General features: G+C 32.9%; 5 protein-coding genes across 8 annotated transcripts in view; 1 reads left to right on the top strand and 4 right to left on the bottom strand.

Annotated features, from left to right (window-relative positions):
* Nucleotides 1–18143: 18143 nt before the first annotated feature.
* LOC103572237 (uncharacterized) lies at nt 18144–24786 on the bottom strand. Of its 4 annotated transcripts, none has more exons than XM_008550750.3 (4): nt 24227–24786; nt 21928–22207; nt 21802–21861; nt 18144–20487 (listed from the first exon to the last, which is right to left on the bottom strand). In XM_008550750.3, exon 4 carries the CDS (start codon nt 20398–20400, stop codon nt 19264–19266), a length of 1137 nt encoding a protein of 378 aa, XP_008548972.3. In that variant the 5' UTR covers nt 20401–20487; nt 21802–21861; nt 21928–22207; nt 24227–24786; the 3' UTR covers nt 18144–19263. The 4 variants fall into 4 exon arrangements, with proteins under 4 accessions (XP_008548972.3, XP_008548971.3, XP_008548973.3 ...); XM_008550749.3 differs by having other exon boundaries at nt 21928–22157; XM_008550751.3 differs by having other exon boundaries at nt 21928–22024.
* A 3695-nt stretch (nt 24787–28481) lies between these two features.
* Nucleotides 28482–31222, top strand: LOC103572238 (uncharacterized). The gene is made up of 4 exons (XM_008550753.2): nt 28482–28755; nt 30344–30480; nt 30567–30659; nt 30774–31222. The coding sequence occupies exons 2-4, from the start codon at nt 30436–30438 to the stop codon at nt 30966–30968; spliced, it is 333 nt and encodes a 110-aa protein (XP_008548975.1). The 5' UTR covers nt 28482–28755; nt 30344–30435; the 3' UTR covers nt 30969–31222.
* A 10965-nt stretch (nt 31223–42187) lies between these two features.
* LOC128668518 (uncharacterized) lies at nt 42188–43150 on the bottom strand. The gene has a single exon (XM_053741668.1). The coding sequence runs from the start codon at nt 43148–43150 to the stop codon at nt 42188–42190; it is 963 nt and encodes a 320-aa protein (XP_053597643.1).
* Nucleotides 43151–63554: 20404 nt separating this feature from the next.
* LOC103576014 (uncharacterized) lies at nt 63555–64775 on the bottom strand. Its single transcript, XM_014443440.2, has one exon. The coding sequence runs from the start codon at nt 64773–64775 to the stop codon at nt 63555–63557; it is 1221 nt and encodes a 406-aa protein (XP_014298926.2).
* A 5870-nt stretch (nt 64776–70645) lies between these two features.
* LOC106693713 (uncharacterized) overlaps nt 70646–72089 on the bottom strand; it is a 3798-nt gene continuing 2354 nt past the window's right edge. The window contains exons 2-3 of the mRNA XM_053741667.1: nt 71688–72089; nt 70646–71579 (exon numbers count right to left, since the gene is read on the bottom strand). The exon at nt 71688–72089 is cut by the window's right edge and continues 2194 nt beyond it. Of these exons, the coding sequence (XP_053597642.1) occupies nt 70646–71579; nt 71688–72089 (1336 nt within the window). The remainder of the gene's footprint in view (nt 71580–71687) is intronic.

Here is a 72089-nt window from a genome sequence, read left to right as displayed (position 1 = left end):
GTAAAAGCTTTTTCAGCCATTTAGGACTAGACGAGAGTCTTGGTTTTGCGAGTTAAATCCGTAAATGGCTTTGCCCTCATGGCGTAATTATCGATAAATCGACGATAATAGTTTGCAAGGCCAAGAAATTTCCTCATTTCAGTCTGGTTCCGAGGTCTGAGGCGTCTCTTAGAGCCTGTATTTTTTTCGGGTCGGTTTCACCCCTTCCCTTGACATGACATAGCCCAGGTAATCTACCTCTGTACACAGAAATTTGCATTTTTCGGGTTGCAGGATCAACCCGGCATCACGTAATACCTGGAATAGTCTACGAATACGTACACCATGCTCCTCTAGTGTTTAAGCGTGTAAAATAATGTCATCTAAATAGATAAGAATCCACTTCAGTTCACTCAGAGTATTGTGCATCATCCGCTGGAAAGTAGCGGGTGCACCCTCTAACCCGAAAGGCATTCGAGCATACTCAAAGTGCCCGTTTGGGGTGGAGAAAGCCGTTTTGTGAGCATCTGCCGGATCCATCGGTATTTGATGAAACCCGCTTGCTAGGTCAAATACGCTGAAGAACATTGTGTCACCTAGTTCGTCTAGTAAACCATTTATCGGGGGGAGTGGATATGCATCCCCGAAAGACACCTTATTTAAGTTTTGAAAGTCGATCACCATACGCTACTTTTTGTTACCGTGTGCATCTGCCTTTTTAGGCACGATCCATACCGGAGAATTATACGGCGATTTTGAATTGCGTATGATGCCTCGTTTTAGCAAGTTTTCTACTTGTATTTTAATTTCATCTTGGTGTAGTTTTGGAAAACGATATTGTTTTATGTTTACCAGTTTATCAGTGGTTGTCGGAATGTTGCAAGTTGCTCTGTTAGAGCAACCAAGATTATCGCCTGGTAGATGGAAAATGTCCGCATATTCTTGGACAATTTCTACGATCTGTTGTCGTTGTCTTGTGTCGAGGTGAGACATGGGAATTTTCGTTAGGATCCCCGCCGCTCTCTCCGCGAACGATCTTGCGACTGGTGAAGTATCGTCGGTTGCGTCGCTGCTGCTGGAGGGAGGTTCATCAACCTTAAAGTCGAATTCTTCTATGGTTTGAGGTTCGACTTGCTTGGTTATAAATTCGTTAGATGTATTGACGACCATACAGGTTGCACTCCCTTCTGACACAGTAACCAACGCCTCTCCCAAAAGAAGCCCTTCAGTTAACTGTATGCGGGGTAGATAGCCTTAAGTAAGGTTCGTGTTTACGATCGGGATGGGTGTTACCATTCTCGTTCTCGGAGGCACCGCGAACAAAGGTGGTTTGACTATATCCAAGCTGAACTGGATTGGTTGGGAAGGTCGTGAGAGTACCGTAAGGGTTTGTTCGAAATAAGAAATTTCGGCTTTCTCTCTGTCCAACCAATCATTTCCCACAATACCGACACCCGGGACCGGCAGATCTTCTTGAGAAACTTGACATTGGATAATGGTGTTCAAGATTTTTAGTTCAATCGTGCCCATAGTTTCTACCGGGGTATTATTTATTCCTGCCACTCGGATTTTATTGTGAGGATTTATGTAAGCATTCGACTCAGGGGCTGAATGATTTACGATTGTGACGTCTCCCCGGTATCAACGACAAAACGCTGATATTTGCCCAGTAAAGTTGGACACGAAACGTCAATCTTAGGGACGGCTCCAACCGCTAGAACCTGTTGTTGACACGAACCTCTTTTGAGGACAAATGGGATGGGTCGTGTATGGCGACTTCTAAGCACTAGGGTGTACCAATAAAAGGAAATATTGGCCTTTTCTTGTGCTAGAAAGTCGTTGCCTAAGATCGCTAGGTAACCACCCAATGGTCGAGGCACTACCTTGAAGTTTATAATTTTATCAAAAACTTCTAAGGTGACAACGCCAATTATTGGTAACTTATTTTAATTGATCCCCCCCCCCCCACGTGTCCCATAACTTTTTGCAGGAAGACAGTGTTTGGTGCTAACGCTGTTACACTGATGAAGTTATAATTTGCACCAGAATCGATTAAAACATCACATTGGCCACGGAGGAGCTTGATTGATTTTAAAGTTACCACAGGTCCTTTTCCGGTAACCAACGCTATGCCATCTACTGCTTGTTCTTGCAGTAGTCTGCTGCAGTCATTGGTTGAGGCTTGCTGGGCTGGCTCACAGTCGCCTCTGACTGGCGAGCGCCCGTCAAGTTTAAAGCCTGTTCCAGGGGGTCTTCATCTTTAGCTACAGCCTTCCTGGGGCAACCTGGACTGTTGCAAGGAGCTTTGCTTTTAATATGGCGCTCTAATTGAATAGAAGCCAAATCTTGTAAATTTACTTGAGGAGCCTGTAATGGTTGTACCGGTATTGGCGTAAGTTGGACTGGCGCCAGTTGGAGTGTAGGATGCTGTGTTGGTGCTGGGGCGTATTGTTGATATTGACAGTAAGGCCGTTGATAGCTTGAATTGTAATTTTGTTGATAGGTCTTACGATATGGGAACCGAGGCGGGTAGTTGAATTGACTTTGGAAAGGCACCGCCGAAAAAGCTAGTGCTTGGCCCGGTTCGTATTCAGGATCCAAGAACTCCTCAGCCTCCGAGTGAGGTTGTTGGTCTGGATAGCCAAGGAGGTTTTGGGAATCTCCAAACTGTCCATAGTAATCCATGGGTTCAGGCAACACTCTGTATGCCAGAGCTCTGGGTTCTACGTAGAGTTCAGATTGAGGCTGTGTCGCCCAGTTGGGGCCTTGGACAGGTCCTCGGTTCTGACCCTGAAAATAGGATTGATACCTATTCTGCTGGGCCGGGGATCGGGTTGGTAAGCTCGAGGTCTCGGTTTCGTTTGTTGTTGGTGTAATTGCGCATCATACTTTTTGGTTTGTTCTTTAATAGTTTCGAAGAGATCTGAGAGATTCTGATATTCTCGACTGGACGCCAAACATTTTAGATAGTCTGGGAGAGAGTCGAAAAACGTGTCGACCGCCAAGCGTTGTGCTTGGTTGGTTATTGCTGCACGATCTGCTTCCGGGACGGAGGATTCGATTTTCCGAAGAATCGCTCTCAATCTATAGAAGAAACTTTCTACTGTTTCGAAAGTACCCTTCTGGATCGTAGTTAATTTGTGGCGGTAGATTTTCAGTGGATCTCCTGTCCGGAAATTACTTCGAAAAACATTAAGTAACTCCTGTAGGGAGTGTATTTCCATCTCTTAAAGGAATTGACAAGCCCGACCTTTCAATTTCATAAGCGCTCGAGCCACAAAAGGCCTCTGATGTTCCTCTGGGACCATGTGGAGCCATTCTCTTAGTTTGTAATCAAACTCTTCATAGCTCACTCCACCATCACTAGAGAATTCAGGAAGGATCTCAAACAACTCCCGAGACAGTGGGTATGTCAACCCGTCCTGGTATTCTCATCGTCAAGAGCCATAGTTGTGTTGAAAAATCGAACGCCCGGAGAAATCAATAAAAAACTAAAAAAAAATTTTTTTTTTTTTCGTAATTCATTAATATTTTCGAGTCTATTCGATCAAATAATCTGAAATTTTCAGGAAAGTTGAAGGCCAAGAAGCTCTTTCGATTAGCACTTCAACTATACAAATCGATCCATTAGTTTTAAAGTTACAAAGAGTTTACATAAACACACACACACACACACACACACACACACACTCGGACATCATTCTAAAAATAGTCAGAATAGCTTCCTAGGACCTCAAAACGTCGACATCTGATGAAAACTCGATTTTCGAAAATCGGGGTGAAAACAATAACTTCCCGAAATTTTTGAAAATCGTCGATTTTTTTAGCGGGAAGTTAAAAAATCGTTCGGGTATATCAACTAGTGTAAGTTTGTAATTAATAAAATCTTGTGATCTATTAGTGTGTAAATATTTTTGTATGAAAGGGCACGATGGTGCGTCTTCTATGATTGCAACTAATCTTTCGATGCGAAATTTAATTTTTGTTTGTTTAGTGCGTTTGAGTATAGATGAGTAAGGCATAAACGTTTAGTAGTGATAATTTGTGTAGCTAATAAAATTGTAGGTAACAATAAATTTGAATTATTAACTTAAAAGTACGGCACTTTTCAACTAAATCTTCTATTCTTTATTTTTCTGAAAATATAGTAAAGGTTAAAGATTTTAAAAAATGGAAATGCAAAGAAGTTTTTAGGAACAGAATAATTTAAAAATGTTTATTGCACGAAAAAAATTTTAGGAAAAGAGTCTTAAGAGTAACTTAAAGATTTACTCCAGGAATTTATAGAAAATAGAAAAAAATTAGTATAGAAAAAGATTTCAGGTAAAGTTTACAGGTTTTGGGGTTTAAATATTTTTAAAATTATTTAAATTGATTTTGGCGCGTTTCGATTTTCTCCGACTTTTAACAAAATTATTTAAAAATTGAGATAATTGTTCCAATAAATAATTTCAATGATGGAGTTAAGAAAACTGAATCAGAGTTATTTTTATTTTTAAATGTTGAGCGAAAGATTTCGTTTTTTAAATTCAATACGAATGTTTTATATTACGAAGAAAATTTGTAAAAGAAATTCCTTTTGAAACAAATGGTAAATATTTGTATCTTCAATTTTAAAGGTTTTTTTTTTTCTTAAATATAGGAAATTTTTTGAATTAAAATTTGAGGATTAAAGCTTTGAAAATTGAATACTTAAAATGACAAGTTGAAATTTAACTCTGAAATTTCAGCAAGGAAGAACGTTGAATTTTAGTTTCATTAAAATTATAAGAATCGAAAAAAAATTGTAAAATTTTGAATAAAGAATGATTCACAAGCGTAACCCACCGCTGTCATCGAATTTTTTGACTGTCACGATCGAAGTGAGTGAAGGCGACGGGCGAAAGGGTAGTTTTTAAATTTATTGTTTAATATCGGAATGCTGATTTTCCCCGTTTTATAACTCAGCCAAGGAGTTCGATTGAACCTCACGTGGTTGGTGTGAGAATATAGGGATTTGAGCACCGATTATTAATTAATATATTAATGTATGAAATTATTTTTATTTTGCCATCCAACCAAGGATCTGCAATCATGTGGCTGATATAAGAATGTTATAATTTCGTGTTGCTTTACAACTTATTTGTCTATTGGTACCGAGCGGATGTACTATAGACTATCCCGTTCAATGACCTGCGTAACGTCAGGGTAGGTCAGCAATTTCTCTAAGCGAGAGGGATATTGGGTAGATGAATATGGGCCCTCGAGAAGACCGTGTTCTTTCTCTGTCTTACTTTAAAGTTACTATGACTTAAATTACCAGCACTCGAATGCCAGAGAAAAGGACAGTAAATGAAAAGACAAATGCATACAAATACATGTGTAGTATATTGACAGATTAAATTTTACAAAATTTTATAATAATGAACTTACCCCAATGGGTTGATATACCTGCACACACTCACTTCAGATTCACCAATTTGAATCTTGTGTACACAAGAGTTTACAATGTTTTTATGGTTTTCATCGAGATTTACAGATTGGATCTTTGCACGAGAATACTATGCACGCTGAACCAATAGGCCGGATTTGCTCTCTAGTGAATCTACGATGATATATATATTCTTTAAATGATTTTTATAAGAAAGATTAACTATTCCCGAACAAGGACTCCGATTGCCTAAGCGGCGGACGTCACGTGAAAGAGTTTTGTTAATTTTATTGCGAACTCAAATGATTTTACTCTAGGTATCCAACTTAGGAGAGGAGATGCCTAGGCGTAGGACCTCACGAGGAAAGGTTTTAAGAATAAAATTCAAGTCGCGTAATTTATATTTTAAGTAAAAGTATCGAGTCGCGATTATCGATCTAGGACCCTGATTGCCTAGGCGTAGAGCGCCATGAGAACAAATTTTGAAGTCGACTCAGTGAGTCTTACTCGTGGATTCAGATAGATCCTACAAGGATTTTAGTTCCGACGGTAATGACTGATTTCGGTAATGACGTGGGACCTATTGGCAACAGATGGTTAGAACAGAAAAGTCGTAAAAATTTGAGTCGAATTAGAACAAGAAAATGTTTTGACAAATTCATTGAGGCCTTTACGATGACTTTTATTATGACGAGGGACTCGCGGCCACGGAAGACTCAGAGAAATCTTTTCATGGGACACCTGGAAGACATTGAGTCGGTAGATTCTTTATAAGGGACCAGCCGTGGGGGTGCAGCTGTGCATCGAGAAAGACGTACTATTTTCTAGTTGCTTGTTCTTATCTACGTCTCTCCTTCTTGTAATTTGACCGCTCATACTCGCATACTTTCCTGTGGGGATTCAGAGCAAGCCCAAAATGTGTCATAGATATCCATATATGGTCAATGTGCACATATATACAACACTTACATATGTACAAAACTCATGCACATATACGTATGTACCGATACTCCTGTATTATTGTATCTTTGGTGAGTGCGCTCCGTATTCTCCAGGTTAATTCTTATAAAATATAAAAAAAAAATAAGGAAAAATTTACTAAACTTAAGGTTCAGTTGAGTGGTGGCTCAGGTGTACCGATTGTTACAGAATCTAATTTTTCGATATCACGTTTGATGGTGTCAAATATATTGGGTACATTAAATTGATAAATTAAACTATCAGTGTCAGTGTATAATAATTTTGATTTATGACTATTAAAATTTTTCTTAATATAGTTATAGTGAAAATCATAAATAAAAGTTTTTGATAAACTCAGATGCTAAAACCAATGTAAATTGGTTTATTAAAGTATAGATTTACTCTCTTTAATTCTATTATGACTAGGTTTTTATCGTAATTTGTAAAGCTATGGAAATTCGGTTTTGCTATTAGAGATTTTGGCCCACATCTACCCTTGCTCTTGCTTACCATTCTCACATCTTTATATTTTCGAACATTTACAATAGTTTTACCGAACACTACATTATTCATAAATCTGTAAAAGTTCTTTTCAAATTCATTTTTTGCTATTTTGCGACAATCAGTATTTTTATCGATATATGGCTTTAATCAAGCTGATTGATTAAATTTTAAGACTCGATGAACTTTTACAAGCTTCATTTCTAAATTAAGACACTGTTGTAAATTTTTATAATGAATAACATTTTTTTTTTTAGAAGAAAGTATTGTAGCTAATTCTGAATATTTACTGCCTGGCGTTATAAAATGTTCAGGGCACCAAGGTAAATCTTTATGCTCATCATGTAATTCTATAGGATATTTTGAATCTACTTCTAAAATATATCCAACTGACTGATTATCATGAAAAAATTTATTAACATTTTATACATCATTATCCTCATGTATCCACTCAAATAAATTTTCCGGCAAAGGCATACTCATAGCTGCTCCATATAAATTATTTACATCATAATACGTGAGATAAGATTCATCTTTGCTTTGATCAAAATCTTCACCCATAAATCGATTATTAGCTTTTGCATATCGATTTGTACATTGAGAAACACCACCTCTTATGCCTTTTTTTAAAGAATAATATCATCTCGGGATCATCTAATAAATTTAATTTTCCATCTGTTAGTTAAGCATAGCATCAAAAGCAAGTCTCGGGGCAGTGTAATAATGTAATGGATCTAACTCAAATGTTTTGTAACAACTGCTACGAAAATTCTTAAATATATCAGCCAGTAATAAGACGTCAGTTTTTAAATATAAATCTGAATATTCACCGAGGGTATTTACACTAAATTTATTCCAAATTTGTTTGGCATGATTGTAATCTTCGTCTGAAATATCACAATCATTAAGTTTGGAATAAAATAATTTTTTGTCGGGTAATTTAGTATCGTCAAGCTTATTAATTGAATCAATGTATTCTTAGATCTATTTAAACATCGATCGCTAAACCATAATTTTGATTGAGATTTTGTAAATTGACTTTTAACTAATCTAGAGAGATTTTTAATCAAAGCAATATAATGTATAGGTTAATAACTTTCAGGATTTTCGTCATCATCATGCAAAGTAATTTCTGTCTCGATTATTAATAAATGAATAGTTTCTTTAGTAGAACTATTTATACTTAAATATAAAGGAACTATAATATTATCTTAATTATTTTCTTCATTTTTTACAGTTTCTGATTCTATATCGTAAACGTTGATCTTTAAATTGTTACGTTTTTCAAATTTAGGTATATCTTTGAGAGGTATCGGAAATCTAATACCTTGATCTACATGTTGATATGACGACACTCTTCCTTTAAAACGTGTTTAACTTAAAAATCAACTGATGATTCGTACTAAAAACTCTTTATTATAGAGACAATGATAAAACTTCTGACCAATAGGCAATCTTGAAGTTATCATTATTTATATTAATTCTAGGAAAGCAATTTCTCTTTTAAATGTTAAACAATATGACACATTCTAAAAAAATTTTGATGTATAAATTTAAAGATAAAGATACTTAAAAGGATTTATTTTATATTCTTCATCACTGATATTTTTGAGTTGTATATATTTATCGTTATTATTATTATTTTCTATTTCATGATTCATCACAAAAAAATTTCTAATTGAATATTTAGATATAAATACATGTGTAGCAATAAATCACTTCAACATAATTACGTGAAATTATGAAAATAAATATTTTAACGATTTCTCATATGTTATTTGATAAAGAAAAATATCTTTTATTTATTGCCTTTGTTAACTGATTCAAACAGATTAAAATATTTTAATGCACTATCATAATTATGTAAAATTAGAAAAAATAATTATTTTTAATAATTTTTTGAATGTTATTTGATAAAAAAGTTTTTTTTTCCATTGTCTCTTAATTGATTTGAAGAGATTAAAATCATCTGATACACTATTATAATTATGTTAATTTATATTTTCTCTATAGTGTTGTGATAAGAATCTTAGTGAAAAAAATATTTTCCAACGTAGCATTAAACGAAAACGTTTGCTACGTAAGGTCTACTAATAAGTACAGATAAGAAATCGTTGAAATATAATTTAAACCTCTCATGAGTTATTTGTATTAGAAACGAAAGTGAGAAATTTTATGGCCTCTATACAAATAAGAACCTTATCTTACATGAACTCGAACGTATAATGACAATTTATTTTTAGTTGGAACTTAATAATCCACTTGAAATGCTACTCTATTTTATGATAGAATTAAAAAAACTTACAACTGATCGTATTGATAACAATGTTGAAAAAATAAACGAATTATCACTAATTATCTTCTCTACACATAACCATTAAATATTATATTCAACATATGATTCCATACAATTATAAATGATTGTTGTAGATGAGAAAAATATTTAAATTAGATTAAAAACCAATAAAATTAACGAATTTCTCATGTATAAAACTCTAGTATGTAAATAATTAGTTCTGAGATCTCTTGATATAGTTTATCTAGAAGCTTGATAATTTGTATTTTTATATGTGGAAAAGCTTCAATTATAATTTTACTACAATTTAAATAAAAAAAACATGAATACATATTTATATTAATTTACTTAAGAATTGTTTTCATAAGATATAAATTTTATAGAAAAATTTTTTTGGGTGGAGTTCGAAATTTATTTTGATGGTAATGGAAATAGTGATAAGGTTTTCGTCAGCTTTTTTACTAAAACGACACAGCTACTGGTCATTACAGGATAATTATGGGTTGTCTTTTTAGTAGTTAGGTAGGGATTTCTTGTATATAAATGGCGGCATTCCAATGATATAACATATCTTCTACCCAACACTTAAAAGTGTAGTGTGTGATGAAGTAAAATTTGCAACTAAAAAAAGTTTTATTTAAATTTCGTTTTGAATTATTAAAAGTGTAGTGTGTGTTATTGAGTGGGACTGTGAATCCTAAATCTTTTGGTTTTCATTTCATTCTTCAGGGCAAAAAATGTAAGTTATCTCATCAGAATTATTTTTTTAAAACTCTTATTATTATTATTTTGCTCTCGTTTCTAACTTTTGATTAAAATTTTATAGAATACAAAAACGGGCAACGTCATCACCTCATGCTACATCCCTGATGAGTGGATCAGCAGCCACTCTCACTTCCGTATATTTGTGGGAGTCGATCGTGAGGTCAGGATGTGTCTGCAAAATGAGGATACAGCCATCAAGTGTGAATGGTTGTGGGATCACATCTTCACCATTGGCGGTGGAACTCCGACCCGGTTAACTTGGACTGATAATCATTGGTGGTTCAAGTAAACCCATGATGCGGCAGAGGAACCATCAGCCTCGAATTACACGCTGATTGAAGAGCGTGCTATCGATATTTTCAAAAATCAAGCGATGTTGGGCTCACCAACAGCTGTACCACCTCCATCGCTGGTCAATGCGCTGATGGAGTCAACCGGGTGGTACGATGTGGATGAGTCAATGGATACAATAATTGATGATGTGCTGAATTATCAGCTTGACATCGATGAACTGCTGGAAGAAGCCGAGTAGTAGCAGCAGAATCTGGAGCAGCAGTGTCGACAACAGCCAGCAGCTCCATTGATTTATTGGGGTAAGCCCCTCCGGCATATCCGCGAACCACCATCACCGGAGATTTCAACCAGTGAATCTGAGGCAACATCGACCTATGATGGTATTATCATTATTATCATAATAATTATTACCATTATTATTTGAAAAATTATTTATCTTATTTGTTTATTTTTTTTTTATTTAGCTAAAGCTGAATCAATGCTAGGATCTGAACATATACGTGAGCAGCAGTGGATGGAGATCGAAAGGCTTCAACAAGTTCAGCAGCAGTAGCAGCTTCAGATACAGGAGCAACAAGTGGAGCTTCAGTGACGTCAGGAGACTCAACAGTCGCTGGAAGCTGAAGTAAGACGTTTACGAATGCTGCAGGACCTCGATTCTGAAGTGTTCGTGGAGCAAGTCAGGAAATTGATTGATCACTGGCAGCTCCAATCCCACCAACTGGAGCAAAACTGTCGGGTGCTGCTGACCCAGTGAAATAAGCAAGCTTATGACTTCCATAGACTGAATATGGAAGCTGAATTCAACTGATTATTGTAATCACTATAATTATTATTATTATTATTATTATTATTATTATTATTATTATTATTATTATTATTATTATTATTATTATTATTATTATTATTATTATTATTATTATTATTATTATTATTATTATTATTATTATTATTATTATTATTATTATTATTATTATTATTATTATTATTATTATTATTATTATTATTATTATTATTATTATTATTATTATTATTATTATTATTATTATTATTATTATTATTATTATTATTATTATTATTATTATTATTATTATTATTATTATTATTATTATTATTATTATTATTATTATTATTATTATTATTATTATTATTATTATTATTATTATTATTATTATTATTATTATTATTATTATTATTATTATTATTATTATTATTATTATTATTATTATTATTATTATTATTATTATTATTATTATTATTATTATTATTATTATTATTATTATTATTATTATTATTATTATTATTATTATTATTATTATTATTATTATTATTATTATTATTATTATTATTATTATTATTATTATTATTATTATTATTATTATTATTATTATTATTATTATTATTATTATTATTATTATTATTATTATTATTATTATTATTATTATTATTATTATTATTATTATTATTATTATTATTATTATTATTATTATTATTATTATTATTATTATTATTATTATTATTATTATTATTATTATTATTATTATTATTATTATTATTATTATTATTATTATTATTATTATTATTATTATTATTATTATTATTATTATTATTATTATTATTATTATTATTATTATTATTATTATTATTATTATTATTATTATTATTATTATTATTATTATTATTATTATTATTATTATTATTATTATTATTATTATTATTATTATTATTATTATTATTATTATTATTATTATTATTATTATTATTATTATTATTATTATTATTATTATTATTATTATTATTATTATTATTATTATTATTATTATTATTATTATTATTATTATTATTATTATTATTATTATTATTATTATTATTATTATTATTATTATTATTATTATTATTATTATTATTATTATTATTATTATTATTATTATTATTATTATTATTATTATTATTATTATTATTATTATTATTATTATTATTATTATTATTATTATTATTATTATTATTATTATTATTATTATTATTATTATTATTATTATTATTATTATTATTATTATTATTATTATTATTATTATTATTATTATTATTATTATTATTATTATTATTATTATTATTATTATTATTATTATTATTATTATTATTATTATTATTATTATTATTATTATTATTATTATTATTATTATTATTATTATTATTATTATTATTATTATTATTATTATTATTATTATTATTATTATTATTATTATTATTATTATTATTATTATTATTATTATTATTATTATTATTATTATTATTATTATTATTATTATTATTATTATTATTATTATTATTATTATTATTATTATTATTATTATTATTATTATTATTATTATTATTATTATTATTATTATTATTATTATTATTATTATTATTATTATTATTATTATTATTATTATTATTATTATTATTATTATTATTATTATTATTATTATTATTTTTTTTTTTTTTTTTTTTTTTTTTTTTTTTTTTTTTTTTAGTTAAATGCTCAGGGGGTTATCCCCGGTAGTCCGACTCTACCGAGGGCCTCACCTGTGCGCCAAATCATTACTGCTGCGATGCTTCATCAACAAGATGATTAGCATGCGCAGCAGGCCAAGTTTCGTTGCCTTAGGAGACGGAGGGATCCGAGAATAACAGCCTTTTGCATCCGCGATGCCAAAAACTCAACTTGCGGAGAACAAGTTGGGATTTTAGCCAATGCAGACACAAAAGTCTGTTTCATCCCTCCTAGGACGCCAACAATAAGTACGACAAGCTTGACACGGTAGCCTGGGTAGAGTTTGCCAATTTCAAACAGGAGATCCTGATATATTTCGTGTTTGTGCTCTTCTTTAACCGTGATGTTATACTCAGCAGGTGCTGAGAACTCGATAACATAAATGTCACGAGCGGTTTTATCAAAGAGCACAATATCAGGTTTATTGTGATCGATTTTCCGCGTTGTTGCGAATGGCACGTTCCAATAAATACGGCAACGGTCATTCTCAACAACTTGCGGAATATCTCCTGGCAGATAAGGCAGCACTGGTGTTTTATCGATACCGTGAGTATGTCTTAGGTGGTAGTAAAGTACTCGCAGAGCAGCATTGTGACGCTGGACATATGCATTTCTTGCCAGCACAGGACATGCTGACAACAGATGCATAAGCGTCTCAGGATGTTGCTTACACACCCTACACAAAGTGTCGGGTAGCTGCATCTGGAGCACTTTAGCACGGTATTCAAGAGTTATTATTATTATTATTATTATTATTATTGTTATTATTATTATTATTATTATTATTATTATTATTATTATTATTATTATTATTATTATTATTATTATTATTATTATTATTATTATTATTATATATATTATTATATATATATTATTATATATATATATTATTATATATATATTATATTATATATATATATTATATTATTATATATATATATATATATATATATATATACATATGTATATATATATCCAATGATAAAATTGAATGTTTAAACATTAAAGAAAAAAAAAATGTTTAGTTTGAAATGATCTGAGAAAGAATAAGAATAAATTAGATAAAATCTATTTTTAGTATTTCGTTATGAGAAAACCGATCGTGGGAGCTGTGCAGGGGTCCTCTAGAGGGAACAGCTGCATAACTCCCGCGATAAGGCCGACCATCACTTTAGAGAGTTTTTCCACGAAATCTCATAAAAGTGGTAATAAAATAGAAATTTATTTTTTCGCTGCATGGGAATGCTCCGACCCAAAGGTGAAACTTTCCAGATCACTTTTGGAAATTACGGAAGTATTTTATTTAAACACAATTTTGAATTAAAACAAAAAGAATCAGAATATAAAATAAGAAATAAACAGTACTTGGAAAATTAACTAAACAGAGGAATAAATGATTAAATAATTGAACAGATAAATAGATAAATAAATAACTAAATAACTAAACGAATGAATAGATAATTAAAAAAATTAATAAATGGATAAGGAACTGATTAAATAAGTAGATAAATGAATAAATGATTAATAAAATAATTAAATGGATAAATAAATGAATTAAATTAATAAAGAATTAAATAAATAAATAAATGAATCGATAAATAGAAAAATAGTCTAATACATAGTAAGTTTAAGTCAAAGATAATTTAGAAGAAGGGCGAAAGAGCACGCCTAGGACTAATGCGGAGGAGGTGGTGTGATCCTCAAAGCATTGGGCCTTAAAACAAAACCCCTCTGAAGTTAGCGCCGACTATACGAAATTGATCGTTGTTTTTTTTTTTATTGATCTGAGCTTTTTATTGTTTGTTCGATTAAAATTCGTGTTAGTTCGCTCTTATTTTACCTATAAATTAATTAATAAGCTATTCATAATTAATATGACTTGTATAGTGTTCGCGCATGCGCGCTGAAGTTGCTGGCAATATGGATCTGTCTCTTATTAAACAAGGACAGCGGCACGCGTGACATCTAGGCGCGGGATTACTCGAAATTAATGTGTTTGCACACACTATCGTATGTATGGGTATGTAAAATGTTTATGTACGTACCCATATACATTCGATGTACACACCAAATTTTCACTCACACTGCATTTTTGAGATGCAACTGCTTAAAAACCACGACCTCTAAATACACATATAGTCGAAATGTGGGAGCAAAAATAATATTTTGAATTACGAAGATTTTTGGGTACCACGACAATATCTTGCTAGAGTTAGCGCCAGAGCATCCCAACTCAAGTGGTACGGAGACAATTTTAAGACGTTAAAAGTACAAATAAATTTCCGCCTGGGTCAAGTTTTTTAAGCACATATTTTTTCGATGACATAAATTTCTCATTATCTGCTTAAGGCTGGGCCGCACCTAACGAAATCTCGAATTTCATAATTCTGATTATTTATTGAAGAATTATCATAGCAGCGATATTCTTAGCTTCCGACAGAAAGCAGAAGACGAACTTCTTCGGAAGATTTTCATCATTCGTATCCCATAAATATTCAAAACGTTATTAGAATTCTAAAATTCGAGATTTCGTTAGATACGGCCGAACCTTGATATTATGATGCCTTATCAATTGGTCGCCTTATAGATGTTACAAAGTCAAGTATGCTACTTAAGAGATAGCCAGGGTTACTTAGCACAATTCCACTTTCATTTTGTCGTCAAATACCAATCATAGATTTAGGTCAAATTAAATTCCCTGGCGGATCCGAATTATGGTTAATTATGTAACTACCGTAATTTTCTCCAATTTACGGCAACGTATTGCAATTTACGGTCAAGAAGGTACTTTACGGTGAACATGCGAAATCATACGGCAAACTCACGGTATTATTACCACAGAATTTCAGTGAGCGCCCGGTAATTTACCGTGAAATTACCGCAAGCTAATGATATTTTATCGTAAAGTAAAGTATTGCACTGTAAAATAAAAAAAAACATATGGTGCTTACGGTGACAATGCCGCAAATTACAGTAAATTGCCGTATCTTACCATGATTAATTGGAAAAAAACGCCGTAAATTAGATTACATTACTATAAGTTGCTGTAAATTCTCGCAAATGGCAGTAAAATTGCTGTAGAAATACCGTAGTTTCCGGTAGATTACGGCAAATGCGGTAAATAACCGTAATTTGTAAGTTAACGACAATTTACAATCAACATAGTGTTTATAGATTTTCCGAACCTCGATAGCCACTTTGCCTGCAAATTTTCGTCTAATCGAAAATTCAATCGAAATCTACCGCTGAGATTTAATGACAAATCGCTAGCAAAAGTTAACGAGCAACTCTTGTAGTTAACATTCCGTCAATTGATCTCATATTGTACTGCAAAAGCTACACAGGAAGAGTAAACATCTATTTGCTGTCAAATTGAAGAGTTATCTGCTTAGCAAACTTTGAATTCAATTTTACAGAAATCGACTTCCGTGATTGGACGATAAAATCAAAGCACATTGCCCAGGAACTCTCAGTATTTGGGAATGCACCTTAATTTCTTTTGCACATACTCAAATCAACGACCCCTTAAGCATTTTTTTTTTGTTAGACTTGTAATATACAATATCGAATGTCATAGAAACTTTAAAAAAAGCTCCGTTTTCTCATTGAATAAAATTTATAATAATTCTTAATTGCATTGTTATAATAAGACTCTTTTATTCAAAATTTGTTGTTTCTAAGTTACAGCAGTTCAATTTTCATGCAAACGTTTCAAAACTCCGAAATTTTTGTTACTGTAAGTATCATTTATTTATCTCATTTAGGTATGACATGTATTGTATATATATAATTTTTACAGATTCCTAAACCTGAAATTGTTGATGAAATTGTTTTAATTGATTTGATTGGAGTTCTGGGTGTCTGAGGAGTCAATCAAAATCACAAACATGGAGCTTGTTACAAATTTTCAGCTCATGAATATGTATTCTCACTTCGTATATTTTATTTGTACGTAAGTAAATATGGTTTCCATTTTTCTTTAAATACCCTTGTGGAAATTTTTGATGGAAAAGACTCTTTAGAAGTCTTTAGAAGTCTAAATGAGACTTTTTGAAAGCCTTATTTTTCTTGAGCAAGTGAAAAAAAGTATCAATAAGTCTTAATAACTCTGAAAAACTCTGAATAAGTCAAATATTTTCTGAAATTTCGGACTTTAGGAAAGAGTTTTTCAGAGTTATTAAGACTTATTTAGAGTGTTAAAAAAAATAAAGAAAACACAAGAAAATAGAGTTTTTAAGAGTTTTTAAGGGTTTATAAGACTTATTGAGTAATTAGTAAAAAATATTTAAATAAATACTTCAATTTTTGAAAAGTGGTAAATTTATTTTGTTACTTAGAAGTTAAAGTTTCTTATAAACAACTTTGGAATTTCTAGAGCAACATACCATTTATAATATAGTTATTTTTTTTTAGACTTCAGGAACTGCTTTAATTGTATCACAACTTTATTTTTAGCTTCGGAAGGCTTTATAACTTACTAGAACGTGAATTCCCGAACACTTCGAATTCGAAATTTCAATTACATACATTTTTAAAACTTATTATGAAAGTAAGATTTGTATAATAAATTATTATCAATTCAATGGTATTGAACGCTACATCATAAACATTGTTTGCTTATTTGTGTTTTAAATGATCGCCTTAAATGTTATCCATTTAAATATATAATAATTTCGTAGACATTCAATTTAAATATAACATAAGAAAAAATTCTAGTCCGAAATACGATTTATACAAGTACTTTTCCAGTAATTATTGATAATTTTAAAAGAATTTAGTGAGTACGAAATATATTTGCACTCACTAAGCACATTGAAGATAAGATTTAGTACACATTACAAAACCTTAATGTCGGAAGTTACGAAAAATCAGCCGTTGAAGCTATTAATAACGTTTAAGTTCATAATTTTTAATAGCTACATATTTTTATATTTCCTGATTCTGTTTCTCATGAGTCGTTTCAATTCTTTTAAACTTATAAGATTAACTTCTTAAATTTAACTTAAAATATCTTATGTTATACATTTCAGATATACAGTTAATCAAAATTTTATTATAAATTACTTTTTATGGTAAGTATCTTTAAACAGACTTATATGTAAGCTTTCGATGTTAAAATGACATTATTTAACTTTGTTCAACATCATTAAGTATACATATATAATTTTTCATAAATTCTACATGAAGCCATAAAAATCTACAATTTGAGTTTTTATTTGAAATATCTGAAATATTTTTTATAATGACAGAAAAAAATATTGCGAAAGTACATATTCTTCATATTAATTTTAACAAGTCTATCATAGCGATTTGTTAATTTAATTTTTAAAAAATTATACAAGAACATTTTAGAAACTACAATAAGTAATTACTATAATCGACCTGTTATTAATAATTTGGAGAATTTAAACTTCCTTAATAACTTTTTTTCTGGTATCTTGAACAATATTTTCTATATATATATTTTCAAATAAGAAATTGTTTCTTTTATTTTTTTTTATTCAATTTAATGAATTCATAAAGTTTTTCCTTCAATCGCCATAACATCCTGTTGGTATAAAAATTACATAATGCTTATTTCGTATCGTAGTTAACATACATGGTTGTAATATCATTTTCGCTTCACAAAATTGTAAATTTTCCGTAATCAAGCATTCTTCAACATTATGAACAGTTACATATTTCGATGAATGTAAATATTTCCTCAATTTTATAACTTCTTCATAAAAAATGTATACGTTTTTCTCATTTTCATGTAAATTGAAGTAACAAATGTTTTTCATTACACCGATCGGACCATTTTTTAATAATACTACGGAGTCATCTATTTTTTCACAAAAGTGATAACTTTTTGATGTATATCTTTTGCTGTCAAAGATAAATCGATTAAATGATTTACATTCATCTGATCTGTTCAAAAGTTTTCGCTCATTGTCATTTAAATAATATTTTTTACCCTTTCCGACTAGTATGCAGCCATCCACTTCAAAAGTATTTTTTAAGCGCCCTGTTAAATTTCTTTCACAAAATTGTAAAAACTCTTTACTTGTATTAATTTCATTTTTCAATGGTGATAGTGCTTTTTGAAACAAATAACGCCTGGCGATCTGAATAATAACATTATTAGGACTTTTTTGCAATTTCATTAGAAAATGATTTTTATTTTCGAAAATGAATGTATTATGATGTCGCAAAGGCCCTAATTTTCGTACACATTTCACCATATGTAATAATAAGTGTATATTATACGTCATTACGTGCATACCAAAATAGTCTTGATATGTTACTACATATCTTAAAATCAAAGCGTCTGCCGTGTCCAGTTCATCAAAACTAATTTTTTCAGATAACAAAATATGGATAGCTTCCACCAATAAAGCTAAATGATTTAGATATTTTTGTGGAAGAATCCCCTTGAAGCATATAAGCGAATAAAAAAGAAGCCATGATCGCCATTCCGTTGCCTTCCACATTTCCCTTTCAGCTAGCGTCCTTGGAGATCGAGTTATACATGTAGGATGCTTAAAGCTTACGTTTTGTATTTAATGCTTCGAGTTGGTTCGGGTTACCCACATAAAAATCTTCACCGAATGAAGATAGCAGAATTTCAGTATGCTGTTTTATTACACCTAATAAAACAGCGTGCATGTAATCGGGTGACATACCATCAGCAATATTAAAATGGTTTAAATTCATTAATGGTGATGGCCCCCAAACACCCATAATGTCATTATCATATTCATTTCCAGCAGCTCGTAGCATTTGTTCTTTAATTGACTTGTCTGTTCGTTCTGTTGGAACAATCATTGTCATAGGAAATTTTTGGGAGTTATTGATACGTTTCCCCGGATGTTCGCAGAATGTACAACCATACGAACCATTATATTGTTTCATATTTAAGATTTTACATCTTGCGACTGAATCAACTACGGCACAAATCGGGATGAACTTACTGGTTATTATCTGTTGTTGTAATTTCCATTGGACACCTTCCTCAGATAATTTATTTGCTTCATCGACGAATGGTTGTAGAAAAAGAAGCATATCTGGTTCTTTTTTATCAACCCATAGGCCCGTCATTATCATGTGTTTGGACTGAAGTTTTGGAGATAGCTCATTAATGCAAGCATATATGGGCCAGATCGAAAGCTTGCTTGATTTCGATGGTTGACAACCATCAGTGTTGAAAGTATATGAAAAATTATATTCTTCTGAAAAAGGTTTGTCTGCCATGGATAATTCTTTATATATTTCACCATCACTCATACTTCGAAGGTCATTGTGATTGCAATTATCTTCCTTGTTTTGAAGATTCTTCATTAAATCTTTCTGAACTTCTTGATCTTCTAGTATGGATTTTAACTGCAGAGAGACATCAAACGTTAAAAAATAACAAGTTTCTGGCGATTTCTCATTATTGTCACAAACTTTGCACTGAAACTCGCCTTTATTAAGTTTGTTTCGAGCACCGAAATAATAATGACATTCATCACAGTACACATGATATACAAGAATATTTTCGTTGAGTTTTAAAGTTTTAAATAATTTATATTTAGAAGCAGGAACCACGTTATTTTGGAGTAACGTACTAATCATTGATAAGATGGAAATAATAGTTTTCCATGTAAGGGATTCTTCAGCTCCTAATGCTAGTGTCATTATTAAAGCTTCACCTCGTGTGATTGTCGAACACTTACAAACTGGTTTATTGTAACTATCATTTCTATCTTCCTCCTTCTCTTCTTGCTGTAAAAAAAAAAAATATAAGCCGTCCACCTTCTTTAGATATTTTAGTCCGATTATTAAAGTTGACCGAAATAATAAAATACATTGTCAGCGAAATTTAAATTTTCTTAATATAGGAAATTTTGAATGGCTTATATTCAAAAATTTATTAACAGATTTCGATCTTAATTTTGGTAATCATTATAAGAATAAATACTTCAAGGGATAATAATTTCGAAACCTACTTAACGAACTGCAACATACCATTCAATATTTTGAACTCAATGGATATGTTATAAAATAATAAAGCAATATTGAACACTACTTACTGGAAATCAAATTCAGAATTACTTGATTTCATGTAGAGTGATCTAAACCTTCAATTATTACTTGAGTTTCCAGATGCTAAACTATATACTTTTGAATATACGGGTCATTTCATGTCAAATCGACCAGTAGTTGGAATCGACCCCTTTCAATTGTGACGAAATTTGGTCAAAACTTTTCATTTATCATAAAACAGAGATTTGCCAAAGGAAAAAAATTCGAAAAATTTTTTGCTAAAGTTATTCAAAATTCAAAATTTTTCAACTTCATTTTTTGAACATTTCGAAAAATATGATAGACATAGAAATGATCTTGGTTTTGTTTTGAAGGGGACGATTGAGGCTATTGAAAAAATAAATATTTCTGAAAAAAATTTTTGAAAAATGAGAAAGCTTTCGAATTTTGAATTTTCAAAAATCGTCAAAATCGTATGGCGACACGAAATTTTGGGCTCAAATTATTTACTACACTACCTTTAAAAAATCTTAAAAGATCCTGAAAATTTCAAAGAGGTATTTTTTTTTTAAACTATGAATTTTTAAATTTTGGCAAAAAAAAAAAAATTTTTTTCACTGTTTTATGATGAAAGAAAAGTTTTGACCAAATTTCGTCAAAATTGAAAGGGGTCGATTCCAACTACTGGTCGATTTGACATGGAATGACCCATACCCATTGAAATCCAAATACTGTACACAATCTCTTGAAATTCTTTATTTTAATATTTGTGATTGCTTTTTGTATAAAAGAGATATTGCTTTAAATTGAAATTTCTCACATGAAACAAGTTAAGAATCTCCTCAGATAAGCTACGACAAACTAAAATAACTTATACCAAAAATTGATCTCAGAATGCATTTGGAAATAATCATCTTTACTTTGTTACAAAAAAAATAAAGAAAGTTATGAAAATCTAAAAGAACATACTATTGTGAAGAGTTATGAAATAACGAAGAAATTATATGCAACAATCCTTCAACTTATTTTGATGTATTAAGTGATAAAATATACCTGACTAGGTTCGTTATTATAATCCTCATAAAAATCACCTATCGTTGTTGAATCTTCGGCCTGTTAAATAACAAAAAATTATAAAGATATCAACAAAAATTTTTTTACTACGTATTAATAACTTACGTCAAACCAGATTTCTTGATGTAAAGATTCTTCATCATAATCTTCATACAGCCATGAATTTGATACCGAATGTATGGTGGTTAAGGCTAGTTGATGACTGAAAAGAGTATCAGTTTCAGCCGCAGATTCAATTGAAAATGTGTTGGTATCATTGGAAAATCGATTGACAGGAAATGGGTCATTTGCGTTGGTATTATTATCCCCAGCGTTTTGATTACAGGTTTGATTTTCTACATTTGTGATATATAGTACATCCAAACAAAAAGTTTTCGATATTAAGCTTAAATAACACGTGAAAAAATATTTTTTTTAGAATTTTCTAGCTCATAAACCAATTAAAGGATTTTTATGTGCGATAAATATTTTCGTAGGAAATTGAACACTACAAAAAATATTTTCCATCATTTATTGATAAATCCATCTATTAAAAATTTATTAGCGCTTGAAGTCTAATTTACATCAAATTTTGAGATCGTTTTACTTTTCCGACGAAACTATCAGACTTATTATAAAATGCGATAGAAACCTTTTTGCAGGTAATTTTATTCCTGACAAATTATTACATATGAAGTTTTTAAGAATTCCGCATTGTCTTCTAGTAATTTTTATTTTAATATCAAGCTCTTAAAATCTCTGAAAAAACTATTTTTTTAAGAGCTTCACATTAAAATGAAAATAACTAGAAAACAATGCGGAATTTCGAAAAACTTTATAGGTAATAAGTTATCAGGAATAACATGACCTACAAAAAAATTTCTATGACATTCTGTGATAAGTCTGATAGTTTCGCCGGAAAAGTAATTCTCGAACAGATGAATTTATTAACAAATAATAAGAGACATTCTTTGTAAAGCGTTCAGTTTTCTACAAAAATAATTATTGCACATAAAAATACGTTTATAGGATTGTGAGCAAGAAAATTCTAAAAAAAAAAAAATAAAAACAATTTTTTCCCAGTACTATTCAAATGGAAAACAGAAATCTGCGATTCTCGATCTTTAAATATTAAAATTGAGAGATCTGGTTTTCACACGCGTCTTTTTTCGATCTTCTGAAGATATTTCATTACAGGATTTCAAAAAAAAATCAAAAATCATTATCAATTTATTGGATTCAGTCTGATGTATAGGGGAAGGGGGGGGGTGCAACACGAGGTACCCCCAAAATTTTATAAAAACAAATTTTATTTTGTAAATGATTTTAAAACATTCCAAAATCACTTTTGTCAATATTATTAATCATTATTTTCAATATTTTTTGTTAAACTTTTTCAAAAATTGAGTGTCAGTCGAAAATTGTTAATGGCTTTTGTTTTATGATAGATACCAATAAAAATTTTGCTTTTTCCTTTTGCATTCAATAATTATGTGAAATTTAATTTTTCATTGTGTAAATTACTTACAAAAAAAATTAATTTTATCAAATTTATTTAATATTCAGAAATATTTTTTTTCACCTTTTTTAGAGGGTATCCCATTTCGACCGCAAAAATGAAAATTTTTTTTGTTTAACCGGTAACTAAATTTCTTTTTATTTGCTTTGAATATAATCAAAAACAAAAAGATTCAGTGAATTTGAGTCCTCGAAAACTTGGTACTTTCCTGAGTACCCCGTTTGCCCCCCCCCCTTACCCTATGCATAAAAATTATATAGTTAGCATAGTACGTAATTCGAGTATTTTTGAAATGTTGATTTTCTACAAAGTGAAATGGCTTCTGTGTCCAAGAAAAAAAATTTTTACTAAATTTCAAATCTCATTGTATAATTATTATGGGTTGTCACCGAGCACAGTTCTTATATTTCTCATAAATAATCTTTTTACTTTTGTAAATAATTAATTTTTAATATTGATAAGCTTTCCCAAATTTTTTTTTCTTGTACACTGTACAAAACGAAAATATTGAATAGCACTAGTATAATGAATTTTATCGAATCAATGTAGTTATAATAGTTTTAAAATTTTTAACTGACAAGGAATATTTAGCTTTAAAAAAAATTTCTTCAATAAATTGAAGATTTTTGTTTTACACATTAATTTGACTATGTTACGAAAGTATATCTAAAGGTTTGTCAAAACCACGATTTTGCTTAATGTTGAGAGTGCATAGTTAACAATAATAATTTTGGTTTATTCTTACATAATTGATCACTTTTTTTATTATAATGAAAAATATTTGTGTCTTACAAATGCTTCAATACAACTGTTTACCAAAACTGTTTAAGTAAATTCGTTTAAATTGTAAAATTTTTGAACTTCAATATCATAAAAATGTTTGCCGTAAAATAAATTTATACTTACATCACACTGATACTTCTTTAATTTTCCATAAAAAGTTGATCGAGGCATAATGCCGTCACTATCTGGACGCAAGTATGATTTATATGGACCTCGCTTCATGTTTGAATTTTACTTGTTGTCACTCGGAACACACAAATAATAATAAGAATAGCTCGGTAGAGTTCACATTACACTAATCTTTATAAAAAACAATTGCAGAAAAGTAATTTCAATTCATTAAAATAATGAAGAGCATCATTTCTCAAAATCCGTATAATGCAAAGTACCATTTATTTAAGTAAAAAAATGTTTCAAGACTTTAAAAAATATATAGGTGTATATAAATATGTATACATAAATATACATGACAAATTTTCAGTCCCTTCTATGGGCTATTATTCACTATTTACGAATGAAATAACTATATATCACGAAGTGTCAGTAAAACAATACTTCACTTTTTCTGTACAAATAATATAATTAAATTATATTATCCATCGGTTCTGCAGTGAGAAAGAATATACTTTACATTTATGTTACACTGATAGGCACGTGTTCATAACATGAGAGCAATAACAACGACTGAAGGTTAGTATTAGTATAGACCCTATGTATCTACAATATTATATGTGTGCTATACTTTACGTATGTTTCTAAGAACTTCTCTTTCCACTGCAGACGCTAGGTGCGTCTCACTTTACCGTTGTTATTTTCACGTTATTATTGTGCCTGTAGCTTCACTTTATTCTCGCTATATACATATATATATATGTATATATATGTATATATACTCAATCACTGTGTATTTGTATATCTATATTTAGTAAAATTTAGAAGTATAGATGTACAAAGACAAGAGTGATCGGGTACTAGTTCCCTCTTCGAGTACTGGGTCGCTTACCTTATATATTAAAAAAAATATGAAAAAAAAAAAAAAAAAAATTGCTGGTTATCAACAAATTTAGTTTCTTCTGGATAATAAGTTTCAATTTTTTGTTTTTTGATTTGATTCAAAAAAGAATAAAATTACGATAAAAAACTTTTCACTTCCGTTTTTCGGCGAAATTGCAATTTTAATTTTCAAAATCTTGACAACAGCATTAATTAATAATTATTAATGATCATAATTATCACATACTTATGCAAGTCTCAATTAATTTAAAAATTAAGCTTCAGTAGAAAAATAGAATTTAAGCGTTCTACAATGATTCTTTCCTGATTTATTATTTATGGTTAATATTTTGGTCATAATATAAAAGTCAAGTTTGACTTGATGTTACAAAAAAAATTTACATGAAAAAATTATTTGCTAGTATCTTGTAGTTTTTTGGACCTGATTACATTACAAATCTAAGCTTTATAATATTTTAAATATTGTATTTTCTTTTAGAGAATCTTTAATTAGACAGAAATAAAATTCTTGACTTCAGGTAAATATTCTTCATTGAAGAAAATATTTTTGAAAATCTCAATTTTCGTGGCTAAAGTAGAAATCTCTTCTGACCAAAAGGGATTCTCTTGGCTCGAGAAAATTTTAACTTTGTTCAATAATTCTAAACATTTCATTTTTAATTATTAGAAATCACGATTACATTGTTTTTTCGATATTCAGAACAAAAAATATTGAAATCAATTTATAATATGCAAGAAAAACAAGTATACAGTGTCAAAAATCAGGACTGATAATCATTTATAGCGAAAAAAAAATTATTTCAATTTTTAAAAATCGAAAAAAAATAGTAATTATGGAAGGCCCACTACCGGACCGGACATAAAAGTTGGAGAATGGATAGAAGTTTAAGATAGAAAATTTTAAAGAAAATTGAAGGATACATCTTTTTTTGAAATCACAGTTAAAAACTTAAAATTAAAAAATCTCGATTAAAAGCATTTCGTAAATTTGTTTTGTATTTTTTTTTCTGTAAAGGCCATATAAAAACAAAAATTTTGAAAAAAAAACATTGCATTTCGACCATTATTACGGAAGTTATGATCAAAAAACCATAAAAAGAGCGGTTTCTTCAAAGATTCCATAAGCCAATGATTAAAAAAAATCTCAAAATTTGCCAAGAAGCCTCTTCTGAGGAGTACTAAAAAATACCCAACAATTAAGAAAATAAAAAAAATAAATTTTTGAAACCGTCCGATTTGGCGTGGAACGCCCCATATATATGATTGAAATCTGAAATGAAACACATTGCCTTGTTGTCACTTCGAACTCAAACAATATATCATCAACATGAGTACCTAAGGTCTTAAAGTTTAATGCTCATTTGTTTACTTTCTACTCAAATACATGTTCTCAACTCAACATACTACGACTTTAACTGAGTGTTGTATTGTGTTCAAAATAATATATTAAAGAAAATAAATCATTTAAATGAAAGATTAATTTTCTCATAAAAAAATATAGTAAAAAAAAATACAAATAATATATATAAAATATGTATGAAAATATATTAATAATAGCCCATTATTGACAGATTTTCGTATATATTTGTGTATTTTAAATTTGTAATGTGAATATATTAAAAAAATATCTTAGAATATGTGAGGCTTTTCATGCCAAATCGACCACTTTCAACCCTGACCCCTTTCGATTTGGCTGTAAATTTTTATTTCGTTTCTACCCCATTAAAATCATTTTTCAGAATATTTTCAAATTTTTTTACCCAACTCAAAAAAAGTTATGAGTTTTTAAAAAATAAGGCTTTTATTTTTTCGAAAAGCTATAGATTCTTTAAAAATTAATTAATTGGGACGTTTTTTTCTTTTCAAAATTTTTGTCTTCCAATGTGCTTTTCAGAAAAAAATTTCAAAACAATAAACTCTGAAATTTTTGGTTTTTTTGAGAAAAACCGTTATTTTTTTAAAGTTCGCCATTTTTATTTTTGTTTTTATTTTCAAAAAAAAACTTCAATTAACTCTACGATTTTTCCCGCCAATCCCAGAGTGGACACATTTTTCCTTCTATTTTTTGTTAATCAATGAAAAAAAAATCTTTTTTTTGTACTTACTTCGAATGGATGTTAAAAATAAAAACAAATTTTTTTTTTTAAAAATGATGTACGGGTCTTGTAGGGAATTTATTCAAGTTTTTAACGCCGCTCTCAAATTTATTGTGCGATTATTGGTACCCTAAATATCGATAGTCAAAGCCAAAAGGATCATATTTTGTTTGATGGCTGATATCTCTGCGAAAATTCGTCTTACGAAGTTAAAAAAAAGCCAAATTGAAGTTGGATAAATTTGCTAAATGACGTATACATTGGTTTAGTTGACAAAATTTTCCCACGGACCGTGGGGAAAAAAAACAATGTAGAAATTATTTATCTCGCGGTATTCTCATGTTTGCGCAATAACCAGAGCTTTTAGAAAATTTTAATAAAAATTCACCGAAAGTAGAGATTTCAAGCTATAAAATGCATTTTTTAAAATCTCGATACGATTATTTTTCAGAAAGTTACAGCCTTCAAAAAATTACTAAAAAATTTATAAAACTTTTTCTGTTTCTTTAATTTTTTTGCGTTCATGTATTTTTATTGAATTGCAAAAAAATTCATGGTTGCAACAAAACAACAACTTTATGATACATTTTACAAGTAAAAATTTCTTTCACCAAGGAATCTTTTACTTCTGTGTATATTATTTGCAATATAATCCAGTTGAAAATATACGACACAATAACATACACTTCTATAGTATGACAAAAGCTATTTAATATAAATTGAGAAGTTTAAACGAAAGCATTATACTTCTTGAGCTAGGTAAAAATCTAAAATTTTTAGTTTTCAATTTTACAAATTTAAAAGATATTTTTTACCTTAAATAAATGTTGGTAGTTAACATAACATCTCAATAATTTTCCAAAATGAAATAATCAAATTTATTTATTTAATGCATATTTCTGCAATTTACAACGTGATATAATAATTGGATTTCGAGTATTTGATGAACAGGATATATGGAATGAAATTGTTTTGTGGCTTCACTAATTAAATATTCCATTTAAGCTTTACCATTAATTATACATATAAAGATATATATGTATACATTAGAAATATGTGAAACAAAGAAAAGTGTTAAGATGGTCCGGTGGACGCATTTTTTCTACTTCCTATTAGTTACGAAGTCTTTTACGCCGGTTCATCGGACACGCGACTAACGAGAAGGACGGGGGGAGGGTGCGTTGTATGGTTGACTACTTCACGTGACACATGCACACACACACACACACATACGTCTGCAAAGCTCAGAGACGGAAAGACAGATCCAGTGTTCACTTGTTCGTACTTGTTATCTCTATCGAGTAACACGTGTTTTATTGTGACGTGCCGTACAGTGTATTTCGATTCCATTAATTAAAAAGTTATTTTCGTACAAAATGAAGTATGCATTGGTAAAATTACCCCACCACAATAATGAAAAAATGATTGTGGAAACCCGTAACATTCGTGATTTTAGTAATTACAGTGCATAAACTAAAAATAAGGTTTATCATTACAATGACGGCGAGACGCAATTTAAATGCGTCATTTTAGGTTTATCAGGTAAGTCAAAAGTAAAATCGAAATTTTGGTAATTTAACAAGTAAGTTAATTACATTTTACATGCTTTATTTTAAGTCGTAAAATTTTTTAAAAATTGGGCCTAGTCTATAGCTGTTTCTGTAGAAGCTTTTAATATATTCTATCATGTCAATTAGCTAAACACTGTAATATTATTATTTATCCTTAGTATTTTCATATAAATATAAAAATGAACCTGATTTCATAGTTAATTGTGCCCTCAATAGCCCTGTATATTTTTGAATTCAACCAACGGTTTTTCTATACCGATAATTCAACCTTAGAAGAGGAATAAAGGAACGTGTTCTCTCTTAAATTGAAAATGATATATCAACTTTTAAATATATAAAAAACAAATTTTTTTCTTTCATTACTTTCACGTTAACTCATAAAGAAATTATTAAAAAACAAACATAGAATTTTTTTTCTCGGAAAAAGTGGATGTAATTAAAATTTTTTATCGAAAAATTTTTATTATTATTGGTATTATTTTTTTTTTCTTTCAATATTTGCAGTCGTAAATTCAACAGATTGAAAATTAAAAATAACATAAAATAATGAGAACCCGGTTTTGACATTATGCTTTATTATAGGTCGAACAATCTGCCGCGAATTAAGTATAATATCGATGAATACTTAATTGAAATATTTTAGTTATTCATTTTTCAATTCACGCAACATATCAATGGACTATAAGTTATATAATTGAACAGCAGCCATCTGACTTCCTCCTGAAAAAAATTTAAAAAAAAAATATTTGTTAAAATATAAAATAAGTATATTAAAAATGTATTTTAAATAGCTAGCTTTGGGCAGATTTTCGTATATATTTTAAATATATTAACAAAATATCTTAGAATATATGAAAAACACGTGTATAAAAATATATTTTCTTAATATTTAAAAATATTAAAAAAAATATAGGTACGGTAATATAAAAAGAATATATTAGTAATATATTTTAAATCTATAAAAAATATAATTAGGAAAATATAAAAGAATTATTTAAGAAATATATATGTTTCATAGAACCAACAACCTGGGTACAAAAAATATGAAAAGTTTATATAAAAAATATATGCTCAATACAATTTTTAAATATTTTTTTCCTTAGATAGTTAATTAACTTAAAAATATATTTTTTATATAATTTAAAAAAAAAATTTTTTTATATAGGTTGTTGTTTAAATTAAAACTATATTTTTCATATTTTCATATTTATATTTTTCATAAGTTTTAAATATGTTACTAATAGATTTTTTTATACTACCATATCTATATTTTTATGTATGCACTTTTTAGATATTCTGAGATAAATTTTTAATATATTCGAAATGTATAAAATATATGCAAAAATCGGCCAAAAGTAAGCTATTTAAAACATATTTCTTATACATATTTAATATATATTCATATATTAAATATGTATTTTTTTCTTAAATTTGAACATATTTTTTTTTATAAATTTTTTTCATGGGGGTTATCCTTTTCGTAATTAGTTGCATAATATTTTTATAAAGTTATCAGTCACTCAAACAATTATTTCACACACTAAAATGATAAATTTCAGATTCAGAAGATGCTTTGTCTGACGATAATTTTCGCGTTCGAGACCCGGTGATAACGAATCCTTCATCTTTAGAATCATCTACAAGTACTGATATGGAAGAGGAATCAGTGGTCGCTACAGCAAAATTATCTAGAAAGGTTTATACAAAATCTAGCAATTGAAAAGCTTTAGCTGCATAGAAGCATTATTTATGATGAATTTTTTCTTTAATTTTTATTTACAGAACAAAAAACAAAGTGAATTGAAGAGTAAAAAACAAAAAATAGATGAAATCATTAAAGTTCATAAAGAAAAAAGTAACAGTAATAATCACAAAGTATGTATACACCAATCAGAAAAATTGAGCAAGTACTAAGATTTGCATCCTTGCGCTGATATATTTTTAAATTCGTAAATTTTTGTAATCCTTTATTATGTATTATTCATCTAGGAAAGGATCTCCAATGAGCAGAAAGTAGATAGTGACGTAAAGGAAAAGCAATTAGAATTAAATTTATCAAATGATTATGATAACATTCAAGTTCTGTCTGATTCCTCTACCGATAAAGGAGAATTTAGCGATGGATGTGATTCACCAATTAATACGCGACCGATGAAAACTAGACTAAATTATAGAAGAAACTGACACGGAAGACGATATGTTTGATGACACAGAGCATCAATATATCGAACCAATTGTCATTATAGAAAATGGGCACAGTGAAGCAGAAGGGACTGGGTTTAACAATAATGAAAAAAAGGTATAGCCAAGCATTTCTAATAACTAAATTAGAAGCAATTAAGAAATTAGCAATATGTTAAATAATAATCTTAAATATTCCTCATGACCGACTTCTTCTTGTCACTGAGAGAACTATCATACAATGGTTTTAAATTGAAAATTTCAGGCTGGTTTTAGATACATATATAAATATTAAATTTCTATTAAAATTTTTATGTTTTAATATGCTGAACAAAATTCTATAAAATTAATACGTTTTTCTTATGAAAGCATCAACGAATTTTAGTATACTTTAAAAAACATACATTAAGATATATTAGTACTTAGATGAAAAAAAAAGTTCATAATGTTAATTTTTTTTTAATATTTAGGCGTATAAATATTATTGAATGTAGAATATGTAAATGTTGATCAGATCGGCCTAAAATTTTCGGATGAAAATATGATGGAATAAATCATTTAAATCATATTAACCTTTCGTTACTCGCGCTATGAGCGTGACGCCGCCTTTTTGACTAAAATTGCAATAAAAGTTACTGTATGGGTATTTATGACTTGATCCTTAACCAATTCTCTCTTTGTAATCTATATTTTTTTCATATATGTGTATAATTAATATATATACATTTTAAATATAAAAAAAGTATATTTATGTATAACAAAAATGTAAAAAAGCGGCACAGTGCTCATTATGCGAGTTGAATCGTAGATTCAATTTTTGTAACCGCGTTGCCAAACTTACTGTTGTTACTGTAAGAAATAATTCATTAAAGCAGTATGATTTGTCAACGTCGCGTTTCATTTAGCATGGGCGGCACAGTGATCGCCACGCGATGAAAATCGTCGGGCGAGTGGACACGAGTAACTAAAGGTTAAATTAAAAAATAATGAAATAGTATTTTATTGTTTAGAATTATTTAAAATAATTCAAACCCCCGAATCATTTCAAAATAAATTAAATGAAGAAATAATACCGGAATCTCTGGTTCCTCGGCTGATTTAGAATAATTTTAAACAATTCAAACTCTCGAATTATTTTAAATTAAATTGAATTAAAAAATAATACCGCAATTTTTGGTTCCTCGACTGATTTAAAATTATTTGATATGATTTGAACTTTTGAATCATTTTAAATTAAATTGAATGAGGAAGAAGTATCGGTTTCATGTTAATTTAATGGATTTAAAGCGATTCGATAGAATTTTTCGGATGGAATGCCACTTAACCCTTTTAAATCGTAAAATAATAACTCAATTTCTAACATCTTTAAAGTACTTGAAATGGTTCAAATGGATTTGACAAGAGAAAAGAATTATTTAGCTCTAAAAAATTTATCTTGAGCCAAGAAACTTTTGGGGATATGAAACGGAAATCAAGCTTTCCTTTAAAGAAGTAAAAAAATTCGTTGGGTTTTAAATCTTGAACAAAGAAAAAGTATTTTTGACTCAATAAAACTTTAAAGATTGATTTAAAAGTAGAATTAGCTAGTTATAAATAATTTTAACTCCTTGATTTGATAAATTTTGTTTCTCACTGTAATAAGTTTATTACTTTAATCGAATAATCTGAATGTTCAATTAAAGAAAGTAACATTTTAGAATAAAGTAATATGATATAAAGTCATTGATGAATAAAGTAATACGATCGTTTCAGTCAATAAAATGTTTTAACTTCAAATTCAGTACAAATCTTAATCCAAGATAGATGCTGTTTTGAGCCAAATGTTTTTTCTTGGATTCACGCAGACGTTCTCCCACTTTTTTTTCACTACACTATCTTTGTTCCTCCTACATAATAAATGAAAATTTTGTTCACTTAAGTAGATAAAAATTAAAGAAAAAATAGTATAATAATATTTATTTCATAAATTATATTATAATTATGTGTACGTTTGATGAATATTTGGGCACATATGCATTTAATTAATTTTCTGTTTAGATATTTTAAGAATATACGAGGGGAATTTTATCTGTTTTTTGTTCTAATTTAATTTATTTAATAAACTTTGAAACTGACATTTTTCAACATTAAGAAAAAAAAAAATCAAATAATTTATTAAAAAAAACTGGGCTAAAGCACATGAGTTGAACTGTTCTCAGAGGTTCAATCGAAGGGTCGGCAGTTCAAATCCCATCATATATCGGAAACAAAAAAGACCTCTTCTTTACCAAAATTGAAAAATAAAAGATATCCCCCCAGTGGTTAATAAGTTTGTTACTAGTAGTTTTATTATTTTTTTAAGCAAGGAAATAAACGATATTTATTTCTTATTCAATTCAATTGAAAATGATTTCAAAATTTAACTTATTCCAAAGAATTTTTATTTATAAGAGAAACCAAAAATGTATGCTATTACTTTGTCATTCAATGCATTAAAAAATAATTCCAGAAATTCAATTATTCTAAATAACTTTAAATTCTCTGAGGAGCCAGTAATATACTATATTATTTTCTTATTTGATTAAATTTAAAATGATTCGAATTATTATAAATAATTATGGAAATCCTAGAATAATGTTTTACTTTTTCATGATTCGATATGATTTAAAATATTTCATTTTAAAATGACGCTTGAAAGCACTAAGATTTAACGATTTGGGCGGATTTGAAACTATTAAGATTAAAATTATTGTGAACAGTTTCTAATTATGATTTTATGATTCAAAATATTTATATATACAATATGAATGAAATATTTCAAAATACAATATGAAATAATTGAAATTTTTCAAATCATTTCAAATTTGATTTCTTAATCAGGGATATACAACTATGGTTGAGAAATCCGATTCACTTCAATAAGATTTGATCGGAAATTTCGGATTGAATCCTATTGAAAACAAATTGGAAATTTCTGAAAAATATATTATTTTCCGAGTTAAACCGATTATACCCTATTCAAAATTTTTAATCAGAATGAATCGGTTCCAATCGGAAGATAGGAAAGAAATCAAAATATTATTTTTCAATTGGTACCGATTCATTCCGATTAAAAATTTTGAACGGGATTCAATAGAAAAATAATATTTTTATTTTAATGGAGTTTTTCCGATTAAAACCGATTTATTCTGAGTAAACTCGATCGGATCTCAATCGTATTCCAATCAGCAATTTCTCTAAGCGAGAGGGATATTGGGTAGATGAATATGGGCCCTCGAGAAGACCGTGTTCTTTCTCTGTCTTACTTTAAAGTTACTATGACTTAAATTACCAGCACTCGAATGCCAGAGAAAAGGACAGTAAATGAAAAGACAAATGTATACAAAAAACATGTGTAGTATATTGACAGATTTAATTTTACAAAATATTATAATAATGAACTTACCCTAATGGGTTGATATACCTGCACACACACTCACTTCAGATTCACCAATTTGAATCTTGTGTACACAGGAGTTTACAATGTTTTTATGGTTTTATCGAGATTTACTGATTAAATCTTTTCACGAGAATGCTATGCACGCTGAACCGATAGGCCGGCTTTGCTGTCTAGTGAATTTACGATGATATATATATTCTTTAAATGATTTTTAAAGAAGTATTAACTATTCCCGAACAAGGACTCCGATTGCTTAAGCGGTGGACGTCACGTGAAAGAGTTTAGTTAATTTTATCGCGAACTCAAATGATTTTACTCTAGGTATCCAACCTAGGAGTCCAGATGCCTAGGCGTAGGACCTCACGAGGAGAGGTTTTAAGAATAAAATTCAAGTCGCGTAATTTATATTTTAAATAAAAGAATCGAGTTACGATTATCGATCTAGGACCCCCGATTGCCTAAGCGTGGAGCGTCACGAGAACGAATTTTGAAATCCACTCAGTGAGTCTTACTCGTGGATGAATCCGATTATCGATCTAGGACCCCCGATTGCCTAGGCGTGGAGCGTCACGAGAACGAATTTTGGATTCTTACTCGCGGATAGATCCGACAAGGTTTTCAGTCGGGACGGTAATGACTGACTTTGATTATTTTTCCGGGGTTTTTATATGAAAAAGTTTGAAAGAAAAGTAAGGCCGAAGATGCCTCTTGCATAGGTTAAAGACGAAGAAGACAATAATATAGAAGAGTTTGATTTCTTTAAGACAGCTGAGAATGAGATTTTATCACGGAAGTTCTTGTAGTAAACAGGATGTAAATAGAAAAATAAGTCCGTGGTGTACTGCTTAAAAATAAAGTAATGAATATATGATGACATTTATGATCGATATATGACATACTCTAGGAAAATATAATTTTAAAAATAATACAAAATTGAGATGAAAAATTTTTAGTGATAGGTGAAGGAACGGAGAGGTTCTGTGGGGGACCATATAAATTTTTAGAGACTGCGTGTCTATGATGACATTTATTATCAATATTTTAGGTGATTCCGAGAAATGTAATTAAAATTTAAAATAGAAGAGCTTCCTATGGTGGAAAAGGGAAAAGTAAGAATCCGCGGGAGACCGTGAGATTCTGTAAAAACGATGTTTCTCCAAAATATATAGTGACATTTATTACCGTTATTTTGGACACTTCTGAGAAATGCAATTAAAAATTAAAAATAAAATAAAACTAGAGATAGATTTCTACATTGGAAAAGAAATAGTAAGGATCCGCGGGAGATGTGAGGCCCATTGGTAACAGATGGTTGAAATAGAAAGGTCGTAAAAATTTGAGTTGAACTAGAACAGAGAAATGTTTTGACAAATTTATTGAGCCCTTTTCGGTGACTTTTATGGTGACGAGGGACTCACGGCCGCGGAAGATTCAGAGAAATCTTTTCGTGGGACATCTGGAAGACATTGAGTCGGTGGATTCTTTATAAGGGATCGGCCGTAGTGGTGCAGCTGTGCATAGAGAAAGAAAGACGTACTATTTTCTAGTTGCTTGTTCTTGTCTACGTCTCTCTTTCTTGTAACTTGACCGCTCATACTCGCATACCTTTCTGTGGGAATTCAGAGCAAGCCCAAAATACGTCATAGATATCTATATATGGTCAACGTACGCATACATAACACACACATATGTACAAAACTCATGCACATATACGTATGTACGGATACCCCTGTATTATTGTATCTTTGGTGAGTGTGCTCCGAATTCTCCAGGTTAATCCTTATAATATATATATATAAAAAGAAAAATTAACGGAAAAATTACTGATCCTAAGGTTCAGTTGAGTGGTGACTCAGGTGTACCGATTGTTACATCTCTACCCCCAGAGTCGTCATCGCCCTCGATGACATTAATTTATGCAAGGAAATTTCTTTGCTTAAATGTAAATGAATGAGGATAGGTCAACCTGAATCATCAATCAACTAATTTTAAAATTAAAATATTTGTTACAATTATGCTTGATGATTAGAGGAATCCCTGGACTTCGAGTGGTAGTTGTTTGATGGCTTGGCACAGGTGTTGGCTTCTTCTCTCTCTTCTTTAAGGGACAGTGCATCTAAGGGTGATGGTGACATATTTCAGTTAATTCTAAATTTCTTAGCGTTGTCCTTGTAGGCGTTGTCTTAGGCGTTTTGTTTTCTTGAATTTTTGGGGTAGTGGGAAGAATTTTGAAACTTGATTGGTTCTTCTCGAATCCTACCCTTGTGGATCTTTGTATCCTTCGTGGATTCAAATACCCGTGATTTTCTTGTGATCATCATTCTCTGGTTTTCTTCTTGTCGCGACAAGTGAAAGTGAAAGTGAAGAAAGAAAATGGCTTTCGTTGTCAAAGATGAAGAAGTCAAATTTATCGAGGAGGTCATTGTCCAGGAGGACGCTTCATCTGGGAACTGGCTGTTCCATTGGAGGAAACTCTTGCGAATCCGTTGTCCGTCGAGGTGGATCCGTTAGGGGTCCCATCAGTCGTATTTAAAGAAGATCAATGGTTATGCTGTCTTGAACCCACTGAGGTGAATCCAGAGGTTCAATCCATAGTGGAGGTGAGTGCATTACGTATAAATATAATTACAAATTCTTTTTCTTCCCTTTCCTTATTTGTTTAATTATATGTTCATGTTGTTCTTTTACAGGAGTTGCTGGTTCAAAATCAGCGGTTGATGCAATTACAGCTACAACAACAACAGCAGCCGATCGACTTATCGGCGTCAGGGGACCAGGCGGTTGAAGAGCCGGTCCCTTCGACGTCATCGGGGGACGTTGAATTGCGACGATTGTTGTCCCAGCCGGCTCGTCCCAAGTCGACGTACAGTCGTTGGGTGCGCTGCCTAGCTCCTGAAGGGATACAGGCAACTCCTCGGATTCCTCAGGTATGTACATCGTTATTACTTTTACTATTTTCCTCCTTATCAATATTCTTTTATTTTGAAGAAGTTTTCAATTTGTGTTTGTTTGTTTTAGAAACGTTCCATAAAAAGAAAGCGGTCCGAGCCGGTATACGGTGGAAGCCAAGGGGCCCCTGAACCAAGGATTCGTCCTCCAGTCTTCAAGTTTTTGGAGCATTCCAGGGTCCGGGTCATGTGCGGGGATACCATGGCCGTGAGTGTGCCCTTCCGGGTGACGTTTGTGGACGGACACACCTTTCCAATCCCATTCACGGATCCACTGGTGCGTTTGTTGGCGCCGATGACGTCTCTAGAGGTGAGCTGGCTGGTGGCAACCATGCCTTGGCCCTTAATGGACCAGTTCGTCTTCGAGTCCCTTTTGGCAGTAAGTTTCCTTTTCTATTTCTATATACATATATATATACACATATACATCTACACATATACATATATATATACATTCATATGCATATGTATTTAATATTATAATTCTTGTTACAGCTGATCGTTGCGATGTGTCCTATGCACCTGTGGGATCTGGCGGAAGGATCACCTCCTCGTGTACGGATAATACTCGAGGAGCTGTGGGATGAATGTTCCTCGCGGGTGGCACGATGTGTATACTGTGGCAATGGTCGTCGGATGGAGTAATAATTTATATATATATTTATATACCTGTACACATATATATATATACACACATGTACACAAATTTATATATCTCTTTTCTTCATATTATATATGCCATTGTAATATCGTTTTTTTTTGTATTTTGTATTAAATAAAAGAAAAATTTTTAAATCTGTGCGTAATTATTAGTTGTCGTAAGATTCCTAGACTTCCTTTTCCTCTTGTAACAATAAATTTAGGCTTTTATATATATTTTCCTCGCCTTTTTATTATTATTATCAATTTTCAAAAATTCTTTTATAATTTAAAAAAAATTGCTAATAGAATTTAAAAAAAATCAACAAATTTTAATGATAGAAAAGTTGTAAATTTGTTTACATTTACTTGTTCTTCCCGCCGTTTTTTTTTTTTATTATTATTTTATTATTCCATAATAAGTGAGCATGATGAGTCGTGTGCCTTTGGATTTTCCAAATTTCTTTCGTTGTTCTTGTACCTGCTGCTAGTCATCGATAGTTGGTATTCTTTTAATTTTAGCGTTAAGATTTGCCTATAAATCGCGTTCTTAATGTCATCTCAAGTCGTGTGAGATGGTAAAGATTGCAAATAATCGTGGAATAAACTCATTTGCTTCTACCGGCCGGTAAGAGCAGTGAGTTTGTATCTGCATGGCTGGCTGTAAGTCGTTGCGTTACAATTTCTCTGATAGAACACGTAGGTCTATGGGTCAGATAAAGATGGGAACAAAGCCATCGCAACACTTGTTTCTTTAAAGGTCTTTTCGCCTTATTTACCCTGTAGATTTTCCCTTTTAAAAAAAAGGATGGGACGTTGAAGCAAGCATGCTTGCTTCAAGTGGCCCAATGAATCTTTCCTCGTTGTTGTTGATGTCTGGGACTGAGTCGTGTGTCGGTGCATCTGGTAGGTTCGTTGACTGCCCATGGGGTTTTCCGGAGTGAAGAGGGGTACGGGGGAACGACTGAGGTCGTGTTTATCCCTCAACCCATGTTCACTTCTCATGGTTATTTTAACTTATTGCTAAGAGTATATATATATATATATATATATATATATATATATATATATATGAAAAAGAAATTTTCGTTACAATCTAATGATTACGTTTATTTTTTTTTTTGTTTTTTTTTTTATTAAATTTTATCAAAAATTTTTCTTCCTTTTTTTTCTTAGTACTATTCTTATTCATGGATATTTATAAATATACGTCATTATACTTCTTAACTTATTTTGTAATTGGTGCCGGGAAGCTCCAAATATAGTAAAAATCTTTAATAATTGACGTATATATACATATATTCGTACAGATATTTTGGATATTTATTTTAAATTACTTAAAGTAAATCTAATTAACAATCAATGCAAGTTAAGCCTAATACTATCCCTTATTCTAACATGCAATTTGTAAAAAGAATTATAATATAATTTAGCTGCTTTATTGCAAGGCTTAAGAATTATGTATATTGTTATTAATATAATTATTGTTATTATTAATTTATACGAAATTAGAATATTTTTTTTTCTTTTTGGAGTATTCTTTTTGTAATATTTTTTTTTGTTTATTTATTCTTTATATATATATATATATATATATATATTTTTTTTTTTTTTTTGTTTTAATTTATATGTTTACATAGTTATTGTAGCTTCATACTTAATTTAGCTGAATTACTTATATTGTCTGAGTGCCCATGCATTTTTAAATTTAGGTATTTTAACTTATTATTATACTTAGTCACTGTTTTCCTTATAATATTCCTATGGCGTTTCGTTAACAGGGTAGATACATTATTATCATTTTTCCTATTAAGAGGTTATATATATATATAAATATATATATTATGTAATACGAGCTATCTTAGTACCTTACATTATTCGGTTAGATTTTAATATTAACAAACAAACAAACAAATATTCTTTTAACTTCATCATGGCTATTGTAGATGGTACTATCTACAGTCGGGTGGTTGTTATTAATACGCCTTTTCTTATGGATTGTTCTGATTCGAGAATACCTACTTGTAACTCGGTGTATATGGGTCTGCCTTTTGACTGGTCGATGCCAACGTTGTATTTTCCTTCTCTTGTTGCTGTGATTCCCGTTCGTAGTTGAATTTGGGGAACTTAGTTCTATATCGTCAAGATTCTCTAGTAGTTCTACTTGATTTTGAGGTATCAAGTATGGATGGTAACGGAGTCTCTGGTCTTTACGAATTGAAGAGGTTAATGGTGATAAATATTGCAGATTGATGGACGTAGGACTTGCACGATTTTCTCTTTCATTACTTCAAGATATGAGATCATCCAACAGTTAAGGAAGAGAAAATGTTTCCTGTAAGTCGGTGGTTAAGGATTTAAAAGATTGCTTGTAATTATCAATTATCGCATCTAAATAAATCTGAGTGCTTTCTCGCTGGTAGAAGTGTCCCACCATCAATAAATTTATCAATCTGTAAGCGCAATTTATCGGATATTTATCAGGTAGGTCTATGTTGTCGGTTGCCCATGGTATTTCTCCAAACAGCCGTATTAGGTCGAGATTGGAAAGGGGATGCACGTACGGGGCTCGAATTTTCTTATACTTGCGTTGGGTTTTTAAATAACGATGACTAATCCAGTAATTCCTCATGACTTAAGTTCTGATATCCTTATCCTGGGCTATGATCCATGCAGCTTGTATTTCTTTACAACTAGGCTCGATATTATCAGTAGTTTTTATAATTAGGGATCCACAAGGGGTGCAGAGATCGGCTTCTAGAGTCCATGGATTCGGATGATTCTTATATAGGTCGCTGCGACGTAAACGTCTTAAGGCTCTTAGACACATACGTCGATGCCAATGTTCTCGTACTACAATTAAGGAGACGAGATAGATGAACAAGGTGTCTATACCAAGGGGACGACTTCTAGAAGAGTATTCGTCTGTTGTTTCTAGAGACATATTGCTTGTTTTATAAAGGAAAAGATTTTAACTGATGATCTCGTACCCACTGTCTTATGTAGATGGCGTTAGTTAAAGCACAGTAGTAATTTTTCCTGAGTCCATGAGTCGTGCAGGTAGTTTACGAGGTGCGAATTACGTCAAACTTAGGACAATTATAATTTTTAATCTCTAAGTTTACAATGTCACGATTCAGGATCTTTTGTAGATAAGTAGCTTTAATTGATCCTTTAGTGTAGACTTTCCTTGCGTTCTTAGCGTAATTTCTAAGGATATTTATTACTTCTTGGAGTTGGGTATCACCGTCTTCCCAAAGAATACCGTGATGTTTTTCCGTTACCCAGTCGTTTCTTTGCTGATTTCGTGGTGTCAGTTTATGATATGGAAAAGGCTGTTCTATTATCCAGTGGCCTAAAATGTCTTCGGTAGTAGCAACCAGGGCAACTTCCTTTGGGATAAATTCTTCCTTGTTATTCCAGAATCCTTGGATATCAATAACTATATCCATATCACTTTACAGTAGTCTTTGTTTTATTTACTCCTCAAAGAAAGAAGAAGAACGTGTCTCGTAATTCGTCGAACTGGTTGTAAGCTGAACTTCTCTGATAACTAACACGTGTACAACCGTATAGTAAATTTTCTGACCAATAAACTCGCAGATAACTATTTCTGAGAGCCTTGTATTCGCTGAATAGGCAGGCGCTTTCGAGGTCTTCGCGACTTAATGAAGAAAGTTTTCTTATTTTGAATGGTTGCAAATATTTGTCGTAAAGTTTAAAATCTGTTACTGGATCGAAGTCGTGGGCCTCGTCGTTGAAAAAGTCCTGGTGTATTAAATCGTTTCTGGATCTTAGATGTTGTCTGAATGCTCGCTTAACTTGTGCTGTTCTCCAGAAATTTCGAAGGATGAGGTGAGCAGTTAGTCGATGGAAATCTTCGAAACCTCTTTGATATTCAGATTGTATTTGACGTTTGTTTATACGAGCGTCTCGCTCTTGGTCAGTGTCGAGTCTGTTTTCGATAAGACCTTTACACATAATTCATTATTATGTGTCGGAGACGTCGAAGGTAAAGCTTCGATTATTGCTGCAAGATTTTGGTCGACCCCGTCGTCGACTATGATGCTTCTTCGATAAGTCGATTTAGTGCTTACAACAGGAGAATCGTTCCTGGTATAACAAAGAAATAGTTTGTAAGTTAGTTTTCGTGTTAGAAAGATTAAATACACCGTTAAGACTAAGGTAGTAATTAATATTCCATGCAAGAGATAAAGTTATAAATCTTCATGCGTTCGAATTGGTTCGATAAGTTGTAATTCTTGTTCTATTTGTTTTAAGGTGTAGTCGTAGGAAAGAAATCCATAGGAATCGATGAGTGATACGGGCGTTGGACTGTCGTCGTTGTAATTGACCGAGCTGAGAGGTCGATATTTGTGAATTTCAGGAAATAATTGTGTAATATTAAGCCCGATCTTCGGTTGAGGTTGTAGTAGGGCCGTTGAGTCTTCTGACCCATACAGGGTAGTATAACCGATTCTTGCAGAATAACCAGGGCTAAGGGTGAGAGTTCGCATACCGGATATTTTTATGTATTCAGTGGAACTTCCATGACGTGAGACTTGAAGCAAGCTTAGATGAGGCATGGAGTATATCCATCCCTTAATTTCTTTTAAGGATTTCCAGAACAGATAATGAGTTTTACTCAATCTGATGTCACACCTGCTGAACGAATCGAGTCTTGAATTTGCGAACAAATCAGCTTCACATGAAGGATGGATAGCTGTTTCGTATATTACAAAGTTGGGTTTGCATATATAGAGATTCCTTAAATCTTGACATTGCTTAAGTTCGTCCTCTTGAACTAACGTGTACCATTCATGATTTGAGGGCATCATCAGATAATCGGATCGGGGTTGTATATAGGCGGATCCTTTAGAATTATTTCCAAAAATTTGACGAACCGGATAAGGATGAAGTTTGTACAAATTGTATTCAAGTAACTGCACTAAAGGTAGGCGAAGTGTCAGAATTAGGTTATCCTTGTAAAACTTATGCTTGAACTTCATTAATTTGGAGGCCTCCTCATTATACAGATCTTCTGTTTCTATTGGAATCCGATACTGCGGATTCTTGTTGAGAAACGTTTCCATAGCTTCAAAGATTCTTTTTGGGCTAAGAAGCTGTGGTGGGAATTTTCCAACCAGAACGAGGTTTATTGCTTCGATGACATTTTTCATGAGATTAAGATATTCCTCGAAATAAGCTTGAGTATATACGCTCCAAGCACTTAGGCGTTCAATATACCTTGAGTGTGATATATTTTATTCAGACAATGGACCAGTCATATTCTTTACAGGCTCCGAAAATTTGTAGTAAGTCTTGTGTTGAAATGCTAGCCGTATCAGGTCCTTGTATATGTCAGAATAAATGATTTGCCCTTTATTTTCAGTTATCAACGCGTCATCTGATTGAGAGGCGGAAATGATTTCATCGAATTTCTGGAGAAAATCCTGGAGGAGGGATTTCACGCTTGGGTCTTTTGGCGAAGAACGGTTTTGTGTTTGGTCTGGATCAACCAATTGTCGTATTACTTCCATCTGCTTGAATAATTTTTGAGACATGCGCTTGTAGTCTTCGAGCCTTATGTAGTATCGGCATTCCGATTCTGCAATTGACGTCAGGCAATGTTGATAAAGTCCAAGAATTTCCATGTCTGTTATAGAGGGAATTCGTTGTTCCAGAAAGTCCAAGTTCATTATAGTAGTTAGTTTCCATTCTTCTGGAGCAAGGTAAACATCCTTCAAATGCTCATAATAGAGTTCTGCGCTGGGTTCCATGGGTCTTAAGTGGACTGCACTTCCCCTTACGTTGGACACAATGACGATGACATTTATGAGAATCCATTGTAATGCCGCCATGTTGTTTGCTAAAAGTAGTTATTTCAAATTCTTACTGTATTCTTGACGTTGAGAGAGCTTACACTAATCTTAAAATTAAATTAAAGAAGATGGGCATGCGGCATGCATGGGATTAGTTTGGAGGTTGTCGTGGATTTTCATTTGGAATCTGGAGTTCATTAGGGTCAGCTACTCCAGTAATGTTAGACTGAGTGTTCACTGTTCAAGTTCTAGGGGCAGCATAGATAACTTCCCTAGTGTGATCTGGCGGTGCATATGGCAAGTACGGATAGATAGGTCGAACATTGGTCGCATCTTGACTTCCTTCCTTCATTTGTGATGATTCTTCGTCCTTAGGTATATAACCTTTTCCAGTCTTTGGTAGATGTAACAGAAGGTTAGTTACAGAGTCCCATAATGCTCCTATCAACCACACGCTCCACCCGTAAACAGTATGCAGCGCGTAGCCGTGGATTAAAGTGTCCATTGCGAACTTTATCGCTTTGAACGTAAGGTAGACTCCAAAGAGTGTTACGCTGAATGTGCCCATGGTGTTGAAGAAATTATACACCTTTCCCCAGGCTTTCGCGAGAGACAGCCTAATGGCTTCTTCATCCAGTAGATTATTAATTTTGATATTGTTGTCAGCCATGTATTGACCCGTCGCACCTCTGGCAATAGTGTTTAGTACCGCAGTTCGTTCCAATGGGAACATCATGTAGTCCTTGAGCTTTACAATGTCGTTGTCTGAATAGATACCGCCTGTTGCCAATCCTTGGGCGGGAATATACTTCCAGGAATGATTCGTTGAAGCAGTGAGCTGTTCCGGATTGGGGACTGATGACAGTTTCGGATTCAACTCATACCATGAGTCTTCTAGTCGATACATTGGCGCTAATAAAGGATTACAGTCTATTTGCGTTCCAGTTTTGACTAATATGTGCGTTCGTGGCAACATATAGTATGTATCATTGCCTCGGAGTACCGGCAATTCTTGATAGCATTCTTTCGTGTCCCGTCGTCTTACATCAACAGCTATACATTTAGCGAATCTTATTACTTCGCCTGACACGATCGCTATGTATCCAGGCTTCTTCATAAACTGGAATGCGAATTCGTCAGGTGCCAGAGTGGCTAGGATGAGTGCATTCTGTAGGACCTTCTTTTCGAGTTCACATTCTTGTCTGATCATGTCATGGTAAAGCATCATAACTTGACTCTGCACATGTCGTTCGAGGTAGACAAACTTCGTATTTACGTATGTGAAGAGATCCATTGATTTGGTGTCCATGCGATTGGCGTCGTGGAAGAATTCACTATTGTCAGAGTCGAGTATAAAGAGTCTTGGGTGTTCTGTCTTGATTAATTTAGTTGCACAGTTGGAAATATGACCTTTAGCTGTTAGTGCGAATGTTACACCTCCAGTAGTGACTGAATATACTTCCTCTCCAAACTTCCGGTTGGTACGATCTTGTATTTTATTTGCAGATCCTTCGTAGAGTATGGAGAACTTCCGTGAATTACATTGATCTGGAGGCAGTAAATCCCAGAAGGTATTTCCTCCTTCGATATCCATACACTTACCGCGTTGATATTTGCAGCGAATTCCAGATCTTAATATTACTTTGTTTTGATCCAAATTAATTGGAGTGTAGTAATCTTGTAAAGTGAAGGTGGCATACCCAGTTACAGTAACATCTTCCCAGTTACCGTAAGCGTCGGAGTATGTTCCCCTATTACACCAACCACCGGCCGTAAATGAGCCTGCTAGGGTGATTGGGAATCTGCTCGTTGCGTTCTTTTGTATCCCTGCATGTGTTGCATCGCGATACATAAAAAGTCCGGTTTCATGGATGGTCTTACAAGTTTCGTGGCTCAATTCATGAACAAATTCCATGTTATTGTTTACTTCTCCAAATAGATGATCAAGCTTCCCGCAATGATAAATAGTGCGTTGAATAGTAAGTTTGCATTGAATGATTTTAATGTTCGAAAAACTAGTGGATTGCAGTAAGTGGACTCGGGTGTCTCTTATTGTAGGCTTCCCAGTAGGTATGTTGCAATCCTTAATATCCAGCAAGGATAGCGAAGTGACATTTATCGACGGAGTCCCGCAATCATAAGCGATAAATCCGCGTGCCAGTTGGATTGCAGATGTTAACCAGAGAATAATCTTTGCAAGCTCCATAATGTTTACCTGTAGTGATTTATTTAACTATAACGTGATGATTAATAGAACAAATAGGAAGTAGTAATTGCGTTAGTCAGATTGGGTATCAGTGTTAGAGTTAGTTGAATTTCTAGTGTTACATATTTTCAACTTATCCACATGCTTAAGTGATCGTTTACCCCTTTCATCCTCTATTATAGCTGTATTTTTATCTAATAGTTCAACTATAACATAAGGGCCTTTATAGTGTGAATCAAATCTACATTTTCGTGGTTCTTTTATAGCATAAACCTGATCTCCAACATTCAAGGTACTGGGGTTCAGGTGAGCGTCATAGTAACGTTTAGATCGGTGTTTAGATTTAATTAAACTAGAAGCCGCGAATTGTCTCATGTCATCCATACGGTTGACTAGATCATGTAAATACGAACCATAAGTTTCGGTTTTATCAGGCGGTGGAAAGGAACTAGGTATACGAGCTCTTTTACCGTATATAAGTTCGAAAGGAGTGAAATTTGTGGATTCGTGTACAGAAGTATTATATGAAAACATTGCAAAAGGAACGAGTTTGTCCCAGTCATCATATTTATTTACATAATGTTTGATAAATTCTGCCAACACGATGTGACTACGCTCTAGGGCTCCATTAGTTTGTGGATGATACCCTGAGGTAGTAACCTGTTTAATTTTGAAGATTTTAGCCAAATGATGAAATATTTTACCAACGAATGACCGACCTTGGTCGCTCAATATAACACGAGGTGATCCGAACTGAATTATTACATTTCGTGCAAGTGCATCTGCAATTGTTTCAGCTTTTATGTTAGGAATCGGTACAGCTATACAATATTTTGTGAGATTGTCTTGTACAGTCAAAATATGCATATTACCTGATGGTGTTAAGGGTAATGGACCAACTGTATCGATTGATATTTTATCAAAGGGTTCTGCTGAAGTGTCAGTGATTATCATTGGCTCCTTAGTCTTAATTCGGACTAATTTTCGCTCTTGACAACTTCTGCAGGTTCGGATGAATTCTGTGACGTCGTCTCGCATGTTAGGCCAGTAGAAACGTTCACGGATTCTTCGATATGTTTTGGTGATGCCTTTATGACCACCCGTCAAACTTTCATGATACTCTGCGATGATATCTCGACGGACATCTTCGTCAGGCATTGTTACACTTTCATGACAAATAGTCAGCGAACATTCACAGTCACTGAGGCATTCCTTGAGAAGGTCAATGACGATTGATTGGCTCAAGCCTTCCAACATATCTCCTGGCTTTGAGATTCGTAATGATTATATGTTATAATGGTTTAATACATTTTTGACAGTTTTTAGTACGTCTTTCAATTCTTGTATGGAAAATGAGTCAAAGTGATTCTTTTTCAACACCGCACTAAGAATTCTATGCTTACCATGCGGTGTTATAAGTACCTGATTAACTTTTGGCTTTTTCAATTTTAGATCTTGAGGATCTATTTTGTCTGTCTCTATCAATAGTCGTGAGGTAATAGTTGTAAACTCGCAGTCAGCGGAAATAAAGTGCAAGTAGTTGTCCCTGAAATATGTCTGATTTTCATTAGATGTATGCAGGGTTAGTTTACTCTCAATATTTTTCATTCCAGGATAAAACAATTCACAAGGAACAGTTCCAGCTACGGATTTTCTTCGTTCTAGCTGTGGTTGGGGTACTTCAATTTCTTCATCCGTATCTGTACTTGAAAAACTTTCGTTGATAGGTGGTAAATTAGCCCATCGTCTACTTGCTGCTCCTGGCGGTATTCTTTCGTCAATTTCTGATCCTGATGTTGATCCTTCAGAAGTAACTGCGGGGGTTGATCGCCCTTCAGGATGTCGAAAGGTTATGCCAGATGGTCTGCCGGGCTGAGGTTCTGGTGCCTTACCAGGACCCTCAGGTCGTGGAGATTCATATGATGGATTTTCAGCACGTCGATCCTAATAGTAGTTTTCATTTTCTGATGACGGTCCAGGTGACATTTCGACAACATTTTTAGGTGGCGGTACCTGGACAGGTTCAGTTAATGAAGGAGTTTCTTCGTCTTCTTGATTATTCACATACATCAATTGATAATCTGTCGATCGAGTTTTTGTGGATAATGGTCCTGGTTTATCAGAACTTTTGGAAGGTGGAATACGATTAGTTGTGAGGCTAGGAAAAGCACTACTTCTACCGTGAGGCACTGGTGGTGCTGGAGCCACTGGTTGAGTGGTCTGTGATTGCTTTGAAGGTCGACCAACCTTACGTGTTTCGGGTTGAGATATTGGAATTCAGGCTATTGTCTTTGCACGCTGGATTGGAGGCGGAGGTGCTAATAAAGGGTTACTTGCTAATCTTCGCAACCTTACTCTCTCACCTATAGTGCTAGCGTTCGCTATTGCTGCATTTGTAGTGGATGATCTCAATCGCTCTAAATGCTTGGCGATTGAGCTAGATTGTCTGGCGGCTGTTTCAGACTTGGTCGTAGGTAATACCATAATAACAGGATTTCTTGACAATGCATCTGCATTTAAATTCACTCGTCCTGGCTTGTAATAGAAAACATACTCATACTCTCTGAGTCTTGTTCTCCATCGGACCAAGCGTTGAACAGGTGGCTTAACAGAGTCGATCCATTTCAGTGGTTCGTGATCACATAAAAGAGTGAATCTCCGACCGTATAAGTATGGTCGAAAATGTAGGATACCATAAATAACTGCCAAACATTCTTTCTCAGTTGTCGTATAGTTTCTTTCGGCTGGTTAAAGAAGTCTTGATAAATATGCTATTGGCCTATCTTCACCAATTTTCCCTTGACTTAGTACGGCACCGATGGCGAGATCTGAAGCGTCAGTAGTAAGTATAAAAGGTTGAGAAAAATCAGGATATTGTAGGACTGGGGATGTGCATAATGCTTTACGCAAGTCATCAAAACTCTCTTGTTGAGCTGTAGTCCAGATGAACGGATTATCTTTCTTTAGCAATTCTGTTAGCGGTTTTGCATGCCCCGAGAAATTTTCGATAAAACGCCGATAGTATCCAGCTAGACCGAGAAACTGTCTAATGTTTGTTACGGTTTTTGGTCTGGAAAATTTTTCGATGGCTTCTGTTTTCTTTGGATCTGGGCGCACACCACCATTGCCAATAATATGACCAAGGTATGCGACTTCGAGATTCAAAAATTCACAATTATCAGATTGTAGGACTAGATTATCCTGAACGAGTCTATTAAAAAGTCGCCGGACACGTTTGCCATGCTCTTCGAGTGATGATGCAAAAATAACAACGTCATCGAGATATACGAAGAGTTCGACGTCTTGTAAACCTAGAAGGACTCTGTCCATAAGTCGCTGGAAGGACGCTGGAGCATTTTTCAGTCCAAATGGCATTCTAGTATATTCATAGTGGCCATTAGGGGTACTAAATGCAGTTTTCTGCTGGTCTTTTGGATCCATTTTAATTTGATGGAAACCACTAGCTAAATCAAATACTGGAAAATACTTAGCTCCTCCGAGTCTGTCGAGAATTTCGACTATATTTGGGAGAGGATAAGCGTCGCCTATGGTTTTCTCATTTAATTGACGAAAATCGATGACCATACGCCAACGTTTATTACCTTTGGAATCTGGTTTCTTTGGAACTATCCAAAGTGGTGAATTATATGGGGAAACAGATTCAGTTATTACACCGTCATTTAGCAGCTTATTCACCTGTCGGGCAATTTCTTCCTTATGTACAGGTGGAAAACGATATTGTCTGACAGATATAGGAACTTCGTCAACAGTCGGAATAGAATGTGTCATCATCGTAGTAGCAGGAAGATCGTCTCCAGGGAGGTGAAAAAGAAACGGAAATTCTCTGATAAGTTCATACACATGCTCTCTTTCTAGTACGTTTAAATGATCAAGTCGGAGACTGGCGCATATTCCCTCAAATCTATCTTGATCGGTTTCTGGAACATCACTTTCTTCAGAATCGTCAAAAAAATCTTCAGAGCTACCGTCACATTCAAAGGGAATAATTTCTTGAGGAGGTACAACTAATTCTATGTCATCTTCATAGGCATTAATTGCATAAACGTAGCAAGTATTATTATTATTTGTAACCAAAGCATTACCAATAAAGATATTCTCGCGAGTTTCAATGCGGGGCAAAAATCCAGTTTTCAAATCTGTTTTGCAGAGATTGATTGGAACTATTGTGCGAGTTCGTGCTTTTAATACAAGTATCGAGGGTTCGTCTGCTAATTGGAGTGTGGTTATTTGTGGTGTATGGAATGGGTCACCGTTAGTATTTTCGAGCGGAATCGGATGTATAGGTTCGGAATCTGCGACTATGGTATTATGATGAAAAGATATTTCAACCTTTTCATTTGTTAGAAAGTCAATACCAATTATTCCGTCAGTTGGAATAGGTAGTGGATTCTCGAGAACATGAAATTTCGCGGGATTTGAGAAGAATGTGATCTCTGTTGTACCCAGAGTATCAAGTCGTTCCGTAGTGATCCCTTTTATTGAAACAGAGTCCCAGGTATCAATTACTGTGCGAGGGGCCAGCGCATCTTTTCTAATTACATTTATGTCAGCACCTGTGTCAACTAGGAAACGAGCTCTGCCGTTTCGCAACTCAGGGGCTGTTAGAGTGACGACTGGTACTCTACCCTAGACTTCAGACCACATTATGAATTTTCGACTGTTAAGAATCTGATTGTTGGGGGACGCGCTTCCATGGGGTTCGCGCTGTTCGGCGTCGCGTCGTTCCGCCGAACCGCGTTGGATTTTAAAGGCTCCTTAGGAGGTGCAGGGGAGTTTGGTCTCGAATTATTTTGCTGGTTTTGGGTATTACCGGTATTATTGTTATTCCCGTAATTATTTCTATTGTAATTATTATAACCGTTATTGCCATATCTTTGATTATTATTGTTATTATTATTATCGTAATTTTTACGATTATTGTAGTAGTTGGGGTTATTATTGTTGTAATTAGTATTGGGACTACTTTGATTGTTATCCTGAGAAGGATAATTCGGGTAGTATGATGGGTTATAAGAAACTGGAGGTGGATATGCTCCAGGGGGTGGATATTGGTATGGCATGGGGGGTATATATGGCATTGGAGGGAAGTAGCCCGGAGGAGGATAATATGGGTAGTAACTTCCAGGTGATCGACTTCGTGAACGATAAGGTTCTGAACTACTACGCTCAGAATAATTACGTTTATCACGTGGTGGTGTCGTATCTCGCACCGGAGATCTACTATACGAGTTAGAGGTCTAGTATTGTCTTCGCGAGCGAATCTAAATGGTATTGTGTTTCGACGCTCTTCGTCTTGAAAACTGACCATTCGAGTTCTACGCGGTAGGTCAAGATTCGCGGATTCAGATTGCGCGTAAGCTAAATAATTAGAATTACGGTGAGAGCTACCTCTCAGGTCTTCCTCAAGCCGTAATGCAATTTTATATGCATCGTCGAGAGTAACAGGATTTTGGACACTTACTCCGTATATTAAATCGTCCGGTAGTCCGCGTTTAAATGACTCGAGTGCTAATCCGTCTAACATTTTCTTCATCGCAGCTACCTCAGCATCATTGTTAAAGCTTTCGTTTAGTGCAGTTATTGCATTAGCGCGAATTTTCTTTATTCGGGTATAGTAACTCAGGATCGACTCATTTTGCTTGAGTCGAATGGCTTGATTATCCGCGCAATATTGTGGATACGTTTTCTTAGTGGCGAAATATTTTTTAAGCGCGTCTCTAAGAGTATTCATTGTATTAATTCTCTTATCTGCAATTGCGTCTCTAGCTGTATCCTTGAGTTTAGATTTTACTCCATTAAAATAAGTGTTTACGAGATTTTCTGGTACGATTGTAAGGCCATTTTCTACGACCTGTAAGAACGCTTGTAAAGGCATGTTCTTATCGTCAAAACTCGGGACTTGCATTAACGCTTGATGCAATGTCATACTTTCCCCGAGGGACGTGATCATTTGATCCGTAATGTTCGCGTGGCGGGTGATATTATGGACTTGTTGATCTAAATCATTATTGTTAGCCTGTGGATCTAATCCATCATTGGCTGGTGGATTCATTTTGATCAATTACTTGGGAAAAGGTTATAGGAGTAATATAGAGATAGTAAGAATGAGAATTTTGGTAAATAGTACGAATTTAGCAAGAAACTCTGCGATGGTCAAACGCAGGTGAAAGTTGCGTTGATCAGAACAAAAATTATTTACCAATTAATTGTTACCAAATTAAAAATAGCGTTGAATTGAATTTATAATTGTCTCTTGTAATGTGAGTAGTGTTTGGGATTTGTTAATTGCTTGAATGAAGTGTTGTGTCTGTTTGTGTTTGTTTATCCTGAATTTTAGGATTTTTATCGATATTGTTGTCCGGTGAATTATCTTTTTCCTGAGTGTTTACAGTATTTGTTAAATTTTTCCTTTTTACAGGATACAGACCCAGTGATCCCTTATCTAGTATCACTATTAACTTTCGTATTTGAAATTTTTCCGGCGAGTTTTCTGGTTCTCATTGAATAGTGTTTAAACTTGTGTGTAAAAATGTAAGTGAAATAGGTTTATTTCGTGAAATTACAAATATTTTTCTCTTCCGAATGTGGGTGATTTGTTTCCTGATTTTGTGAAGTATTTGCTGGGTTTTTTAAGGATAATGGTATTGTTACGGGAGTGTATGGTAACTCCCTCTATGGTATATTGCGACCAATTTTCGTAACTGGTATTTTCTTCCAGCGCGTTTACCGCGTTTCATTAGATATTTCTAAGTTGTACGCACAAGACACTTTCACGATTGCTCCACAAATCAATTAAATAGTAGGAATACTAAGATAACTAATCTTACGAAATATTACAAGTTTTATGGTTCCTTGAAGGTGGATAGATGAGTAAATAATGAGTGAGTTACCTGGAGTGCGACAATAAGTCTGCGCAATCTCAGTTGATTCGCTGATAGATTGAATAGAATGTGACAAAAAGTCTGCGCAATTCTAAGCAACCGCAATTAATGAGATGAATTATGAGTGAGTGATGGATAATTCAAGGTTTACCAAAGATGACTTGCAATTTTCGGGTGCAAAAGATAGCAAGTTGTTTGAACTCAAAACTCAGTGGTATTATAAAATAAGGAATTTATTTATTTATTCATCTCTTTATGAATGGCCTTATCCCTAGAAAACCACAAATTTACTTTCACTGAAATTGATTCTAAATTTAATAACTGAATTTATCTGTAATAAATTGAGTTTTCGTCTAATACTTGCATACGCGGGTCAAAAGGCGATAATCTACAATTAAATTTCAAAAATCTTTTAAATATATCAACTGGTATGAGTTTGTAATTAATAAAACTTTGTGATCTATTAACATGTAAATATTTCCTCATAAAAGGGCACGATGGTGCGTCACTTACGATTGCAATAAATCTTTCTATGTGAAATTTAATTTTTGTACGTTTAGTGCATTTTAGTGTAGATGAGTTGGGCATAAACGTGTAGAAGTGATAATTTGTGTAGCTATTAGAATCGTAGGTAACAATAAATTTGAATTTATTAAACTGAAAGTACAGCACTTTTCAACTAAAGCTTTTATTTTTCTTTTTGAAAATATAGTAAAGGTTAAAGATTTTTTTTTTTTTTTTTTTTTTTTTTAAAAAGGGAAAATGAAAATAAGTTTTAAGAACAGAATAATAAAAAAAAAAATTTATTGCACAAGAATTTTAAGAAAAGAGTCTTAGGAGTGATTTAAAGATTGACTCCAGTATTTTATTAAAAAGATTAACAGAAATTAGTATAGAAGAAGATTTCAGGTAAAGCTCATAGGTTTTGGCGTTCAAATATTTTTAGATTTATTTAAATTGATTTCGACGCGTTTTGATTTTTTGCGATTTTTAGCGAAATTATTTAAAAATTTGAGATAATTGTTTCGGTAATTAATTTCGATGATGGAGTTAAGAAAACTAAATCGGAGTTATTTTTATTTTTAAATGTTGAGAGAAAGATTTCGCTTTTTAAATTCAATACGAATGTTTTAAATTATGAAGAAAATTGTAAAAGAGATTCCTTTTGCAACAAATAGTGAATATTTTTATCTTCGATTTTGAAGGGTTTTTTATTTTTGAAATCTAGGAATTAAAAAAAAATTTTTTTTCGTATTTAAAATTTTGAAGATTAAGGTTTTGGGAATTGAATACTAAAAATTACAAGTTGAAATCTAACTCAGAAATTTCAACAAGGCAGAACGTTGAATATTTTTTTTATAATTATAAGAATCGAATAAAATTGTAAAATTTTGATAAAGAACGATTCACCAGCGTATCCCACCGCTGTCACCAAATTTTTCGACTGTCACGATCGAAGTGAGTGAAGGCGACGGGCGAAAAGGTAATTTTAAATCTATTATTTAATATCAGAATGCCGATTTTCCCCTTTCTATAACTCAGCCAAGGAGTTCGATTGAACCTCACGGGGTTAGTGTGAGAATATAGGGATTTAAGCACCGATTATTAATTAATAGATTAATGTATGAAATTATTTTTATTCTGTCATCCAACCAAGAAATTACAATCACGTGGCTGATATAAGAATGTTATAATTTCGTGTCACTTTACAACTTATTTGTCTATTTGTACCGAGCGGATGTACTATAGACGGTCCCGTTCAATGACCTGCGTGGCGTTTGGGTAGGTCAGGGATTTTCGAAGCGAGAGGGATATTGGGTAGATGAATATGGGCCCTCGAGAAGACCGTGTTCTTTCTCTGTCTTACTTTAAAGTTACTATGACTTAAATTACCAGCACTCGAATGCCAGAGAAAAGGACAGTAAATGAAAAGACAAATATATACAAAAAAAAACATGTGTAGTATATTGACAGATTTAATTTTACAAAATATTATAATAATGAACTTACCCCAATGGGTTGATATACCTGCACACACACTCACTTCAGATTCACCAATTTGAATCTTGTGTACACAGGAGTTTACAATGTTTTTATGGTTTTATCGAGATTTACTGATTAAATCTTTTCACGAGAATGCTATGCACGCTGAACCGATAGGCCGGCTTTGCTTTCTAGTGAATTTACGATGATATATATATTCTTTAAATGATTTTTAAAGAAGTATTAACTATTCCCGAACAAGGACTCCGATTGCTTAAGCGGTGGACGTCACGTAAAAGAGTTTAGTTAATTTTATCGCGAACTCAAATGATTTTACTCTAGGTATCCAACCTAGGAGTCCAGATGCCTAGGCGTAGGACCTCACGAGGAAAGGTTTTAAGAATAAAATTCAAGTCGCGTAATTTATATTTTAAATAAAAGAAATATTTGCGATTATCGATCTAGGACCCCCGATTGCCTAAGCGTGGAGCGTCACGAGAACGAATTTTGAAATCCACTCAGTGAGTCTTACTCGTGGATGAATCCGATTATCGATCTAGGACCCCCGATTGCCTAGGCGTGGAGCGTCACGAGAACGAATTTTGGATTCTTACTCGCGGATAGATCCGACAAGGTTTTCAGTCGGGACGGTAATGACTGACTTTGATTATTTTTCCGGGGTTTTTATATGAAAAAGTTTGAAAGAAAAGTGGGGCCGAAGATGCCTCTTGCATAGGTTAAAGACGAAGAAGACAATAATATAGAAGAGTTTGATTTCTTTAAGACAGCTGAGAATGAGATTTTATCACGGAAGTTCTTGTAGTAAACAGGATGTAAATAGAAAAATAAGTCCGTGGTGTACTGCTTAAAAATAAAGTAATGAATATATGATGACATTTATGATCGATATATGACATACTCTAGGAAAATATAATTTTAAAAATAATACAAAATTGAGATGAAAAATTTTTAGTGATAGGTGAAGGAACGGAGAGGTTCTGTGGGGGACCATATAAATTTTTAGAGACTGCGTGTCTATGATGACATTTATTATCAATATTTTAGGTGATTCCGAGAAATGTAATTAAAATTTAAAATAGAAGAGCTTCCTATGGTGGAAAAGGGAAAAGTAAGAATCCGCGGGAGACCGTGAGATTCTGTAAAAACGATGTTTCTCCAAAATATATAGTGACATTTATTACCGTTATTTTGGACACTTCTGAGAAATGCAATTAAAAATTAAAAATAAAATAAAACTAGAGATAGATTTCTACATTGGAAAAGAAATAGTAAGGATCCGCGGGAGATGTGAGGCCCATTGGTAACAGATGGTTGAAATAGAAAGGTCGTAAAAATTTGAGTTGAACTAGAACAGAGAAATGTTTTGACAAATTTATTGAGCCCTTTTCGGTGACTTTTATGGTGACGAGGGACTCACCGCCGCGGAAGATTCAGAGAAATCTTTTCGTGGGACATCTGGAAGACATTGAGTCGGTGGATTCTTTATAAGGGATCGGCTGTAGTGGTGCAGCTGTGCATAGAGAAAGAAAGACGTACTATTTTCTAGTTGCTTGTTCTTGTCTACGTCTCTCTTTCTTGTAACTTGACCGCTCATACTCGCATACCTTTCTGTGGGAATTCAGAGCAAGCCCAAAATACGTCATAGATATCTATATATGGTCAACGTACGCATACATAACACACACATATGTACAAAACTCATGCACATATACGTATGTACGGATACCCCTGTATTATTGTATCTTTGGTGAGTGTGCTCCGAATTCTCCAGGTTAATCCTTATAATATATATATATAAAAAGAAAAATTAACGTAAAAATTACTGATCCTAAGGTTCAGTTGAGTGGTGACTCAGGTGTACCGATTGTTACATATACAAAGAAAATCGCGTTAAATTTTTATTGTTTTATTATTACAAAAGATCGGTCATAAAAAAAAAAAAATAAAGAAATTTTTAGAGGAAAAAAAAACGGTGTTTTCATTTTTATATATTTATTTTTATTATTCGGTTATAAACTCGTAGGGTGTAGAAATTTTTATAGCATCCTTCTTTCCTCTTAAGAATAGAGTTAAGTTATAATAATAAGAATGCATATATTTATCTGAAACTTTGATATTTTGATTATTTTCGGAAATAATTTCTTGAGTTATTTAAATATTACTTTAATATATATAAATAAAGAAAGTCAATAGAGTATCTCTAAATTTTTGATCCGTACGAACATAGGCAAAGTATTGTTTTATGGTGTTTTTGCTCCACTACAGATTTATTAAATCTATTTCCTGAAAAAAATGAGGATCCATTATATTCCATCATAAGAACATAGCGGAAGTAAAAACTCCATAAAAGAAGCACAAAGGAAAAAATAGTATTTTCAAAGTTTCAACCCAATTGTTAGATTTACATTTATATATTTTATTGTTTAATTGTGCATGTAATTGAGGCTGATCATAAATTATTTTACTAATATTTAGTTATATACATATATATTCCCATAATTCCCCAAAAAGCGATATAAAGATCAATAAAAGTTTTAAGGAAAGAAACCTTTCGTGGAAAAAAAAAAAGTAAAACAAAGGGATCTGATTTTGCAGTAAGATAGCTATTGAACGTTAAATATCGGGGAATTTGTTTGCATTCATCTATAACACAAAGTAATTCGTCGAAAGATAATAATACGAATTTTGAGTAGGAAAATTAATGTAACCCTTTTTAAAACATTCTAGAAAATTTTGGGAATTTAATTAAAATATAAGGAAGTTTGTTTCCTTTTTCTCGGTTTATTATAATAATAGATAAAACTCAAAATAAGTAAGAAGTATTCATATATGATATATATCTATACTTAAGCATTTAAACAATTATTCAAAAGTTATTGCAGTCTTATCGCAGGAAGTATCCTATTACGATCACTCAAGATTCTGAGAGGAGAAAAATTATTTAAACAAAACCCGTAATATAATATAATGATAAAATAAAAGAGAAAAATAATAATATAGATTAAATAACTATAAATTATTTTCATATATATATCATCTTACGCACGTCAGCAATTTAATAAATAAAATAAATTATCTTAGGTTTATGTCTACTTGGCAGTTGGAGCCGTGTGAACATTTTCGGTTACTGTAGCTAAGTATTGAAATTCAATATTTAAACTTCAAGTTTAATGAGAAATAGGAACAAAGAATTATTTGTATAGTCAGCGTAACGTATTTATTTTCGTGGGAGTTTTTGAAAGAAAAAAATAAGCAATGATAATAAAATAAATCTAGTTACAAAACTTTCACTTTTATATTTCGGATATTTTTGGTTCTTAGAAATATTTATTTTAGAAAATAAAATATATTTTATTTTATTAGTTTGAAACTTGAAGAGCATATTTAAAAACACATTTGTGCAGCTAGAATAGGATAGCCGGCATAGGCTCGATTTTATGACCTCCGGTACTTGAGTGTACAAAGGACTCGTTGAGTTTTCATACCGTATAGCCAAATAGTATGATCCTAGCTTAAAAGAAAACACGTGTTTCACGGAGGACAATACGAAGCGTTAAATCTTAAAATTTCTTTTTCAAATAATTTAAAGTTGGACCTCCGACAAACTATATTTGAACGATTTGATGTTTTTATTATAGGACATTTCGTTTTAAATAAATAAATATATAAAAGGAAAAGTACTGAATAAAAAAGAAAAAAATAAGAAGAAAAATAAATAAGTAAATTTTTAAAAAATATTTATAGGCAAATATTACGTATATGTATAGTTGTAACTACGCATCAAACTATCACTTCTGAGTTATTAACTCTTTTCTCTAATTGAGAACAAAAGTGATTGTTTTGTTGACTCTGAACATTTAAAGGGGTTATTAAGAATAGAGAAATAATTTAGGTTTAGTTTAAAGATAAATAAATATGTCCGAGGCAGAGATTAATCGTTTAAGAGCGGAGGTGGAGCGTCAAAGGCGCGAACTCGAACGTCAAAGGCAAGAACTGGAGGCCGCCGCCACTGCGAATAACGCCGCGAATAATACCTTGAATAATACACTTAATAACGCGAACCTTACTGTTAACGTAGATCCTATCGATCGTTTTTACACCCCTGCAAAAGATTTTGCTGCTTCGGTTCCCATTTTCTCAGGAGATGGTGAGATAACATATGAAAAATTTGATCGAGCGGTCACACAACAACTTCATCTATTGCCCAAAAATAATCAGGAACTATACGTGAGTCACCTGTTAAATAGAATAACAGGGCGAGCAAGACGTTATGTAGAATCAAAAGACTTGACTACTGTAAACCAGGTTTTGGAACTTCTCAGGAAAGAATTTAGGCCTCTTAATCCTATCAGATATTTAAGGAGAAAACTAGCGCGGTGCCAACGGGAGCGTGAGGAATCTATTGAGGAGTTTTATTATCGTTTCAAGGATATCCTATCGAGCTTAGATGCGATCAAAAATAAAGAACCAAACGGACCCGCAGCTTATATTTCAGCTTGCGTGGATGCTAAAGACATTCTCTACGAGAATCTTCCGAAACATTTAAAAATTGCTTTTGTCAATCAGTTTAAAGATGAAGGAACCACATTAACCACTCTGTTTGAGGAGATTAAGGAGACACTCAAACTTACTGGCGATCACGCTAATATTTCGAATCGAATGCGGAGATATGATGGTGAAAATCCTCGCTCTGATGCTTGGGAAGCTTCTAAATTATCCCGGGAGTATGACGATTATAAAAATCAATTTAGAAATCGTCGGGAATATAATAGCGCTTCCACCCCCATTTACGGGGCCAGTCCTAGTAAGGAGGCTGAATCGTTTGAAGTAAACCCACATTATATAACAGGGGAAAGCGATAGCGAATCTCAGGATGAATTGCTTAACTCTCATCTAGAAACCTCAGATCGCATTGAAGAAATCTTGAAAAGAATCCCTTCTAATAATTTAACGTCGGAACAAAAACAACATATTCGAGAACTAGTTCGGGATTTCCATGATAGATTTTTCCTTCCGGGCGATGAGTTAGGCCTATCAAAAACTACATTCTGCAGAATTCCATTGACTGACGATAAGCCGGTAAAGATCAAACAATTTCGGTTACCCAAAGAACATCAAGATAAAGCTAAACGTCAAGTAAGAGAATTAATTGAAACTAACGTTATCCAGAGATCCAGATCTCCATATAACGCTCCATTATGGATCGCTCCTAAGAAAGCTGATGCGCAAGGACGCGAACGGTGGAGAACGGTTATAGATTTCCGAGCTCTTAACAAGAAAACAGTTGGCGATTCATACCCTCTACCCAACATCAATGACATGATGCTCAGGTTAAGCGGAGCAACAATGTTCAGCGTCATGGATTTAGCTCATGGTTTTCACCAAGTTCCCATGGCTCCGGAAGATCGAGAAAAAACAGCATTTTCTACACCTGAGGGACACTACGAATTTGTTAGAATGCCCTTTGGTCTCAGCGTAGCACCGCTAACTTTTCAACGAATGGTGGATGATGGAACAGAAGATATGAGAAATGCTGGGGAATTGGAGAATTTGATAGACGACTTTCTGATACCCGCTAAAAACCTGACAGAACACAACAACAGACTGAGAAAATTTTTACAAAGACTAAGAGAAGCAAACTTAACTTTACAGCCCGGAAAATGTAAGTTTTTCTGTAAAGAAGTGACCTTTCTTGGGCATATAATCAATCCCCAAGGGATCAAGCCTGACCCAGCTAAGGTTTCAGCTTTGAAGGACGCTTCCTAGCCCACTAATCATACTCAAATGAGGAAATTTTTAGGGTTGGCTAACTACCTGCGTAGATTCATTGCAAACTTCACCGAAAGAACTAAACCTCTGACGGAACTTACAAAGAAAAACAAAATTTTTCAATGGTCTAGCGAAGCACAAATAGCTTTTGACGATATAAAAGATGCGATCTGCGAACAAACCTTGTTGCTGCATCCCGATCCAGACAAAGAATTTGTCTTGATAGTTGATGCTTCGTAGGTAGGATTAGGTTGTATCTTAGGTCAAGAATTTGAAATAGAATCAGAGTCTAATAATACTGAAAGAATCGTGCAATTTTTACCCATTGCATACGAGTCACGTACATTGATAGACGCGGAAACTCGATATACTAAACAAGAACGGGAATGTTTGGCACTTGTATTTGCTATTAAACAGTTTAGACCTTATTTACATTCTCGTGGATTTACCGTGCAAACAAATGAAGGTTGCATCTCATGGTTAAAAGATGGAGTCCATTTAACTGATAGACAAGTAAAGTGAAAATCTCTGTTGAACGGGTATAGGTTTAAGGTTGTCCTTAAACGGAAAGTCAGCGATCAACTAGCCGATGCTTTATCAAATAATCCCCCAACCCATTTGATGGCACCTGTCTCTACAACTCCAGTCAGCATGTGTCCAATCGACAACCCTCAGAATGTACCAATGAAAAGGGGGCCAGGTAGACCCCGAAAAACGAATAAACCTAATCCTCCGAGGAAGGCGAACCCCGTCTTTCTGGCGCCTAGGGACACCATAGCTTCCAGATTACGACAAAGAGTGACCGAGTCGAGATCAACTGATCATCTCTACAAAAGACCTAATTATAAAGAGTTAGAAACTTCTGACCTTTCATCAACGAATGAAAACATCAGCAAGTGTAATCCACAGTTATCACAGGTAACAACTTCGCCACTCAGAGCATTTCCCAAGGAAATACCCTCCGTGGTAGAAATAGAGCCAAATTTTACCGAAACTGATGGAACTGAACCTGAAAACCCTCAGTTATCTGAAGACCCTAGCGTTCAACCAGTGGATAAAGATTCGAGTCCTAAGACAGTCGAATCGGGTAGCTTACAAGACAGTTTCTGCGAATTTGACGAAATCATGCGAAGAAGAGAAGAACAGGAGCAAGCTGCAGCTTTATTTAATTAAACTAGCGTACATCTTTCTCATTTGCAACTATATACCTGAACCACATCTTTACAGATCCCATGTATGCACTGAACGTTGTGAACATTCAGCACAAATCGAGTTCGAGGAAGTGAGCGAAGAAGAAGACAATTACATTCATAAATTACTTACTAAAGAAAAAGAAATTGACTTACAAATCTTATATTGGAAGAACTTATTACTATCTTTTAAAGATCGTAAAGACTACGAACAAGCCTGTCACAGAATCACATACGTTATAACTCTTTTAATGTTCAAAGCTAACTCATCAAAATATAAAGTGTAGACACCTCAAATGGATCAACTAAGTGAAGAAGAATTAGACTTTCTAATAAACCATCCGCCAAACGCTGTATTTGAAGCAGATTTATTAACACGTTACTTTGAAGAACCTATTCAAGACTACATTAAAAGGTTTGTACGTGATATTCATCTTTTACAAACTAATTTGAATATCATTCAAACTAGACGTGATAAAAACGTGTGTCCATACTGTTGTGCATTCAAAGACTCTAAAAAAACTGCATCAAGTGATTGAAAGTATCGAAAAACTAGAAGAACGTATCAACAAGAAATAAAAGACAATGGAATTCATCATAGATTTCGCAGGGTTTGTTATGCCCGATGACACCCTAGTAGTGAAAGAATTGTGTGTGGTTGACATATATGAAAATTCCTCAAAATATAAGTGTAAACATTTTATCTTTCAACCACCATTGGAGTATGATGGAGCAATTATGCAAGAAACTTTAGATGAGAGTGGGTGTGGCCATGGTATCCGGTGGGACTCAGGTGAAACACCATACGACAAACTTCAAGAAGTTATTAAAGATATAGTGAGCAAAGCAAGTTATATTTATGTTGATGGAAAGCAAAAAGACAAATGGTTGACGATCATGACCGATTACTCCGCACAAATTATCGACATCCAACTAATGAGACATTATTCATTTGAAAATGTGGATCACTATAATAAGGAAAAATGTCCGCTGAGGCTATATCATCGTCGAAGAACACATGCATGTGCTTTTCAAAATATTCAACAATTAAAGCGTTGGTTTCTGGAATTCTGGGGTGACAATCCATCATACGAAAAATCTGCGCAAATATATTATCAACTGTCTGATTTGAAAAAAATGCATAAACGTGATATCGCTTGCCTTGATTATCACTTTCTTCTACGTTTTGCGAGGACCCAAATACGTCATGTCTACGATACACTTCCGGTGGAATTACAGAATAATGATAAAATAAGAGATTACTCATTTTGTATGGACCACTACCCAGCTACTGGTGGCGATTGGGATATCTGTGGAATATGGCTTTATCCATACCGAAAAGATTGCCCAAAGTGCATAAATAATAATAATCCTATAAAAATAATAGTTCATAAAACAAGTTAAAAATATATATACAATTTAATTAAAATTATGTTATTGGAATGTATCAGGTCAAGATTATAAATAAAACGAATTGATTTATCGATAAAAAATGTTTATTTATTTATTAAGTTTATTTTTTTAATCAATACAGGTTCTATAATATATCTTGATCTCTCTATCCTAAGTTTAAACCTTTCTCGATCTCGAGCCATTTGCTCCCATTCACCTTGTCTAGCAGTTTTGTATGCATAACTCCATGTATACATATAATGTACAGTTGGTGTCAGATCAAATTGCACAACCATGTTTCAAGTCAATTTTCGTACAGTGCTGCTGATAGGGTTATACTCAACGATACGATCGTGGATTATTAAACAATAAGCTGTTGTGTTTTGTGGAAATTGATTTGTGGATTCAAACTCCAATCGAATGTCTACTGGTCCAGATTTAATTGCCTCATTCTGCTTAGAACAGTCTATAACACAGAGCGGAGCTTCTTGCAAAAATTTCTGCTTTGTTAACAGTGGCTCAGCCTCTTTATTATAGTATGTAGATTGGAAATCAGTGTACATACTGTACAATAAAGCATACTGATTGTCGTTTATGTCCAAATTCAGATCTCCGTACGGATAACTCTGTGAGTTCAGGAATAACTTTACGTTACGGAGCGTACAATGATCAAATCGACTCGCATTCTTCCTTGCGTCGTTTTTTCTTGCTGTTTGAAATCCGAGGATGACGTAACGTGGCTTCTCCAGTTGTGTTGATGTTTTGACAGCCCAAATATGTTTTGATGTTGCCGGTAACAGCGGATACTCATACAATTCCCAGGTTCGAAAACTTAATGAGATAGCCGGATCACTTGTAATATAATTTAATGCTTGAATTTTTTCCTTGTCTGATAGGGTGACGTACGGTACAATCCACTCGATTTTTTGCAAAGTTAACTTTACTTCCTCAGCTCCCACTGCTTGTTGTACGTAAGCATTAATGTCACTGTTTGAAATCGTAAGAACTATCTCTAGCTGAACATTCATAAGGACTTTCAGATAATCTTCAGCAAAACCACTTAAAATATTTAGTGGAATCAATAAATCAAAGCTTCCTGCAGCGTTTGTTAATTTAACATTATCTTCCATTACCCAGCCAGCATTCTCCAAAGCACTCAACTGATTTGGACTGAATGATACATAACCTTTCATCAGGCTTGTTATACCAACGTTACTACTTCGATCAACTTCAACACCATTCATAAGTAAGCGAAATTCTTTAATCATGTGGCCAATCCCCATATTAACCAAGTTGGTTGTGGCAGCGACAGCACTGTTATCACTCTTGGTAAACTTCCCAAGAATATGGAGTGCACTTTTGCTAGGAAGTATGCACAAATTTTGATTTTGGATTGTGATACGAACTTCATCATTGTTGTTCAAAGTCGACGATGCATACGGTTGATGAGCATGCAGTTCATAGTGAGCGATTGACTCATCGAATATAATTGGTCGTTGAATATCTAATATATTAGCCATTATTTTTTATATCCTCTGTCACCTACTGCACCGTATTTGTTGCCTTTCTCGTAACCGCCGTACGCTGTACTACCTTTTATGCTTAATGCCGAATATTTATCTTTGCTATTTTTAAAATCTGTGCCGTATTTACTTTGTTGGTTCTCTAAATACTTTCTTAAGTTCTTTGAAGCTTCGTTATTGGACATTATACTCAACAGCTCACCACCTAAGTCTTTCGACACGGGATTATGCAGCAGAAATTGAATTTTATTTTATTTATCTTCCACGTAAACGTAGTCCGAGACTTTTCAGGAACAGCTTGTTCTGATGTGTTAACGCCTTGTGAGGTCTTCTTCGACTGATTGTGCTTGTCCATGTTGATATCTTTTTATAGCCTGCGCCACTCTTTGTATCATATACAATACCCATTTTTATATTGTTTTCACATGTAATCTTATGGTTATAGTTTCACCCCTAAAATTTACTAATTTTCCATCCTGATCCACTATACGTAGTCTTATATTATATATAGCATCTGCGGTGATTGGAAGGTAAATGACGTGTGATGGCAACTCAACGATCTTATATCCTGGTGGTACGCTCGGAAAAAACTCATGAATTGTGTGAACTTTGTGTTCATTTATGTAAGCACCTGTGGTAATATTACACTCAACCCTTAAAGCATTTAGTTTTAGTATAGCCACAGGTAATTCCGATGAGTGAGTTTTGTTTGGTTGAAGCCGACGATTCTTGAAACCTAACAGTCGACCAATAGAATCGTTAGGTATAAAATTTATAACCTGATCACATTTAATTTCACTTCTTAGTTCATTATTATTTGCTCTTATACTGATGCTCAGTCTCGGTAATGACTTTTGTATGTATTTCTCAATATCTCTAATTTCATAACTACCGGTTGGTATTTTAATTACTTTTTCTTTAACAGGAACGATTCTTTTGGGAATCTCGTTTACGGGTTGCACATCAATCTTCGGAGCCAATGAAACATCATCATTTCTTGTCACTATAGTCGCATCTCGTTTTTTTCTCTTGCCACCAGGTTTATCGATATTTCCAACGTTGTTATCCTCAATTTCATTCATATCTTCTTGTTCGTCATTGTCCAGAGGATAAGTTACATAGAACTTATTAGAGCCAATGTCTATATTGGGTATCGAATTAAATGTCAGCAATTCTACAAGACCCAAGACATAATTTTTTTCCTCTGACAACTCGATTGGTGGGAAATAATTCGCCTCTAACACAGAGGATGATCCTGTCAGCGTTAACGTGAAAGACTCAGCCATGACTAATGTCCTGAGTAACTAGTCATGTTAATTTAAAGTTGTCCGGAAAGAAATTTTAGACACAAATGCCCACATATAATTGTGTCAAAGTCTTGATATCTTTTATGATTATATTTCACGCTACCAACATCGAGATATTTTATAAGGTCTTCCGGTGGTTGTAAATCACCAAAACTATCGAAATAAATTACATTATCACGACTTTTTTTGTACGCAACCCAATGAGTACCAGGTCCAAATCTGTCATCAAGATTGACAATAGCCGATTCGAATTCTTTAGGTCCAGTTTTTGGCAAATCGTTTCTCATGAAAACACCGCGGAAATTGGGTATCCTCAAAGCCTTAGCGTATTTCATCAAGTCTATGTTTGTAAGTGCTCGATGTGGTAGCTCTACTTGTTTTTTGACTTACATCCTCTACCAACTGGTGGATATGGCCACAAATATAGCCCCATACCACGTCTATATGGCTTTAAGTATAAGCCTTTACCTACAGCTATCTCTTCCATTTTTGAATTATGTCTCTTGCTCTCCTCTAACTGTCTTTTGGCTGAACTAGCATCGTTGACAGCCTTCGCAACCGCCGCAGCACCACCAGCGAGTGCACCAGTTGCTGAAAGACCTGCAAATAGGGGTATCAAGAATGGAAGTACACCACCGATTTTAGATGGAACTGGTAGAACACGTGGCTGTCGAACATTTTTCTTCCCACCAGATTTTTTTACCTCTTGTCGAGCCCCTTTGAGTGCTGATTTAATTGGATCACCACCTGCTTGCATGGCTTGCTTAGCAGCCGTTACAATTTTTCTCAACGCCACCTTGGGTCGTCTGCTGGTACTTTTCTTCTTACCACTCTTTCTCCTTTTCTTACCCACCATTCTTTTCTTCTTACCACTCATTCCCTTCTTCTTCTTCTTACCACCCATGCTCTTTTTCTTCTTCATTCCCATTCCGAAGCGTTTTTTTACCTTCATGATTTTGTTTATACTCCAAGCAGCAGCTTTTTCTCCAATAGAAGCGTCTTTCGCTTGAAAACGTTCCCACGCTTTGTCAGCTAATATTTTATCAGCCTCGTGACGTGCTGCCAAATTTTCCCGATTTTTCGAGTAAGCAATGTCGTGATTCTTACACGCTGCATCCAAAGGATTGATGCCAGGATCACCACGAGCCAGTCTCTTTTCTAACTTTGTTCCTGGGCCACAATACTGATAGCCAGGTATATGAAGTTCAAAAGGTAGCTTGTTAATGATACTGTTGACAATACCTTTCCCACTTATACGTCCGCACTCCATCACAGTGACATAATGACTGATAATAAACCATTATAAATGATCATACTTATAGTCATAGAAAAGAGTTGTCACTCTAACAGTGCACCGTAAACATGGAGTTCAAAAAAACACCACGCTAAATTACCTGTGATCAATTTCGATCAAATAGTTCAAGGTGCAGGAGTAAAAAAGGATCAAAAGACATGGTGCTCTACTACCAAACAGTGTGCGGGCAGTGTTTTGTGGCCCATCAAATTGTGGTAAAACAAATGCCTTGTTATCACTTATTATACATCCCAATGGTCTGAGATTCAACAACATTTACCTATACTCAAAATCTCTCAATCAGCCGAAATACAAGTTCTTAGAAGCGTTGCTGAAGCCCATAGAGGGTGTAGGATTTTTTCCATTCAATGAGCACGAGGACGTGATTAAACCTGAGGATGCAAAACCCAATTCACTGATGATATTTGACGATGTCGCTTGTGAAAAACAGGATCACATTAGAGCTTACTTTTGTATGGGGCGACACAAAGACGTAGACAGTTTTTATTTGTGTCAAACATATACCCGGATTCCTAAGCATTTAATACGTGATAATGTAAATTTTTTAGTTCTGTTCCGTCAAGATGAAATGAATTTAAAACATGTATATGACGATCATGTAAATACTGACATGTCATACAATTCGTTCAAAGAACTATGCTCTGCATGTTGGAATAATGGTAAATATGGTTTTGTGGTAATTGATAAAGATAGTGAGCTCAACAATGGACGATACAGAAAAGGATTTGACTGCTTTATTAGTATAAATTAAAGTGTAACTATTAATATGAATCATATATCTAGTGAACTCTAATACATCAACATGAAGCCTGAAGAGATTTCAAAACAAAAAGATGTGCTGCGTCAGATATCTGAAGCAAGTGACGCAATCAGACGAAAGCATAAAATGCTGAAGTTAGGAAAAGATAGCGCTGAAAAAGCTATGGGTGAAATGTTCAAACCCATAGTTACACCGTTGCAGAATCTAGTTGAATCGTCGAAACAAAAAATTAAGCAAGAAGTCAAGAATGAAATTAAAGAAGAAGAGGTTACACAAAAGGACAAGTCAACACTCAACAACAAAACAGAATTTGATGATACAAGTCATTATGATAGTTTTATTTCTGATGACGATGGGAGTAGTAGAACTCTTAATGAGAGCCAAATAAATCCCTCTGCTTCAAGTACTCCCGCTAAACCGAGCAGTTTAGTGAAATCCTATTTAGCCAAAGTGTATAGAAAAAGTAAAGAAATAGATTTGAGATATGGCGTCCGTCGGCGGTACAATGATTTTTACATTGGTGATTCAGAAATAAATTTTGAAGAAAATATATTTCATGTTAAAGATCAAGAATACCCAATAACTCCTGGTTTATTGGAATTGTTGTTCAAAAAATCACCCGATGATGCAAGTGTTACACAAGATGATAAAAATAAATACCTTGAGATTATTAAAAATACAAACGCTTATAGAAAAAATTACAAATCAGATGGTAGTATTTATGAAGACTCAACAATAAAGTTTAATAATTATATTGCTGATTTTCTTACAAAAAATACAAAAGCACCTAAGGGAAAAGGGTTGCCTAAATATAAGATTGTAAAAAAAAAGAAAACACATATGGATTACGTTTATTGGGATGATCCAAACGAACTGGTTGATCGTCTACGTTTACTCATGGCATCTCAAGCTGCCGGTAATCCAAGTCATACAAATGAAATTATATCGATAATCGAAGAGTTACGGGAGGCTGGAATTATATATTAATAGTATTTTTGAACTGTGTTCGCCAGTCTTTTACTGTTCATAAAAGTGTAAAGAGCAAAAAAAATGAGTATCGACATATTTGGACGCTCGTTAACGACAGCTGCAGTTATTAGTGGACCACCTGGACCACCTGGAGTTGGTTTTAAGTTAACTCCTGGTGGAGATTATGATTTAGAGAGTAAAAAATTGTGTCGTGTTGGTGATCCTTCAGACGATAATGATGCAGCAACATTGAAATTTACGCGTGATCTTGTCTATAAAAAATTGACTTTAATGTATGATAGTATGAAAGATGATCTGTCCGAGATCATTTCACTTTTGCATACTGAAGTGGTAACACTAGACTCTACAGTCGTCTCATTAAAAAAAGAGGTTCAAGACCTAAAATTAAGGTTAAAAAAAACAAGAAAAGAATCACTTGATGACAATACCCGGCGTATAAAGAAATTGGAAGCTAAAATTTTTAACGATGGAGGACAAGAAGTCAGTAATAGCTTATGAGCTTCATAAACAAGCTCGTAGAAATTACCTGCGACGACATGTTGACATCCGTGGACTCGATGAAACCTGGCAGGCAGATTTAGTTGAAATGATCCCATACGCTACATCAAATAAAGGAAATAAATACTTGCTGACGGTGATAGATATATTTTCCAAGTACGCTTGGGCTGTACCAATAAAAAATAAAAGTGCTAGTGATGTTACGAATGCAATGAAATCTATATTCCAACAAGGACGTGTTCCAAAAAATCTTCATGTCGATCAAGGCAAAGAATTTTACAATAAAGAGTTCAAAAATCTTATGAAGCAGTATAAAATTAATATGTACTCTACGTTCAGTAACCTGAAAGCATCCATATGTGAGCGTTTTAACCGAACACTTAAAACTAATATGTGGCGTCAATTCTCTGCTCGTGGTAATTATAGATGGATCAACATGCTAGAAGAATTGTTAAATACTTATAATAATACTAAACATCGGACAATTAAAATGAAACCTGTTGATGTAACTGTTACTAATGAAAAAAAACTGTTTAAAAATATATACAAACCTCTTCAAAGACAGCAGCAGCGAGTACGAAAATCCAAGTTCAAAGTTGGAGATAAAGTTCGAATTAGCAAACACAAACATGTGTTTGAGAAAGGTTACACAGCTAACTGGACAACAGAGATTTTCACTATAAAATCTGTACAAAATACGGTACCTACGACCTACAGACTTGTAGACTATCAGGATCAGCCTATAGAAGGTGGATTCTACGATGAAGAACTCAGCAAAGTTAAATATCCGGATGTTTACCTAGTAGAAAAAGTTATAAAAACACGTGGAAATAAATTATATGTAAAGTGGCTCGGCTTTGATAACTCTCACAATAGCTGGATAAATAAATCTGATCTGTAAAAAATGTATTATATTTTTAAAATAAAACAAAATAATTTTTTAATCATGTATATATAAGTTTTTATTTTTTACTAGCCTAAAAGCTATAAATATTTTTTACATTTTTCGTCTTTTATTTGGTCTCGGTATAGTCATAATATCATCTCTTGATACTTTGTAACCCCATGGTACGGTATCAGTACTGTTTAACAGAAGCTGACGTTTGTCATCTTCCCAACTCAAAGCTATCTTATTTTGAACTATTGTACTAACACTATGTTTGTTACTTTTAATTACATATTGTTTCTTATTTAAATTTACATGATCTTCTAAACATCGTTTGAAATCTTCAAAAGTGATAGTTCGCAAAGTCGGACGTTTAACACCTTTAGCTCGCTTTTTTACCTGATCTTCATTATAAATTTTAAAAGCATACAACTTTGCTCTAAGTCCAGTGAATTCAGTCATAATTTTACCATTATTCTCATCTTTCATCAGACCTAAAACTTTTTTATTAACTAGTGGTATATTGTAAACATTATCAGGTGGATAATCAGAGGTGTCAAACTTGGCAATATCACGTTTGATGATCTCATAGATGTCCGGTACAATAAAATGGTAAATAAGACTATCAGTGTCAGTGTACATTAATTTCGATTCATTGTTTGCAAAATTTTGTTTCACATAATTATAATGGAAGTCATATATGTAAGTTTTTGATAAATCTAATATACAAAAACCAACATAGATTGGTTTGTCAAAGCGTACTTTTGCCGCCTTCAATTCAATAATTATCATATTCTCGTCAAAAACAGTAAGACTATGGAAATTAGGCTTACAAATATAGTCAGCAGCGCCATATCTACCGGCCCATCTTGTCACTATATGAATCTCTTTGTATTTTCTAACATTTTCCATAGTCTTACCAAATACAGCATTATTCATAAGTTTATAAAAGTCTTTTTCAAACTCATTTTTAGCAGCTTTTCTACAATCTGTATTTTTATCGATATATGACTTGAGCCAGAGTAACTGTTCGAATTTTAAAACTCTGTGAATTTTTGTTAATTTTAATCCTAAATCTAAACATTGTCGTAAATTCTTATAATGTATAACATAATTTTTTTTATCATATAAAGTTGTCGATAATTTAGTATACTTGCTACCCGGTGGTGAAAAATGTTCAGGACATAGTGGTAAATCTTTATGTAGATCATGCAATTCCTGAGGATAATGTAGATCAACTTCTAATACATAGCCAATGCTATCGATGTCGTTTAAAAATTGATCTAGGTTATCGACGTCAAAAGATAGATCGTCAGGCGGGTAAACCCATTCAAATGAACCTTTTGGTAGCGGCATACTCATAGCAGCACCATACAAATTATTCACATCATAATACATTAAATAGGATTCAGCTTTATTAGGATCAAAGCTGGATCCCATGTAACGATTATTGGCCACTGCATACCTATTTGTACACTGAGATACACCACCTCTGATACCTTTTTCAATAAATAGCATCATTTCAGGATCGGTAAATAACTCGAGTTCAACATTT

This window comes from Microplitis demolitor, chromosome 9 (assembly GCF_026212275.2).
Source record: "Microplitis demolitor isolate Queensland-Clemson2020A chromosome 9, iyMicDemo2.1a, whole genome shotgun sequence".
NCBI classification, from domain to species: domain Eukaryota; kingdom Metazoa; phylum Arthropoda; class Insecta; order Hymenoptera; family Braconidae; genus Microplitis; species Microplitis demolitor.
This window is presented reverse-complemented; position numbering and strand designations above follow the sequence as displayed.

Bases quoted from the DNA above. Each gene is read 5' to 3' on its own strand.
- LOC103572237 (XM_008550750.3), bottom strand. From the start codon at position 20,400: ATGACACTAGCATTAGGAGCTGAAGAATCCCTTACATGGAAAACTATT.
- LOC103572238 (XM_008550753.2), top strand. From the start codon at position 30,436: ATGGAAGAGGAATCAGTGGTCGCTACAGCAAAATTATCTAGAAAG. The intron at 30,481-30,566 runs GTTTATACAAAA...TTTTATTTACAG, and splicing joins CAGCAAAATTATCTAGAAAG to AACAAAAAACAAAGTGAATT. The intron at 30,660-30,773 runs GTATGTATACAC...TTATTCATCTAG, and splicing joins GTAACAGTAATAATCACAAA to GAAAGGATCTCCAATGAGCA.
- LOC128668518 (XM_053741668.1), bottom strand. From the start codon at position 43,150: ATGAAAAATGTCATCGAAGCAATAAACCTCGTTCTGGTTGGAAAATTC.
- LOC103576014 (XM_014443440.2), bottom strand. From the start codon at position 64,775: ATGGCTAATATATTAGATATTCAACGACCAATTATATTCGATGAGTCA.